General features: G+C 42.6%; 1 protein-coding gene across 1 annotated transcript; it reads right to left on the bottom strand.

Annotated features, from left to right (window-relative positions):
• Window positions 1-41,451: 41,451 nt before the first annotated feature.
• Window positions 41,452-71,244, bottom strand: LOC132889946 (cytochrome P450 2D3-like). The gene is made up of 9 exons (XM_060926754.1): window positions 71,083-71,244; window positions 54,744-54,909; window positions 54,384-54,536; window positions 54,125-54,285; window positions 53,805-53,978; window positions 52,202-52,337; window positions 51,918-52,105; window positions 51,689-51,830; window positions 41,452-41,654 (listed from the first exon to the last, which is right to left on the bottom strand). Exons 1-9 carry the CDS (start codon window positions 71,242-71,244, stop codon window positions 41,452-41,454), a joined length of 1,485 nt encoding a protein of 494 aa, XP_060782737.1.
• Window positions 71,245-72,089: the final 845 nt, after the last annotated feature.

Below are 72,089 nucleotides of genomic sequence, written 5' to 3'. Positions count from 1 at the left end.
CGCCCATGGCAAGTGCCCCGAAAATGACCCAACAGCGGAGAAAAATAAAGAAGAAGAAGAAGAAGAAGAATAGTGAACTCTTACAAGAACAATAGGGCCTTCGCCCATTCGGGCTCGGGCCCTAATAATAGTATAAATAACAATAAATAACAAATATTTATGAATAAATAGCAATAAACACATAAATAAGGCACAGTCATTAATAAATACACTTATTAGAATCCACTTAGTACAAGTTTCTATGCTTTTAATGGTGTTTGAACCATCCCTTTAATTTAATGACACTGCCCCTTTAAGACACTGTCCCAGTTATGTACGAGCTAGTTCTAAACACTAACGGCAGACGCTAACAAAAATCACTACGAATCAACATGAAATATAGACCTCTTGAATAGTATCCAAATAAATCGCATTTATCATCTCTAATATAGTTCATCAACAGTCAACCCGACAACATCTTAGGGGTGATCTTGAGTGTTTTGAAGAGTGTTTTGGCAGGACTAAACTCGATGTGCCTTCTAATAATAATTTTTAAAAAAAGAACAGAATAGTAATTTGTAAGCTAAAAAGCCTGTGTCTACACTTTTTTCTTTCGCCGAGTGGCAGCTGTGTTCAACTGGGGCGGGACATGACTGAATGGGTGTTTCTGATTTGTCAGCTGTCTTTAACTGGGGCGGGAGGGCGGGACATGACTGAATGGGTGTTTCTGATTTGTCAGCTGTCTTCAACTGGGGCGGGAGGGCGGGACATGACTGAATGGGTGTTTCTCATTCATCAGCTGTCGTCCTTACACCGCATGGCATGCCCCAAGCGTTTACAAACACAGAATTCCAGGTTCTCCGCTCCAAAATCGGCAGCTTCAAAACAATTGATTTTTTTTTTTAACCGACAACCAAAAAAAAATTAACCGGTTGACATTGATTCGGTCAACCACTGGTCAAACGGTCATCGGTTAACATCCCTATACCCTACCCCCCTAAAATTTTCTCAACGGATTTGCAACAATATAAAAAAGGCCCATTTTGACTGAAAAAAAAGCGGAATTCCGCCAAAAAGTGGAAAACTCTCATCCCTGAGGTAGAGAACCGCCCCATAAGAGTCACAGCTCCCATCGGAAAATGTGATCCCCCAGCGTTTACCCAGCCAGCTTGAAGGTGTAATACTCCTAGGGAAAGTGATGGTGCTCAGCTGGGCATACTCTTTGAAGAACTCGATCGCCCTCCCACGCAGCTCACCAGACAGTGGCTTGTCCCACGTATCCTTAGTCAAAGACCCGGCCTCTTGAAAGGCTCTCCTGACAAGAATGACGCCCTTCTGCTTCAGGGGCGTCGCCAGACCAAGGGGGTCATAAAGCCCGGCCACCTGACTCGGCAACATACGACGGGTAAGGGGATCCGGTGTCTTCTCCTCTTTGTCCTCTATGGTGAGGTCAAGCTCGGTGGACATCTTTTTCTTCCTTGCGGAGAAATTAACGGCCACCATGAGGAAAAGTTTGTCCTCCCCCATGTGGTAACCCACTCCCAGGGCCTTATTGTCCTCATCACGTAACTGGTTGGGCAACACGATAGTCTCAGTTTTGGTGGGAACACCGCCTTGCCTCCCACTTTGGCCAGACCGCACCCACGGCTTAAGGTAAAACCTCCCGGTTTCAAGGATGGCCTCAACCCCCTGAAGGATCTCACTCAGTCTCTGGGGGTCATTGTGGGAAACCAGAATGTCGTCCACATAGGCGTTGTCTACAATGACATGTCTTTCTTCCACTTTGTCGGCAAACTGTGGCAGATGGGTGGTCTCCCTCGTGGCCACCTGGGCGATACAACCAGCCAGCTTATCGCCCATGTTCACCCCAGACCTAGACATTAAACATTTACCACTGGTGGCCCATTGGGCCAGTGGAATTGAAAAGTTACTGGCCCAAATGGAAAATGTGGTGGCCCGAATGCGTGCGGTACCCGCATTCAGGCCACCACATTTCATACAGTTCATAATACACTATGTCATTGATTTTTGGTTAGAAAAGTAGACTTTAGGGGTACATGTTGTTGCCGAGTGCAGCGAGGCTGAAAATTTTTGCAGAATATCCCCAAGCCACATCATTGTAGGAGGTAATAATCTCCTCATCTCCGTACAAAGTAGTGTCACTTTTTCATGACCCCCCCATAAATTCATAGCCCCCCCCATAAATAATGACCGCCCCCTAAAATTAAAAAGAGCCTTCTCAAGATTATCACAACTTTATATTTTGATTTTGTACCTGAAAACAATACTGACAAAAGACAGTAACTCAGTTCAAATTACCAGCAATGGACTCAAAAACAGTCCAATCAAATTGAAATAAATATATAAAATGTTTTTGCTTCTGAAAATATGCACTGCACTGAAATAGCAATAAAGTCAATTTAAGGTTTATAGTTTAGTGCAATAGCTTTCCTCTTCCACACATTCATCTAAAATGCCAGGGCTCTACGTTAACTTTTGAAACCGCTTGTGCTGTCGGGCAAGTTGAAAGGAAATTTACTTGTCCGAATGTGAAGTTGACTTGTCCGAAGAAATATTTGAGAAAAAATCCCCCACAAACTATTTGTAACCCAATCTTTATGGCATTTGTTTCCGAATTCACAACATATGCATAATATCTATGAATCAAAAGTAATCAATACTTGATATACTGAGGCAAAAGTTCAAAAATATAGTAAAACAAGCTGATTGATACAATAATTCACCAATTATTATGCTGAAGTTCAGAAGCAATATATCCCAATAGAATAGAAATTATGAACATAAAATTAAGAACAAAATAACTATACTATGAGATCCAGAAACACTAACCATTATATATACACACAGATCAGTACTCTGCAGTTCAGTAACAAATATCACAAAAAGTAACTATATCATAACATTTATGACTTGATATCACTAGTTTGGACAAGAGAAACAAATAACAATGCTACAAATAAAAACAACTGATAACAAAATTGACTGATTAATACTGTAAATCACTGATTATTATACACTGAAATCTAGTTATCAAATGACAAGATAATATATCTTATGAAAACCTCCACACCTCTATTGACTCACAGATGAATGGATACAAATAAAGTTTCTATTCATCTTCATCTATCAACCCTTGAGTTCTGCTCCATCAATTGGACTCCATCAATCATTAATTTATTTTGAGAAATTGAAAACCAGAAAATTAAAATTATATATATTTTTTCATTTTTAAATTATTAATTTGAATATATATCCTCCACTGATTAATTGTTGTTGTCTAATTATTCAGTGTAGCTCCTGTATGGTATTTAATGGTCAAAAAATATATAATTTCAAATAATCCATAATTATATCTAAATTATAGAGCCCTGTTTCAAATTCCTAAACTCCCATTACTAATTAGTTAATTAATACAGCCGGTAACCTAATTAGCAGCCATTTGACAGCTTGGTATTTCATAGATAACTTTCCCCACTCCTACCTCACTTCCTGTCAGTCCACACGCATGCAGGCGCACATTCCAAGCCCAGCACACGCTCGGCTATATAATGAACACTATCAACAACAATTCAAAGATTTGGAAATTACCACATAACGTAAATATACAGTTGAATAATGATCCCGCCAACAGAAATGTCAACAAATCCACGTGTATGACACAATTAAAACCAATCATAAATGACCATTTACTTTTCAGCTCAAATACACGAAGCGGTATTGGCCGGTTTTGCAAGTGGAATATTGCACATGCGCACATCGCTCTTTCCGAATAGAAACATCCGGCGATTCATCAAAACAATATGTCGAGTGAGATGCTTCAGAAATCATGTGAATAAACTGATAAATTTGATATGTAACCCGAATATCGGCGTATTTTGGCACTTGTCCAATTGGACAAGTAACTGAGACAATGAACTTGTCTGACATTAAGTATCACTTGTCCCGGACAAGCGGACAATCGTTAATGTCGAGCCCTGAATGCGTGCACATCCTGCTGCCATGGTGTCACTAAGTGTGTCCCGATGGTCATCTGAGACTTTGGTAAACTCAGCCCTTCTCTCCTCGATCTGGCGCTCGACCAGAATGCCGCTTCCGAACAGCGCCGAACATCTCCGATGATGCACGAAGACGACACACTCCTGCCGCGGAGCGGAGCAGAGCGTGACATAAACAAAGACGGCGGACCTCGTATCGAAAAGGTGCATTTTACGAACAATTTCTTCACAATTCTGGGTAAAATATGAGTAATAAAATTTAATTTGTATCGAAAACGTACTGGCCCACCCGGGCCACTGTTTGGCCAAATTTAGTGGCCCGAACTGGCCCGAAAGATGTAAAAAACACCGGCGGGCCATTGGGCAAGTGCTAATGTTGAGCCCTGCACCCGTACCACGGCGTAGTCCTCAATGTCATCCGCCGGAGAGTCTCTCCACAGGAAGCGATGGACATGCACCTCCTCATCCTCTAACCACACCGAGTTGTACAACTTGGACACATCTCCAACTGCCGCGTGCTCCCCCTCCCGGAAATGGAGCAGGACCGCCCGGATGGGGTTCAAGATGTCTGGGCCCTTCAGAAGGATGCCATTCAGGCTAACACCCCTGAATTCCCAACTGCTGTCCCAAACTAGTCTTACTGGAGTGGAGACAGAGTGTGGGTTGGGTGCTGTTAGGTGATTCACCCACCACACAGCTCCGTTCCAACGGTCCAGTGCAGCCCTGGAAAGTTTGATCGCAGCCCCCCTGGCTACCATGTTGTGCACCTGCCTCGCATAAGCCTCCTTCCACCTCGGATCCTTCTCAAGGCGCTTCTCCGATTTCAGAAATGCCACCTTGACAGCTTCGCAGTTGTTTGGCAGGGTAGCAGGGTTCTCTTTCCAGGGGTACCGGGCATCCCAGTGGGGTTTGTCACTGTGGTTGTCGCTTAACTTGAAGGTCAAACCTCCCCTGATGATCTCTAACTCTCGCTTGTCAGCGAGTGACATCTCCTTCCCCCCAGGGGCACACTTTCTGCAATGACACCCACCACACTTAGGGTCACAGGCAGCCCCAATGCTGTCCCACTGCAACCACTTGACAATCTCAGCATTGCACGCAGCCGTGGTTCCGACTTCAATGTTGCTCTTTAGCTCGGGGCAGTAGTTATGGAGAACCTTGACTCTCCTGGACTCCGCCCTCATGGAGCATGCAAAGTGGGTCGATGAGTGGCGCGCAGTCACCTCAATGTCCTCAAAAAGGTCTGGGTGCACGCCACTGACAGTCTTTCCGAGTGGACCATCCCACAACACCAGATCGCCACACCTCATCATCCGCTGGGGGGCAAGACAACCTTCTCGGGTACTGATAAGTAACTCAACTTTCTCCGGGCGGGTCAGCTCCCCCGGTTTGACAACACCTGGGAAGAATTTCTCCAGGCGCTCCAAGTCCACTGCATGGTCCACTCTGGCAATCTCCTCTAGTCCATAGCAGAGCATCTCATGGAGCCGCCATGTCCCCTTTTTTGTGGCTGCCTTTATGCTCACATGGTACCTCTTTGTCTCAACCCTAGCCTCCATACCACCTACACCGTATATGACCAGTGTGATTGGCTCACCTGCCAATCCAAGCCTCTCTGCTGCTTGGTGAGTGATATAGTTGGTATCGGAGGCTAGATCGATTAGGGCTCTGACCCAGTCTCCTCTCTTGGTCGTTACCTTCACCAACATCATGAGGATCGGGTGCTCTTTCGGTCCACTCTCATCTACCAACTCTTTGCCAGCACATACTGTTGAAGATGCCTTATTTGTGCAGGCCTTACGAACAGCCTCCAGCTGCTCCAGGGTTAGGCCTAAACTTGCAAACACAGCCTCTTGTTCTTCAGTCGGACCACGGGGTTCTCTCCTCTTTTCCCCCTTGGTCTCCCCCCTAGCAGTGACCCTTTTGGCAGGAGATTTGAGGCACAGGAAAAAGTGGTGATCTGGAGGGGCGTCACCTCTTTTACATTTGTCATTGCGACACAAAAAGTTTTTATTGCACGGACTGTCCCTCCCATGTAGATCCAGGCATTTGGGGCAGGCTTTGGTCTTTTTCACTTGAGCCCTCCGCTCTGCCGGGTTAGCCTTCTTAAATACCTTACAGTGGTATAAACGTCCAGTATGCCCCTCTTCGCCACACATACTGCAGAGATCTCACGATGATTCTCCTCTCGCCTCGCATGCCATGGCCTTGGTAAATTAACGCCTCTCCGGTCTTCGGCCCCCCGGTCTTTCCTTCAGCTTTTCACGGGGACTCGGTTCACCTGCTTTGGCAGAGTTTGGACGTCTGGTGATCTGTAACTGCTCCAGTTGCACCAGAACCGTCTTCTGATCTCTCAGGAACTGCCATAGTTTGTCGAACTGGTTACGTGGGTTTACGTTGCTGGCTGCGTTGCACCGGTACAAAAGCCACCTTTCCTTCATACTGTCCGGCAGCTTACTTTCAAGTGACCGGATCACCAACTGGTTTTTTTATTGCATCCTCACAACCCAAGTCTATAAGGTCCAACACCGCCCTTTCCACCGCTTGGATCAACTGCAAAGCCTCCCTTGGTTGGTTGTTGTGGACTGCAGGTAAATCCTGCAGCTCCAGTACAATGTCGTCCACTATTTGTGACATGTCCCCATAACAGTCCTCCAAAACCCGGAAGACCTCCTCCGCAGTACGGCAATGAGACAGCCTGAGTTCGCGTTTTACTGCATCAGTGATACTGTCCAGCAGGTGGAAGAGCATACACTCTGGGGAGCTCGTGGGTTCAGCTAACGCCTGAAGGGTCCCCAATTACTCTTCCATTGCCAATAGCTTCTCCTGTCCCCAGAGAACTTTGGTAGGCTTAGGGGTGCGAGCACAATCCTGGGCGCGATTAACCCCTGAGAGGTGGCAGACATGCTCCGTCCTGGCCCAACACTATCCGGTAGCACAGCATGCGCTCCTCGCTGCTGCCACGGTGTGCTAGAGAAGCCGGGGTCAAATGTTGGGTTCATGGACCACTGTGGTGGATGCCTCTGTGGCGGCGCTTAGGGAGACCCTGACGGGGGGCCCGTGCCTTGTGCCCCATCAAGACGGTCCACATTACCATCCAGTGCACTGCCAATCATAGCAGTGGTTGGGCCTGCACCTTGCACCCCATCATCCTGTGTCATGCCACTGTCTCCACCACCGGCCGAAGGCCCACTTGTTTTATCAGCGGAGGTCGTCCCTCCGCTGCCTTGACCATCATCTCCGACGTCAATGCCCCCCTCGTCCTCTTCACCACTTGCCAGGACACCAAGGTTGCCATGCGCTGACCTGTTGCTTCAGCGCATGTAGTTAGTCAGTGCAACTATAGTCATTCTTCTCTTCTCCTTGTAGTCCTTGAGGCAAACCCGCATGTCATCTACCTCCTTGTCTGGGACGTAGCGGTCCCAGCCTTGCACAAACTCCTCCAGTGCTTCGACTCTGCTCTCTAATGCTGTGTGCACCATATCATACTGCTCATGGGTCATGTGGCCTGACATGAGCGCTTCAGCTTGATCAAACGCTTCTTTGGGGTCCGCCCTCAGACTGCCAAATTGACCCGATGGACAGCGGGACCACAATGTCCTTTTTACCTTCCTCTCTGTGTCTTGATACTTTGTGCGGCAATCATGTAGCCTTCTCCTCACATCAGCTACATCCATTTCGTATCCACTTGCATCTCCCTTTTCCATAACAGCAATGTAATCAAAACTGCTATTACAGACCTCTTCATAACTGCCCTTGAGTGCCCTCAGTTCAAGTTTGAGGTCATGTTCATTTAAAAGGTCCATGTTAAAATCAATGGCATTTGCCCTCCTGTTAAAAGCCCCTTGTGCATAAGAACACTTTTTCTTTAATTCTCCATGGTCCGCCATGCTTTTATTATCCTCTCTTTTTACTCTTTGTTTTGATGACGCACTTCCGGTCCCCGTACCTCTACCAAGATGGCGGTGACCCACTTCCGGTAGCTTAGAGGCTAGCTACCATGCTAAGAGCGAATTTGCGGCGATCGGCTGATTCTATGCCGTCGCGCTAAACAGCCACAGTTAAAACCACTCAAGCACAGTCACAGACCAAGCGATACCCTTTGCTGAGGCTTGACTTGAGTCCGAGGCGTTGTCAATCAGCCGGGATGCTCCGCCGGGTCTCGTCCGCACGCTAGCCTCCTGTCGTTTGTTGTTGTTGACACTGTCCGACCTCCGCTTCTCCGTCACGGGGCTGGCTTAGTGTTGATTACTGTATGGTTTTATTAAACCAACTATATTAATTTAATAACTCCCACCGTAAAGGGTGTTCTTAACTGATGAAACAGTGACCACATTTACATGCACGTCCAAATCGAGCTGCTGTTGGTAATCGAGCAAAGGGTCCCAGCAGGGGTGCCAGAGAAATCCAATCCTACATGCACAAGTGAAATCAGGCTATTGTGCAAGGTGCATTGTGCACCTGAGCCACACCTGGCGCTACACGCCCCATCGTGTTGGTACACTTCTGGTTGTCGTCATGAAGAAGAGCTATAGTGTTGCCAGATACTGCTGACGTTTTCCAGCCCAAAACATGTTCAAATCCGCTAAAATTCACTTAAAACCCCCAATCTTGCAACACTAGCAGTTCCGTGTTCAAGCTGTTAGGCTTGCTCTAACAGACTATGGCTACAAACTGTCCGGCGCAGACCACTGTTTTGTAAGACAACTTATTTTGCACAATAATATTTTTCTAAAGTCCATTTTTTGCTTACAAAAAAATATTTTTTTTGCTTACAATTTAACTTATGTCTTAATAAACACACAAAAAGTTCAACTGTTTTGTTTTTATTGACATTCTTCAGATGTTGGATATATATATATATATATATATATATATATATATATATATATATATATATACACACACACAAATACAATGACTTGTTTATGTACACAATTCACAGCTATGCAACAGCTGTACAGAAGTATTTGGTGATACAGTAAGTGAGCTAAATTTTAACAGTGCAAACAATGCCACAAAAAGAAAAGATTCATGCCGTTGTCATGATTCGTTGTCATGCCGACCGAGGCTGTTGTGTTTCCCGCTTGTGGTCTCGTCACTCGTCACTTCCGGAAGTAGCTCGACAACTAGCTCGATAGGGTTTACATGCACTAAGTAGCTCGGCAGAAATCGCATAAACTAGGTCGTGTAGCTCGATTCCAAGAAATCAAGTTCGGTTCAATTTCAGCCGAATTAAAGTGTATACATGGCATTTTGAACTTCGATTTCAGTCGAGCAACGGCAGAAATTCGATTCTCTCTATGTGCATGTAAACATAGTGATTGTCACACTCAAGCTCGGACATCTGATTACTGTCTTCTACGTGTTTATTTTTCCATAAGCGTACACCTGAACAGTAACCGTGCCTTTCGCCAGGTAATCAACTGAAATGACACAAAATGAAACAAAGCCACAATATTAATGGCACGGACATATTATCTACTGTACAATCCGCATACATTAACATAACTATAGTATTCAACATAAATTGTAATCACATTGTATACATTTCTTAACTCACCAGCTCAGCTTCACCAGTCAAAACAATGGCATACTTTCAAAAGAAGATCCGGCAGGTTACTACATCCGCCCCAAATAACCTACAGGGGGGATCGCTACCACAAGAGGTTGCTATGAAATGAAACAAATGTGGGATAACTTCACATTTGACTTTTAACAGCTTGTGTTGTGTAATAAAGTTACAGTGCAAGCTAACCAAATCTTGAGCTGTGTGTCACTGAGGTGCAGATAGTGAGTTTCATTGCCATATGGGTAGAAAATTAGCGTTTATGCAGGTTCTGATGTTAAAGGGCCTCCACCGTCCATCAGAGGCAAAGTGTTATAATTCTAATAAAATTCAATCTCTGCCTTTATCCCACTTTATGTTTGGCAGGATCAGCATCAGATATCCCCACAAAAGAGGATCTAATACAAGGATATTTTAATCACGGCTACAGCAATGCAGAAATTTTGGATTTTTTGGCTTCAAAACACAATGTTCATATGAGCCTTCGCTCCCTGAAGAGGAAGCTGAAAAGTTTGTCTTTATCCAAGCAAAAAGACTACTCTCCTCTTGCCACCGTTCGTGCTGCCATACAGGAAGAGTTAAAGGGTCCAGGTCAACACTATGGCTACCGTTCAATGTGGCAGACACTGCGCCTACTCTCTGACTGTTAAGAGGGATGATGTTATGGCCCTGATGAGAGAACTTGATCCACAGGGAATTCAACTTTGTGCAAGCAGAAAATTTGTAAAAAGAGTTTACAGTTCTGATGGCCCAAACTATGTCTGGCATGTGGACGGATATGAAAAGTTAAAGCCGTACGGTTTCGGAATAAGTGGCTGCATAGATGGATACTCTCAAAGTACTGTGGTTGAGATGTGGAGCAAGCAACAATGACCCAGTGGTCATTGCCCAGAATTATCTGAACTGTCTGTCAGAATGTGGAATCATTCCAATGCGACTTCGCGCTGATTGTGGTACTGAAAATGGCAGAATGGCAGCAATTAATTGTACCTTAAGATCATCTCACACTGACGACTATGCTGGGGCTGCTAGTCATTTGTATGGCTCTTCAATGGCAAACCAAAGAACTGAAAGCTGGTGGTCATATTTTCGCAAACAGAGGTGTCATTATATGTATTTTTTTCTTAGTGTTTTACAAGCTAGAAACACATAACATATAAAAAGGACTTTAAAACAGACAATAGAACATTGTGGTCCTTGCATGTTTATTGCTTTTTGATGAACAGCAAATTATATTTATCATTAAATTATAACATTTTAGATTGAATCACAATCCAAAAACATTACATGAAATGCATCACCCTAATTCCAGTTTGTGTCTTCAGGTCACAATTTTGGATGGACCTTCTGAATGATATGAGAGAGAGAGAAATCTCTTCAATGTAGTCATGAGCACACATGCCTTCTGCGATTTGTGTTTATGGATGTGCTACAAAGTGACCTTGATGAATGCAGAGAAAAGTGGAACGCTCATACAATCAGACCTGTTAAACTGTCTTGTTGTCCATCTGGTAAACCAGAGGTCATGTACAACCTACCTCACAGGTTAGTTTTCAGTGTTTAACTTTTTATCTTCCCTGAAATAACCGTATAAAACATAACAGTGAACAGCATCATCAAAAGATGTGAAAAATTCTTGCACTTACATAATACTAGAGAAGGTAATAGTCTTAGTCTCAGCTCCTTAGTCCAAGCAACATGTAACACTAAGACTAGGAATATATTTTCACTCCCAGGTTTGGTGGAACTGGCTGTGGGCTTCCAGTTTCACTGGACGAACTGTGGCCATTTGAGAGTGAGGCAACACACAGTGCATGTGGAGATCGGCATCTCCAGTCATGCTTTGAGGATCTCCATAGGCAAAGTGGTATAAAGCAGCCAATGACCTGGGAGACCTGTGTGGAACTTTATATGACATTGAAGAACATGGCTGATTTGTAACAGAACTGAAAATACAGGTAATAACTGTTGAACTTTAGACACTAAAGGTCAACCTAACAGTGTTATACAATAAAAAAAAAATTAGTACAGTCCAAAACCAGGTGAGTTTTCTATTCCGAAGTCCATGTCCTTTGCAAACTCTTCATAAGTCATTGACAGTGGAATTTCCATGGTGTTTGCACAGGTTCTGCTGCATGGGAAGCGAGACTTCCTTTGAAACACCAGCTTTGGTCTCGGGTTAATCCCAGATGGGGGCAGAGAACTGAGTCCTGTGGCAAACATCAGGATGTCAGCAAGGGAAAGTCCTGTTTTTTTTTTATCTGGAAAAAAAAAACGTTATAAAGTTAGTGTTTTATTAAACCTGTCATTCATAAAAGATGAGAGAAATGGGAACAATTGTATGACATGCTATTGTAATAAACCTTCTGTATCGAGGAGATAGTCTCTCCAGAATGCTAGTACTCTGGTTTCCTCTTGGCGTCTTGTAGTGCCTTGTTCACTGAGTTGAACCTCGAAAAGGTTATCCAGTGTTGTGGATGTCAGCTGTTCCACACTTGAGCACATAAATGCCTTGAATGTGGATGCATGCTGCTCCAAAGCATGACTCACATTAAGTGCTGAAAGCCCATCCTTGAACCTACAAAATATTCAGAGAGAAAAAACACTCTAAAATACCTAGAACAATAGCAGTATCAGAGAAGACTGGCAACATTTAAAGGGGTATTTCAACAGTTTGGTAAATTGGCCTAATGCTATAATCCCTGTAGTCATACGGTATGAGTAGGTACATTACCTTCTATTATCAGTGCCTGTTATGGCAATAGGTCAATTTGCCAAAATGTTGAACTATCGCTTTAACACTTTCCACAGTGTCAGAGAGATCGCTTTCCACAGATGGCATGTTCACATGGACGACACTGTCATCTTCACTAGAAGACTGTCCACCTTTGAAAAAACGCATTTAAACAAAAATTACAATAATGTTTTGAATAATTGGCAGAATGTATCTTGCACAGATAAGATATAAGTGGAAAGACTCTGAAAATCAAACCAAGAATGAAATACGAAATGGAACACTTACAACTGGTTTCAAAATCCTCTGCAGTGCAAATGTATAGTGTTATCTTCTGGTAGGCCTTCCCTATTGCCTCCTTGTACTTCTGGACAGTGAAAGGGTCATCTGTTCCTGGGATGTTTATCACTTGTCTGCCATCAGGGTACAACAAAACATGGACAACATCCTGCATGTCCTGGTTAAAATCTATTTGTTTTTTAACAGCAGAAGCCAATAGCTGCTCTGATGACCAGTGAGGCTGAATGTCAAGAGGGAGTGACTTCCCTCTTAGAGGTTTTAGGGAGTCACCTGTCAACCTCATAACGCCAACATAAATCTGCAAAATAACAAATAACATAATAAATAAAATGGAAATTGATACAACATGACAAATTGATATGGAGGTCTGCACTGACAGCTAAATCTCAAACTATGCAACAACCTACGTAATGTTAGATTAGATTAGATTCACTTTATTCATCCCACATCGGGGAAATTCACATGTTACAGTAGCAAGAAAATGTCAAACAGATAAATAAAACTGAAATACAAATTAGACAAACGAAGGATTAAATACAGAGGCCTATTTGGATTATCTACCGTGAAAAAGTATAGAAAAATTGCCATATTGAGAGGCTCGGAAAAATTGCACATTACAGGTAGACTCTGTATATATACACACATATATACATAAATTTATATATATATATATATATATATATATATATATATATATATATATATATATATATGCATAAAAATAGTTTAGGGCCTATATTATTGCACATAATAATTGCATCAATGAGAGATGGCAGAGGTAGTAGTGGTGAAGTAGTGCAAATTAAACGACAAACAGGTTATTGGTGCTACGTTACAAGTTGTGGGTGTTATACAGTCTGACAGCAGCAGGTATGAATGACCTGCGGTATCTCTCCTTCTTACACCGTGGGTGTAGCAGTCTACTACTAAAAGAGCTGCTTAAAGCCCCCACAGCCTCATGTAGGGGGTGAGAGGGGTTATCCATGATTGAGGTCAGCTTGGCTAACATCCTCCTCTCACCCACCACCTCAATGGAGTCCAGAGGACAGTCCAAGACTGAGCCAGCCCTTCTGACCAGTTTATTAAGTTTCTTCCTGTCCCTCTCTGAACTTCCACAGCCCCAGCAGACCACAGCGTAGAAAATCACTGATGCCACCACAGAGTCATAAAAAGTTCTAAGCAGTGTCCTGCACACACCAACAACTGTTAACAACAGTTCATACCTTCACTGGTTTCTGTTTCTTTTCATTCTGAGAGGCCTGACGTTTCTTTGAAAAGAAAGACTTTCTCTGCCTTTCTTTAACTGCCCTAAACTTAAAAAATGTCTCTATGCTTGAGTTTCCCTCTGGGAAAAAGAAAAATTCAATGCTCTTATTGAGTTTACATTTAATTATGTTCACATAAAATTACTTTCTGCAGGACATTTTAGTACACCTTAAATGCCAGTTACTGAACCAGGATAGTGATAGAGAGAAGTGATTTTGTATATACAAGAACACAATCTGAACATTTCAAGCATTTTATGTTACAAAATCATGAATCTATTTACCTGCACTGGTGCTAGGTTGTGCAACATCAACTTGTGCATGAGTGGCAGGCGTCTCTTCTTTGACGTGCTTTAAAAAAGTTATGTTTTTGCCACACGCACAGCAAAAGGCAGGGGAAGCTGTAAGCACAGATCCACAGAATGGACAGTACATCTGCAAAAGGAAAAAAAAGGGTTTAGGTATGGGAGACTGTGATAAGAGGGCTTTTTAATGTAGAATTAAAACAGGTGTTTTATATCAATCTCTAATCATCTTGTCTTACTAAGCAGGCTAATCTACATGCAAATGTGCAGCCTTGTAATGTCTGGTGTAAAATACAATAAAATAAACATCATGTAACATGCAGCATTGTACAGTGATATAAACATTTTATATATATATAAAAGTTAGGGGTCACTTTGAAATTTCCTTATTTTTGAAAGAAAAGCACTGTTCTTTTCAATGAAGATCACTTTAAACTAATCAGAAATACACTCTGTAGGTATCATGCCACCATCTTGTGCCAGAACTACAATTCCCAGGCAACTTCCGCGTGACCTACGTCACGTGTGGGCGGGATCACCTACGTCAGTCCGCCATGCACGCATAAATCCAGGCGGAAGCGCCGCCATTTTGTCTCTCGCGTCTGGCTTCCGATGAATCTGGACGTATAAAGAGGCGCTCTCCATCAAAAAGACGTCTTCTCTCTTGCAAGATCCATCACTCAGCGCGATTTTCTTACTTACCCTTAGCAAAGGTAAACTCTAGAGTCACGCGATCTTTAAACTCAACCTGAGTTACAACCGGTTTACTTGCATTAGAAGTGATGTCACGACTGCAGCCCAGGCAGTCAAAAGTTAAGAAGCGATTGAATCCTTTTTAACTCAAAAGCGCTGTGCATCTTATTCTGATCAGAGACTTTTCCTCACGAACGCTGAGGTTCGGACCAAGAATCCTCTGCTTTCCACGGGAACCACCCAAGTGCTCCGCTGGACCTGAAAGTTTTCTACGCCTCCATCACGAGCGGCTCACGTGCTCCCACGGCGAGGCCCGAAACTACACCGGCGAATAGTTCTTCATATCTTGCTAAAGGCAGGATTAAGTAAGATTTTGGCATTTGGGCATAATTAGGATAGTCTTAGGAATTTGCTTTTATTTGAAATAGTGTGAATTTAAACCCAGGTTTATCTGTTACACTGTTAGACACGCAGCGTGTTGATTTATTTTGGTTCTATGTTCTCTCAATTGTTTAATAGATAGGCTGTGCATGCTTTCTTATTCTGACTAACACCTTCATTTCCTTATCATACATTTTGACCTTGTCAAGGCTTCAGTGAGTTTGGTAACGTTATGAGTGTGGAATCTTTTTGTTACTGAGAAAACACGTGCTCAACAGGCCTGATACACTTCAGATAGCTTCCCTTTGTCTTTAGCAACACGTGCTCAGTAGGCCTCACCAGGCCTAACAAACACACTTTAGCTAGGCCATAGCGCCTTTCACAAACACACACACTAGCAACACAAGGCTAATCTAGGCCTCCACCACGTGTAGTTAGCTACACGAGGCTAAACACATGGTCAAGTCCTACACACACACACAAGCACACGTTAGCAACAGAGCTAGTCCTTTGTTCTATTTAGATAACATTCTTTTGTTTTAGCTAGCAACAAGCTAGGCCACACACACACCACACGTGTATATACACACCTCACTGCTTGTATATATTGATTTATTATTTTTATCTTTGTTATAATAAATTCATTTATTAAACAAACTGTGTTTATTTGTGTGAACGATATGAAGTCCCCAATCTCCCTCGAATTCAGAAGGGTGCATATAAAAGTTATGTAATGTGGTAAGTGATTGTAATAATTTGGAAATATACCATAATCTAGCTGTTTGGTAACTTATTATTAAGCACCAGGATTAATGGTGTGATTCACTAAATGATTCATTGGTATGATTCACTAAATGATTCACTAAACGATTCACTGAACGATTCACTTCAAATGAGAGTGATTCTATGGTATGATTCAATTCAAATGAGTCAAAGTAAACGATTCAATGGGATTGATTCATTTTAATTATTGACCTTCAAAATTTAATGAGACTGATTTAACAAGATTGATCACTTAATTTCAATAATTAACTGATTGCACCCACACACTCTATACATTGCTAATGTGGTAAATGACTATTCTAGCTGCAAATGTCTGGTTTTTGGTGCAATATCTCCATAGGTGTATAGAGGCCCATTTCCAGCAACTATCACTCCAGTGTTCTAATGGTACAATGTGTTTGCTCATTGCCTCAGAAGGCTAATGGATGATTAGAAAACCCTTGTACAATCATGTTAGCACAGCTGAAAACAGTTGAGCTCTTTAGAGAAGCTATAAAACTGACCTTCCTTTGAGCAGATTGAGTTTCTGGAGCATCACATTTGTGGGGTCGATTAAATGCTCAAAATGGCCAGAAAAATGTCTTGACTATATTTTCTATTCGTTTTACAACTTATGGTGGTAAATAAAAGTGTGACTTTTCATGGAAAACACAAAATTGTCTGGGTGACCCCAAACTTTTGAACGGTAGTGTGTGTGTGTGTATATATATATATATCAAGTAAAAGTCACATTACCGTTCCTGCTGTATTTTCATGTACTGTTCTTGTTCAGTCAGCTGTTCTGTCTCTCTCCATCCTGTGTGTCTCTATTGAGCTGTTACGCTGACAGCACCCCCTGCAGGTTTGGAGCATCTCCGTTTGTAGTGACAGGTAATGCAGCGTTTTTCGTTTGCAGATCATTTCTTGGTTTGCAGATCGTTTCTCTATTTGCATCGCGTTTGATGATGATGCATTTTTCTTTGTTTTTTGCAGCACGTTTTTTCGTTTAGACTTGTGTTTGAGTTTGTGATTTTGCATCGTTTCTGTACTCAGGGGCACCACCAGAAATTTTGGGCCCCATGAAAGATTAGAATTTTGGGCCCCCCAACTTTGCCCACCCTCGTCACAATTATTGTCATTATTTGACTTTTGATAGCCCATGGACCTTGAGTTTGTGACTTTATTACATTTTATGTATTAACCTACCAGGGACTAGATGAAAACTGGTCAGTGACTAATTCTGGTGCATTTACAATCACAAATGAAAATTCAAGATTTTGCCACATGCCTTCTTGTGCTAGGACAATTGGTAGTGAAATGTGTGATGTGACTGCTAATAAATCATAGAACATGTAACCATGTCAAACACTTGACTGGTGTCCGTTATTAGCAACACTTTAATCTAGCAAACTGTATATGGCGCTCGCTCATTAAAAACTTCAATCCTAAAGCATTTATGGGTTGTATTGCTGCTTACCTCCTCCAAAGGGGGGTTCAGTGATTTGGTAGGGCAGAGGTCCCCCTGAGGCTGAATCTGTGCATATTTAGGGCACCCCATTAGTTATGAAACTGGTTATTAGCACTAGTTATTAGCACCAGCATAACGTAATATTTCATCTTGTTTATTATCACACAAGTCAGTTCAGTTATTAAAATGGAAAAAATGTCACTGTACAAACTGTAAAAGTGTTCTCTTGATAGGCTAATCCAACCACGTTCATACTGTTCATTTACCATTCGCTAATATTTTGAACACACATGTGAGTGATAGCTACCTTTCTTTGGGAAAAACTGAGTGACCAGTTGCCTGCCTCTCCGGTCCCTCTCAGCCTTTCTTTACGTTTTTGACAGCCACTCTTCATATTTAGCGATCATAGACTGTACGCACTCCACTGCTGGCTGGCTGGCTGCAGCACTGCGACACAGCAGCAAGTAGCGTTGCACTGATCAGCACACAGATTTAACGCATCGCGCTTCTACCAGAACTGGACCGCACCATTTCGCAAAAGGGGGAGGGTTAAATGACAATATGTTGAAGAACTCAAGAAATAGACAACCTTGTTCAATTAGCTCATTTTACCAGATGAAATATTGCATTGTTGTTATTTCAAAAGTCTTATTAAAATCATTAAAAGCATATTATCAGCCCCTTAAAGGGCCCCATGGCAGTGCTGGGCCCCTAGAATTGTTCTAACCTTTTCCCCCCTGGCAGCGCCCATGTCTGTACTTGAGACTGTGGGTGGTAAAAGAGAGCAACTGGACTTGCTTGAAGGTTCTTGAAGATGTTTCACCTCTCATCCGAAAGGCTTCTTCAGTTCTGTCTGACTAATAGGGAGTATCAGGTATTTATCCTCTCATGGATGAAAAGCTCATCTAAGGTGTCATTGAGTCATTCTGTTGGTGTGGGTCACTGGGGGCTGGATGTGAACGGCCTCGAGAGTCATTAGGGTGATCAATGGAATGCTGATTCTCTCTGTCCTCCTGTGAGTCACTGAAAACAGCTGGGTTTTGGTGTGCATTCAGTTGTCTGGGAAGTGTGCCAAGGACTGCATTGTAGGTGGCTGATAAATGATGTCTCAAGGCCTCTGCATGCTCTTGCGACAAGGCTTTCGCAGATAGCTTTTCGCAGACAGTTGTAATTTATCGTTGAGCGGGGAGTAATAGGCATGCGCGATGTTATTCACCGGCACAACGCAAGGGGGCGCGAAGTCACTAGAAGTAGTTGGTGGGTGTGGTTAGTGGAGTGTTTATCCTCCGGTTACTTATAATGACTAGAACTTTTTTTTTTTATAACGACTAGAACTGGAGTCATATGTACGTACTTCCTCACTTCCTCGATCAACCGCTCTTCGTGCTGCTCCATCTTCGCTCGTGTTTTTAAAAATGGCGGTCGTGAAAACAAACCAAACTGGGAAAGTAGGGAAGTGGAAGTGCGTGTACAGCGGATGTAGAGTGGACCAATCAGAGCCCTCTTGTCTGTGACGCTGTCTGCGAGGCTTCTGCGGTGGTCACAATTTTTGGGAGGTGCGCGCAGAGCGTCTGCGAAGGTGGGGGGGCTACGCAGACGCTATCTGCGATGCCGTCTGCGAGGACTGGGTTGTCAGCATAAATTGGCCTTTAGGCTACATCCACATGACAATGGCAACGAGATTTTTTTTTTAAAATACCGCGTCCACATGGGCAACGGATCAGTAAAATATCAGGTCCATATGGCAACGCAACGCTTGCTGAAAACGATGCAATACACATGCCACACCACTACGTGAGCTGTAAGACGGTCCCATCGGAGACACCAGAACAATAGAAGAAGAAGTAGGACTCATGCACATGTAACGGGTTTATTTTTTTCCACTTGCCATTGTGTGTAGTGGTGGGGAAATTCTGCGCTGGCCCTTTAAGAGTGCAGGTAGTTATGGGAACGAGGCGCTGGCCTCTTTCAGTTCATTTTGGAAGTGTAAGTGCCAATGTGTGTGAACATTTTGAAAAGCAGTCTTATCCAATAAAAAAAAAGAAATTCAAGAAATGGTTCAGTTACTTGTTTAAAAGAAAAGCTGTATACAAAAGTGAATGCAATGCAGTGGTTCATACAAAACAGTCTGTTGAAGGGTCTTCTGACCCTTTTCCCCTCTGCCTCCATTATAGTCAGGTAACTGTTGCTTTGTGTGGAAGGCTGTACTTTCTGTTCATCAAAGCAGGTGTAAATTGTCTGTCTGGCAGGTCAGTCAGGTTAATGTGTAAACAATTTCAATTTCTGTTGTTACGAATGATGCGCGCGAGAGTGCTGCTTGTTCTAGTCATGTGGTTGTGATGTCATCATAAACAAATCCGTTCTACTCATCCAGACGACTTCGCAATGGCGCCGTTGCCAGATTTTTCCACTTTGGAACCCGTTCTCAAAAGATTTCGTTTTGGGGCACCCAAAACGCCGGTGCCGTGTGGACGCCAGGCCGAAACGATAAACAATTTTATCAGATTCACCTGAATCCGTTGCCGTGTGGACAGGGCCTTAGACCCCCACCTCTGTTCAGTGATGGCCGTTCCAGGTTGACAAAAATTGCTTTTTTAACTCCTCGCTCATACCAACGATCTTCTCTGGCTAAAATGCATACGTTGCAATCCTGAAATGAGTGTCCTTTGTTGTTAAGATGAAGGTAGACAGCAGAGTCCTGGCCTGAGGAACTGGCTCTCCTGTGTTGAGCCATGCGCCTGTGAAGCGGTTGTTTTGTTTCTCCAATATACGAGTCCGTGCATTCCTCACTGCACTGAATGGCATACACTACGTTGTCCTGTTTGTGTCTGGGTATTCTGTCCTTAGGGTGGACCAGTTTCTGCTTCAGGGTGTTACTGGGTCTGAAATGTACCAGAATGTTGTGTTTGTAGAAGATCCTCCTGAGATTCTCAGATAGACCAGAAATGTAGGGAATGACAATGTTCTTGCGTTTGTTCCTGTTATCCTCCTTGTCCGTTCTCTTCAAGAATCTTCAAGCAAGTCCAGTTGCTCTCTTTTACCACCCACAGTTTACCATGACCTGGATGACTGAGAATCTTCACAGACATGTACTTGAAGCTGTTTTCTCGAACTGAGACGTATTGGGCCGTTGCCGTCCATTTGACCCTTGTCGGCCACCGTAGGTCTCCCGCATGCCTAATGCTAAGTACTTTTCAGACCCTCCAGGATTTCGTGATGTTGCAATTTGCAACTTCAACGCAAATTCAACCAATCCCCGCGAATTCAGTGCGGTGTTGCAATTATATCCAATCACCGCAACTTTCCCGCAAATTTGACCAATCGTTGGCATCGTCTTGAGGTGACGTCGACAAACTACCTTCCGCCTTACTTCCGTGTATAAGTTCAAGAGAAGCAGTATGTGAGCAGTGTTGCCAGATTGGGCGGTTTTAAGTGTATTTTGGTGGGTTTTGAACATATTTTGGGCTGGAAAATGTCAGCAGTATCTGGCAACACTGCATGTGCGAGTCAGTGTTTATATAGGCTGAAAGTGTTTTATGTTTACAGTGAAGGACTGTGTGCACTTTATTTTTTTTTACTTAATACAAGAAATTAATGGATGCCAACATTTTTGCCAAAATGGTATTTTATTTTCCATTGTTTAGGCAGCTTCAGCATCATACTGTGAGATTCTGTTCAAATTGTTTTTTTTCCTTCTATGAAGCCTGAGCCATTTATTTTATTAGTTTATAATTATTGTTGAATTTAGTCTTCAGGAGAGACTGCCTGCACACAGTACTAGTATTAATAGCTTTTTTCTTACATGAAAGCTGAGGCATTTATATTATATTTTAAGGTAACTTCATGTTGTGCTGTGAGGTTCTATGCACTTTAACTTTTGAACCAACAGGTGCATTTGGATAAGTAAAGCCTATTTTTCTGCATTTTTGTAGTCCTGGTAATTTTTATATTGGTAAAGTTGTTTATAGAACCATTTCTCAGTGTCTTTGTTCTTTTAATCAATAGTTTTTCAGTAATAACTTAATATTTAACATATCACTCAATTTTAATCACAAAAAGAGAAAATCGCAACAATTTCTCGCAACTTTCACTTCCTCCCACAATGTAATCGCAACAAAAAACACCGCAACTTTCAACACAATTTTTTGGAAAACCCCCCACAACATCAGACATTTTAGCCCGCAACAATCACAAAAAAGGCCCGCAAAATCCTGGAGGGACTGACTTTTCAGTACTTGATGCCAATCAAGGTTTCTGGCAGATCAGGCTGGATGAGGAAAGTTCCAAATTATGTACTTTCAACACACCTATAGGGAGATATCGCTTCCTGCGTCTACCCTTTGGGATTTCCTCTGCATCTGAGGTATTCCAGAGATCCATGGCACAAATGATTGAAGGCCTGGACAGGGTAGTCAACATCATTGATGATCTGCTGGTATGGGGTGACACCACTGAGGAACATGATCAGAGACCTAGGAAGCTCCTGGAGCGAGCACATGAGTACAACCTAAAACTGAACAGAAGTAAATGCAAAATCAGAACAAAAGAGATAAAGTACATAGGTCATGTACTCAGTGCTCCTGGACTAAATCCAGATGATGAAAAGGTCAGAGCCATGGTACAGCTAGCAACACCAGAAGACAAACAGGAACTATTAAGGTTCATGGGCATGATATAGTATCTGGCCAAATTCATTCCCAACCTATCAGAGGTTAGTGCTCAACTCCAAAAGTTGCTAGAGAGCAACACTGCATGGCACTGGGAAGAGGAACAAAAGAAAAGTTTTAACACATTGAAGCAGCTGGTCACCAATGCACCAACAATTAAGTTCTATGATGTCAATAAGCCAGTGATATTATCTGTGAATGCCAGTTCAGAAGGAATAGGACCTGTAGTACTGCAGGATGGGAGGCCTGTGGCGTATAGATCACAAGCACTTATGGACTGTCAACACGGATATGCTCAAATCGAGAAAGAATTACTCGCTGTAGTTTATGGGTGTGAAGTTCCACCAGTCTGTATATTGCAGAGAAATCCAAGTTGAGAGTGATCATAAACCATTTGAGAGCATCTTCAAAAAGCCACTCCACCAGGCTCCTATGTGGCTGCAAAGGATGCTTCTCAGGCTACAAAGGTACACTCTCAAAGTCACGTATAAGCCAGAGAAAGAGCTGCATATTTCTGATGCTTTGAGCCATGCCTACCTCAAAGAGCACAAAGAGGAGTTACTCGGAATAGAGCTGGAAGTCAACTGGGTCATACCTCCACTACCCATCTCTGAGGAGAAGTTGAACATGTTCAGGAAAGTGACAGCAGATGATCCTGAAATACACATGCTCAGAGACCTCACAATGAATGGATGGCCGACAGAAAAGAAGGATGTTCCAAAGGAAATGCAGGATTACTGAACCTTTAAAGAGGAAATCAGCTATGCATCAGGACTTGTATTCAAAAATGCAAAACTCATCATACCAAACCAAACAAGACAAGAAATTCTGGACAGGATTCATGAGTCATACCTGGGCATAGTGAAATGTAAAGAAAAAGCAAGGGACATTCTCTAATGGCCAGGCATGTCAACTCAGATAGAGGACATTGTGTCTCAGTGTGCTGTTTGTAATGAAAACAAAAACAGCAATCCAAGAGAGCCTCTGCTTCCCCACACACTACCGGGAAGACCATGGGAGAAAATAGGCATAGATCTGTTTCACTACAATGGTGCAGAGTATCTGCTTTGTGCGGACTATTATTCAAAATATCCCGAGATCACCAAGATAATTGACATGACCTGTCGAGGTGTCATTACTGCACTGAAGTCTACATTTGCCAGGCATGGCAAATGTATTCCAGATATTGTCATGAGTGACAATGGTCCGCAACACGCCAGTGCTGAATTCAGACCATTGTCGAAAAATTGGGAATTTCAACATGTCACTTTCAGTCCAGGACATGCTCAGTCTAATGGACAAGCAGAGAGAACTGCAAACTGTCAAGAACATGCTCAAAAAGGCACACAGCAGCAATGGTGATCCTTATATTGCTCTGCTTGAATACCGCAACACACCAATTGAAGTTGTGGGGTTCTCTCCTGCACAGCTGTTAATGGGACATCGTCTGAGGTCCAAACTGCCAACATCCACTACTCTACTAACTCCTGAAGGCAGAGTTCAAGTACATGACCAGCAAAAGTACAAGCAGCTGAAGCAAAAGAGCTGCTATGACAGATACACAAGACAGCTGTCAGATCTACAAACAAGTGAAAATGTCAGAATACAGAGAGGAGACACATGGCAGCCAGCCATGGTCATGGACAAATATCAGCAGCCAAGATCCTTCATAGTTCACACGCCAGATGGAAAAGTCTACAGGAGGAACAGGAAGCATCTACTGAAGACAGGTGAGAGGGTGTTTCCACCGACAGATGCACAGGATATTTCCATCTATACTGACATTGAAACAAATGACACCAAGAATGATCCAGACTGCAAAGAAACAGAGGTTGCTCAAGAGGGTGACACAGCTGCAGGACCAGAGCAGTCACTGTTGTGTCACACACGGTCTGGGAGGCAAGTTAAGATTCCAGTTACAGTAGATACAGAGACTAAACTTGCATACAGTATCAGACAGTTTGAAACAAGGTCACACATGTTAGAGGTTCAAGGCGTGAAGTAAAAGATTTATTGGTTTATGTTTGTACAACCCCGATTCCAAAAAAGTTGGGACAAAGTACAAACTGTAAATAAAAACGGAATGCAATAATTTACAAATCGCAAAAACTGATATTGTATTCACAACAGAACATAGACAACATATCAAATGTCAAAAGTGAGACATTTTGAAATTTCATGCCAAATATTGGCTCATTTGAAATTTCATGACAGCAACACATCTCAAAAAAGTTGGGACAGGGGCAATAAGAGGCTGGAAAAGTTAAAGGTACAAAAAAGGAACAGCTGGAGGACCAAATTGCAACTCATTAGGTCAATTGGCAATAGGTCATTAACATGACTGGGTATAAAAAGAGCATCTTGGAGTGCATAGACCGCGGAACGCATTTGAACAAGGGGGGGCCACAATCGCAAGAGGGTGTCACCGAAATGTTAGGTTGGACATGATGCATATAGGCTACATTATACACGGACACGCACGTAATGCTATCAGTCATGACAGCCAGCACAGAACCGTGCAGATTAAAATGCACAAGAAAAGCACCTCGGTGGTCGGTGGTAACTCAACTTAAACTGCTTGCTTGTACCAGTACTAAAGAAAACACTGAACACAGAGAAGTGCACTCGGCGGTGCTCGGTCAGAGGAAAGTATGGGAATATGCCTGCAGTTTTGTCAGAGCTGCGTGTGTCCGCGCGCGCGAGTGCGCGTCTGTGTGTGTGTGTGCGCGTGTGTGTGCGTTTCCACAATATGCCAGCACATAACTGCGCAGAATAAAATGCCAAAACAGCCAACACTAATAACCCAGCATCAGTTATGACTTTAATCCACAATATGCCACCACATAACTGCGCAGAATAAACTGCCAAAACAGCCAACAGCACAGAAGGCTATACATAGATTAATCCATCGGTCATGACTTTAGCCCACAACATGCCAGCACATAACTGCGCAGAATAAAATGCTAAAACAGCCAACAGTACACAACAAAAGCACCTCAGTAGTAGGCTAACTCAACTTAAACAACTTGCTTGTATCAGTACCAATGCAGTATAGAAACATTGAAAACAGAGGAAGCAGTGCACTCGGCGGTGCTAATAGAAGTAACCAATGACTTACTCTTAAAACTTCCCAAAGGCAAAGACCGTGGGTCTCATGGCTAAGTTGAGGTGGACCGTTAGCCTCAGCGAGGTTTGGTTGAGTTAGCCTTTCTTTTCTCAGTCGAAGAACATTCTTCTCTTTTGCTTTGGTCCACGGTCGAAGTTTGGGGCACAGCTGTGCCATCGGATGGTGCTTCGGTTTTAATTTGCTTTCCTTTAAAATATTCAAAAATCGGTTTTTGCCTTTTCATTTTCTTGCTCCATCTATTCCACACTACAAACAATGATGTCTACTACCACAATCACAACTTCCATGCGGTGTTTTTTCAGCGCTGCGCTGTGCTGTGTACATTTTGCAACATTTCACGCACGACGTATACACGTTGCTCAACGTCAAAAAATATTGGTTTAGGAAATGTTTAAGCAAATGTTTGATTAAATTACAGCATGGGTTGGGTTTAAGTTCGATTTTGTCGACATGTTTTGAGTTGAAAAACACTCGCAGGTCAACATTTTATTTATTTTTTTAATAATTTTCAAAAAGTTACCCGGGCCACGGCCCCCCTGGCCCGGGTGATTCCGCAGTCTATGTTGGAGTGGCAGCGGCTCTCAGAAGTAAAGATGGGAAGAGGATCACCAATCCCCCTAATTCTGCGCCGACAAATAGTGCAGCAATATCAGAAAGGAGTTCGACAGTGTAAAATTGCAAAGAGTTTGAACATATCATCATCTACAGTGCATAATATCATCAAAAGATTCAGAGAATCTGGAAGAATCTCTGTGCGTAAGGGTCAAGGCCGGAAAACCATACTGGGTGCCCTTGAGCTTTAGGCCCTTAGACGGCACTGCATCACATACAGGCATGCTTCTGTATTGGAAATCACAAAATGGGCTCAGGAATATTTCCAGAGAACATTATCTGTGAACACAATTCACCGTGCCATCCGCCGTTGCCAGCTAAAACTCTATAGTTCAAAGAAGAAGCCGTATCTAAACGTGATCCAGAAGCGCAGACGTCTTCTCTGGGCCAAGGCTCATTTAAAATGGACTGTGGCAAAGTGGAAAACTGTTCTGTGGTCAGATGAATCAAAATTTGAAGTTCTTTATGGAAATCAGGGATGCCGTGTCATTCGGACTAAAGAGGAGAAGGACGACCCAAGTTGTTATCAATGCTCAGTTCAGAAGCCTGCATCTCTGATGGTATGGGGTTGCATTAGTGCGTGTGGCATGGGCAGCTTACACATCTGGAAAGACACCATCAATGCTGAAAGGTATATCCAGGTTCTAGAGCAACATATGCTCCCATCCAGATGACGTCTCTTTCAGGGAAGACCTTGCATTTTCCAACATGACAATGCCAAACCACATACTGCATCAATTACAGCATCATGGCTGCGTAGAAGAAGGGTTTGGGTACTGAACTGGCCAGCCTGCAGTCCAGATCTTTCACCCATAGAAAACATTTGGCGCATCATAAAACGGAAGATACGACAAAAAAGACCGAAGACAGTTGAGCAACTAGAATCCTACATTAGACAAGAATGGGTTAACATTCCTATCCCTAAACTTGAGCACCTTGTCTCCTCAGTCCCCAGACGTTTACAGACTGTTGTAAAGAGAAAAGGGGATGTCTCACAGTGGTAAACATGGCATTGTCCCAACTTTTTTGAGATGTGTTGTCATGAAATTTAAAATCACCTAATTTTTCTCTTTAAATGATACATTTTCTCAGTTTAAACATTTGATATGTCATCTATGTTCTATTCTGAATAAAATATGGAATTTTGAAACTTCCACATCGTTGCATTCCGTTTTTATTTACAATTTGTACTTTGTCCCAACTTTTTTGGAATCGGGGTTGTAAAAGAAAATACACTGCAGTCAGTATTGTAAGGTACCAGGACAAATCCTTTATAGTAAATGAAATAGTATTATCTCACAGCAGTGGGGGCTGCTGGTTTTTAAAACAGGGGAAGCCCATTTTACGCATTCATCGTAAAACCTGTAGGCCGGATATCAAAGCATAGAAAGGTGTGCCCCATTAGCATAGTGAACTAGACAACCCTATCTAGTGGCAGAAAGTATTTTTGCTTGTACATTTCATGTTATAGTCTGACTTGCCAGGCTAGTGCCTCATATCCTTAATCAAAAATATCAAACATCCAAAAATCACTGGCTATTCAACGAAGAGCCTTGAACATCATACCCAGATATGCAACACAGAGTCTTTAACACAACACCCAGCTGTGCAACACATCCTTGAACATCTTCTGCAACACAGTCTGGAAATTCATAACCAGGTAGGCTATGCAACACACAGAACCTTGAATATTATACCCAGGTATAACCTATAACAGGCGGCACGGTGGTGTAGTGGCTAGCGCTGTCGCCTCACAGCAAGAAGGTCCTGGGTTCGAGCCCCGGGGCCGGCGAGGGCCTTTCTGTGTGGAGTTTGCATGTTCTCCCCGTGTCCGCGTGGGTTTCCTCCGGGTGCTCCGGTTTCCCCCACAGTCCAAAGACATGCAGGTTAGGTTAACTGGTGACTCTAAATTGAGCGTAGGTGTGAATGTGAGTGTGAATGGTTGTCTGTGTCTATGTGTCAGCCCTGTGATGACCTGGCGACTTGTCCAGGGTGTACCCCGCCTTTCGCCCGTAGTCAGCTGGGATAGGCTCCAGCTTGCCTGCGACCCTGTAGAAGGATAAAGCGGCTAGAGATAATGAGATGAGATAACCTATAACACAGAGCCCACCATTCTCTTAACATTACTGAACAATATACACACTTCAGATTCATGAACATTATATGATGCACACTATTTATACACAAATTCTGCCCTCCGCTCCTTTTCCAGAAAATGGTCTGTGACCCTGTCATACCAGCTGGTTGTGCTTTCCAGAGACTTCACCAATTTCTGTTCGCAGCTAGCACTGCAGATCCCAATAAGGCTCAAGCTAGCCTACAACCAGATTGAACTACAAATGAAATAAACGAGTGAATTCACGAATGATCAAACTGATAGAATGGATGAAAGTTAACGGAGCACAACGAGTAATATTTACATTTATTTACAGAGTAATGTACAGAGACATCAATGAGAAGAAACATTTATATGAAAAGAAATTCGGACAGCACTTTGGCACATGACTACACTTTCTCGACATCCGCTAGGGACTGATCATGCGCTTACCGTGTTCCTCGCTGACACCGAAGTACAGAGCCCACCCTCCTCATGTCTTTCAAACACTACCTCCAATAATCCTTCATCAGCCGGCTTCTTGCCCCTCCCACTGTCTTGTTTAGTCCCAGAGAAGCCCGGCTTCCCTGGAAGTGACGATTTTGTCGATTTTAATCAATAACAACTAGCTGAAATTGGCTGTTCAGAGCCCTCTCATAGACTGCAACGGATACCCGGCTGCCAGCGCATAGAGCCCATTGAAATAAGAAAGGTTACAGCCAGTGTTGCCAGATTGGGCGGTTTTAAGTGCATTTTGGCGGGTTTTGAACATATTTTGGCTGGAAAACGTCAGCAGTATCTGGCAACGCTGGTTACAGCCTGGCAGCAAAGGTGATTCTCGTAGCAAACTGCAAGTTCGTCAGACATCACTCAAATAAGTTACAGGATAGTTATGAACTTAAATACAATCTTGGGCATATATTATGTTATGCAAGTTATTGTTTTAATGAGAATTCAACGTCATAGATGCCGCAGTTTGGGGAGAGAATTTTAGGGGAAGCTCGGCTTCCCTTGTTGTCTCTGAGAAATTGCCCCGGTACAGAAAGATAATAAGTCTACTGTGAAACAGAGCTGCCAAGTTGTCGCGAATTACAAGGCCTTGGAAAAATCCAAGACTCATAGCCCATGGTCCACTAAGATAGCTGTCTGCAAAACAAAAGAATGCCAAGCACTTCTACCTTGTCTGTAAAAGTGTTGAATACTAATGTTCATGGTTTCCAGAGATCAAGCAAGTAGATGAATGGATCACCAGGAGTAAAAGCTGCCACAGGTATATGTCCCTGATAGCATTACTCTAAAGAAAGCTTACAGTGAGTGCCTTTACGTGCACATAGAGAAAATCGAATTTCTGCCGTTGCTCGACTGAAATCGAAGTTCTAAATGGCATGGAAACACCTTAGCTAGGCTGAAATTGAACCAAACTTGATTTCTCGTAACCAAGCTACACAACCTAGATTATGCGATTTTTGCCGAGCTACTTAGTGCATGTATACCCTATCGAGCTACGTAGTCCAGCTACTTACTTCAGCACTGCCCCTTCCGGAAGTGATGAGTGACAAGACCACAAGCGGGAAACACAACACAGCATGACACTTCAGATCAACTTCAACTTAGTGCCAATTTTATTAGGAACACTTCTGTTCGTACATACAAACTACAAACACTCTTCTTGTGAACATGGAACTGATAACTTTGTTTATACTCTTAAACAATGTTGCCAGATACTGCTGACATTTTCCAGCCCAAAATATGTTCAAAACCCGCCAAAATGCACTTAAAACTGCCCAATTAGGCGGGAAACCGCCCAATCTGGCAACACTGCTCTTGAATAGCTCTTCTTCATGACGACAACCGGAAGTGTACCAACACGATGGGGCGTGTAGCGCCACCTGTGGCTCGGGTGCACAATGTACCTCACACAATAGCTCGATTTCCTTGTGTGCATGTAGGATTGGATTTCTCTGGCACCCCTGCTGGGACCCTTTGCTCGATTACCGACAGCAGCTCGATTTGGATGTGCATGTAAACATACTGACTGAGTGCGTTTACATGCACATCCAAATCGAGCTGCTGTCGGTATTCGAGCAAAGGGTCCCAGCAGGGGTGCCAGAGAAATCCAATCCTACATTTACACAAGGAAATCGAGCTATTGTGTGAGGTACATTGTGCACCCGAGCCACAGGTGGCGCTACACGCCCCATCGTGTTGGTACACTTCCGGTTGTCGTCATGAAGAAGAGCTATTCAAGAGCAGTGTTGCCAGATTGGGTGGTTTCCCGCCTAATTGGGCGGTATTAAGTGCATTTTGGCGGGCTTTGAACATATTTTGGGCTGGAAAACGTCAGCAGTATCTGGCAACATTGTTCAAGAGTATAAACAAAGTTATCAGTTCCGTGTTCACAAGAAGAGTATTTGTATGTACGAACAGAAGTATTCCTAATAAAATGGGCACTAAGTTGAAGTTGATCTGAAGTGTCATCCCGACCGAGGCTGTTTTTTTTTTTCTCGACCGAGGCTGTTGTGTTTCCCGCTTGTGGTCTCGTCACTCGTCACTTCCGGAAGGGGCAGTGCTGAAGTAAGCAGCTCGACTACGTAGCTCAGGGGTGTCCAAACTGATCCATAAAGGGCCGTGTGGCTGCAGGTTTTCATTCCAGCCATGCAGCAGCACACCTGACTTGGCTCATTCAATCAACTGAACTGTCTTCACACAGTCAAATACTTGCAGCCACACCCACCCTTGATTAAAGGGTGGGTGTGTCAGTTGATTGAATAAGCCAAATCAGGTGTGCTGCTGCATGGCTGGAATGAAAACCTGCAGCCACACGGCCCTTTATGGATCAGTTTGGACACCCCTGACGTAGCTCGATAGGGTATACATGCACTAAGTAGCTCGGCAAAAATTGCATAATCTAGGTCGTGTAGCTCGGTTACAAGAAATCAAGTTCGGTTCAATTTCAGCCTAGCTAAGGTGTTTCCATGCCATTTAGAACTTCGATTTCAGTCGAGCAACGGCAGAAATTCGATTTTCTCTATGTGCATGTAAACTCACTGAGTGATTGCCATGAGATTCACCTCAGTGTGTTTTATGGAATAGTGGTGCAGCAAAGCTCAACTCAGCAACAACTTGGACAGAGAGAGAGAGAGAGAGAAACAAATTCAGACTTGAGTCTGAATTTTATGAATTTATATTTGCTACATTGTAGGGTTGTACAGACAGTGAAAAAATGTGTAAAAGTGCATTAAGTGAAAAAATGCAAATATTTCTGTCCACGTTGGACTTTCCTCAGTGCAAAACAAGCAATGCATGGTGAGTCACTCTATATGTGTGTGCACCTAATCAGTGAGCTTGGGCTTGATTGATCACTAATGAAGCCAACTGCTAACACATCAGGTCATTACAAATACATTCCATCCATCCATTTTGGCATATCACTACAGTGACATCAAAGTCTCGAGAGAACATCGAGTGGTTTCCCGTTGCCTTCTACTGGATTATTATAGAAGTTTTCTCCTCTCAATCATTCACACACACACACACACACACACCTATGGACAATTTAAAGCCACTAATTAGCCTAATCTGCATGTCTTTGAACTGTGGGGGAAACTAGAGCACCCAGAAAAAACCCACACAGACATGGGAAGAACATGCAAATGTAGCAAGGTTGATTCTTCCCACTTGCCTTTGGCAGCAAAATCCTTGAGCTGGATTTGGTATTGGGAGTTTCATTTGTTCTGTTAGAGCTCCCTCTATGTTGTGTCTATGTCCTGCATTTCTGCATCCTCTCCTCAGTCTGCATTTACCCTGACTGGGAGAGGTATGTATCCAGAGCAGTTGGATCATAATCTACACTTTAATAATCTATAACCTGAGTCTAAGTGCACATAACAGTGTCTTCATGTATTATATGATAAGTGCACATAACAGTGTCTTCATGTATTATATGATAAGTGCACAAGAATAGTGTTGCTCAGTGTTGGTCACTACATTTGTAAAGAGTATTTTGAGAGCTTATGATTGCTAGCTTTGCTAACCATGTGATTTTGTTGTTGTACATGTTAGCTAGTGTTATCTTCACATGAAAAGCTTACTTCAGCTTGTCTCTTTCTTGTGTTAGGCTGCCTTTGTGAAGATTCATGATCATCTTTTGCTCTTTGTTATAAATGTTAACAGGTATGTAGCCAACTCCCATTACCATGTTAAGTGAGTAGTTTGTTTATTGGAAAGTTATTTTTCTATTCAGTGTTACTGGATAGCACTGGTTAGCCAGATCAGTGACCATGCATTCACTAACCCAAGAAGGGAAATGTAGAATCAGAGCGGGTGGGTGGAGCACAGAAGCACGGCAGGCCAGAACTGAGTTCTCACGAACTTTTTATTTTGTATATACAGTGGTGCTTGAAAGTTTGTGAACCCTTTAGAATGTTCTATATTTCTGCATAAATATGACCTAAAACAACATCACATTTTCACACAAGTCCTAAAAGTAGATAAAGAGAACCCAGTTAAACAAATGAGACAAAAATATTATACTTGGTCATTTATTTATTGAGGAAAATGATCCAATATCACATATCTGTGAGTGGCAAAAGTATGTGAACCTCTAGGATTAGCAGTTAATTTAAAGGTGAAATTAGAGTCAGGTGTTTTCAATCAATGGGATGACAATCAGGTGTGAGTGGGCACCCTGTTTTATTTAAAGAACAGGGATCTATCAAAGTCTGATCTTCACAACACATGTTTGTGGAAGTGTATCATGGCACGAACAAAGATTTCTGAGGACATCAGAAAAAGTGTTTCTGATGCTCATCAGGCTGGAAAAGGTTACAAAACCATCTCTAAAGAGTTTGGACTCCACCAATCCACAGTCAGACAGATTGTGTACAAATGGAGGAAATTCAAGACCATTGTTACCCTCCCCAGGAGTGGTCGACCAATAAAGATCACTCCAACAGCAAGGTGTGTAATAGTCGGTGGGTCACAAAGAACCCCAGGCTAACTTCTAAGCAACTGAAGGCCTCTCTCACATTGGCTAATGTTATTGTTCATGAGTCCACCATCAGGAGAACACTGAACAACAATGGTGTGCATGGCAGGGTTGCAAGGAGAAAGCCATTGCTCTACAAAAAGAACGCTGCTGCACGTCTGCAGTTTGCTAAAGATCACGTGGACAAGCCAGAAGGCTATTGGAAAAATGTTTTGTGGATGGATGAGACCAAAGTAGAACTTTTTGGTTTAAATGAGAAGTGTTATGTTTGGAGAAAGGAAAACACTGCATTCCAGCATAAGAACCTTATCCCATCTGTGAAACATGGTGGTGGTAGTATCATGGTTTGGGCCTGTTTTGCTGCATCTGGGCCAGGACGGCTTGCCATCACTGATGGAACAATGAATTCTGAATTACACCAGCGAATTCTAAAGGAAAATGTCAGGACATCTGTCCATGAACTGAATCTCAAGAGAAGGTGGGTCATGCAGCAAGACAACGACCCTAAGCACACAAGTTGTTCTACCAAAGAATGGTTAAAGAAGAATAAAGTTAATGTTTTGGAATGGCCAAGTCAAAGTCCTGACCTTAATCCAATCAAAATGCTGTGGAAGGACCTGAAGCGAGCAGTTCATGTGAGGAAACCCACCAACATCCCAGAGTTGAAACTGTTCTGTACGGAGGAATGGGCTAAAATTCCCCCAAGCTGGTGTGCAGGACTGATCAACAGTTACCGGAAACGTTTAGTTGCAGTTATTGCTGCACAAGGGGGTCACACCACATACTGAAAGCAAAGGTTCACATACTTTTGCCACTCACAGATATGTGACATTGGATAATTTTCCTCAATAAATAAATGACCAAGTATAATATTTTTGTCTCATTTGTTTAACTGGGTTCTCTTTATCTACTTTTAGGACTTGTGTGAAAATCTGATGATGTTTTAGGTCATATTTAAGCAGAAATATTGAAAATTCTAAAGGGTTCACAAACTTTCAGGCACCACTGTACATATAGCTTTTCAGCTTACTCTCTCATACATACACACACATGCATTCAGGTCAGGAGAGAGCTCCCTTTCTCTGCTCTCTCTCTCCTTTTATGGGGCGCGGTCACTGGAGGAGACGCACAAACACAGGTTAATTCATGTCAGGTGCAGTGATACGACCACTTACCTTCCCTGACTCCGCCCTCCATTCACAGACCTACATTTGACCACGCCCCCTCTGCCACAGGAAAGATTCAGATTCATTTCATGTTGCATGATCTTGATGTAATATAAGCAATACAGGCCTAATGCGATATATTTATTTTCTATGATAATTCTTTTGTATTTTATTTTCTCATTATTGAAATACGGTTAAATGGTCAGTCTGCATTTACCCTGGCTGGGAGAGGCTGCCTTTGTGAAGATTCATGATCATCTTTTGCTCTTTGTTATAAATGTTAACAGAATAAACAGTTGGGTGTCAAAAGCATCATCGGTGTGTCATCAATCACAACACAACGAGTAAAGAACCGCTACACAAACTCCACACAGAAAGGCCCCCATCAACCACTGGGCTCGAACCCAGAACCTTCTAGCTGTGCTAAGGTTCTGGGTTCGAGCCCAGTGCTAACCACTTACACCACCATGCTGCCACAAATACATTAGGATGATATAACTGTATCGCAGTAACACATTATCATACACTTACTGATATGCATACATATAAATGTTAGCATTTACACTGGGAATAGGACACACACACACATATATATATATATATATATATATATATATATATATATATATATATACACAACCCCGATTCCAAAAAAGTTGGGACAAAGTACAATTTGTAAATAAAAACGGAATGCAATAATTTACAAATCTCAAAAACTGATATTGTATTCACAATAGAACATAGACAACATATCAAATGTCGAAAGTGAGACATTTTTAAATTTCATGCCAAATATTGGCTCATTTGAAATTTCATGACAGCAACACATCTCAAAAAAGTTGGGACAGGAGCAATAAAAGGCTGGAAAAGTTAAAGGTACAAAAAAGGAACAGCTGGAGGACCAAATTGCAACTCATTAGGTCAATTGGCAATAGGTCATTAACATGACTGGGTATAAAAAGAGCATCTTGGAGTGGCAGCGGCTCTCAGAAGTAAAGACGGAAGAGGATCACCAATCCCCCTAATTCTGCGCCGACAAATAGTGGAGCAATATCAGAAAGGAGTTTGACAGTGTAAAATTGCAAAGAGTTTGAACATATCATCATCTACAGTGCATAATATCATCAAAAGATTCAGAGAATCTGGAAGAATCTCTGTGCGTAAGGGTCAAGGCCGGAAAACCATACTGGGTGCCCGTGATCTTCGGGCCCTTAGACGGCACTGCATCACATACAGGCATGCTTCTGTATTGGAAATCACAAAATGGGCTCAGGAATATTTCCAGAGAACATTATCTGTGAACACAATTCACTGTGCCATCCGCCGTTGCCAGCTAAAACTCTATAGTTCAAAGAAGAAGCCATATCTAAACATGATCCAGAAGCGCAGACATCTTCTCTGTGCCAAGGCTCATTTAAAACGGACTGTGGCAAAGTGGAAAACTGTTCTGTGGTCAGACGAATCAAAATTTGAAGTTCTTTATGGAAATCAGGGATGCCGTGTCATTCGAACTAAAGAGGAGAAGGACGACCTGAGTTGTTATCAGTGCTCAGTTCAGAAGCCTGCATCTCTGATGGTATGGGGTTGCATTAGTGCGTGTGGCATGGGCAGCTTACACATCTGCAAAGACACCATCAATGCTGAAAGGTATATCCAGCTTCTAGAGCAACGCTCCCATCCAGACGACGTCTCTTTCAGGGAAGACCTTGCATTTTCCAACATGACAATGCCAAACCACATACTGCATCAATTACAGCATCATGGCTGCGTAGAAGAAGGGTCCAGGTACTGAACTGGCCAGCCTGCAGTCCAGATCTTTCACCCATAGAAAACATTTGGCGCGTCATAAAACGGAAGATACGACAAAAAAGACCTAAGACAGTTGAGCAACTAGAATCCTACATTAGACAAGAATGGGTTAACATTCCTATCCCTAAACTTGAGCAACTTGTCTCCTCAGTCCCCAGACGTTTACAGACCCTTGTAAAGAGAAAAGGGGATGTCTCACAGTGGTAAACATGGCCTTGTCCCAACTTTTTTGAGATGTGTTGTTGTCATGAAATTTAAAATCACCTAATTTTTCTCTTTAAATGATACATTTTCTCAGTTTAAACATTTGATATGTCATCTATGTTCTATTCTGAATAAAATATGGAATTTTGAAACTTACACATCATTGCATTCCGTTTTTATTTACAATTTGTACTTTGTCCCAACTTTTTTGGAATCGGGGTTGTATATAATGTGTGCAAAAACATTAGAACATTTTATATATTGATGATGTTGGCATGGAGATCTTTAACTTCCATCCACTTTTCTAGAGCAAAAAATGTCCAGGACATACTGGTAACATACAGACACGTGTCAAAACTCCATCTGCCAGGGCCATTTGGACAATGCCACAGGTTTCTTTCCTTGCTGAAATTATGCTGCATATTCTAACTGCTAAAAGGTCAACAATTTTACCAACAATAAAAATAATAATAATTTAAAAAAAACATGTAACATATGCAACTGCAATAATGTTGTCTAACGTATTGCATGTATCAAATGTGGTGCCTGTTCTGTTTGGAAAACAAGGAAACAACTTGGATAGAATTTTAATTCTAAATCTGTTGAGCTGATCCTAAATCAGTTGTTGCAAGATGTTTTGCAGATGGCAAACATTCTATTTTGGATTTGGCATTCTGTGGCATTATCATGCTTCCTAATCGTCGTGGTGGAAATATGGAATAAATGTTACCCCAATGCGAATGCAGATACATCTACTTTAAAACCATACACACTAGTGGCTTAAATGAAGAATTAGACATGACTTGTTTTCTGTGGCTCAATCTTATTGTATTTTAATACCAATGTGTCCCAGTTCCATTGAAAAAGCCAACATTTATATGCATGTACTGTATATCAGTACATGTATGGTAATGTGTTGGTGGTATGGAATTATATTATCCTAATGTATTTGTAATGACTTTATCTTTTGGGAATTAGTTCCATGGAGTTCCAATCAAGCCTGAGCTCAATTAGATGCATCTGTTTAGCAACACGTATGGTTACTCATAATGTACTGCTCCTTTTGCACTGATGAAAGTCCAAGGTGTACTGAAACATTTGTATTTTTGCAATTATTACGCTTTTACACAGATTTTTTTCACTCTTTGTTCAGCCCTGCAATGTAACAAATAGAAATATTTAAAATTCAGATTCTAGTCTGTTTTTTTTTGTTCTTCTCTGATTTTTCTTTATTCCAGTTTTTTTTTGTGTGTGTGTGTGTGAGAGAGAGAGAGAGAGAGAGAGAGAGAGAGTTGTTCCTTACTGCACTGTAATTTTCTCCCTGACGACAGCACCAGGGAAGACAAACAAAGGACAAGTTTTTTAAGGTAAAGTTCACCCCTTATGAATTATTGATCCTTACTGGAATAGTGCAGCTAATTTCTGACATGTACTGTATCAACATATCAGACAGTTACACTCACTCCAGCAAAACAGACGTGAAGGGTATTTCTAAAAGTTTGTGACAGTCACCATGATGCAAGGAAGTAGGTTGCTGTAATGCCATGCAATTATGCATTCACATTTAATTTTATAGCCTTTAGCAGATACCCTTATCCAGGTAAATATACAGAAGTGCTTTTTCATCTCAGAAAAAAAAAAAATCCTCATGAGAGTTCACTAGGCCAGGAATCCAATCAGTCTAAAACCTGTTGAGGAGATTAGTACAGTAGGACAGAAGACAAGGGATTTTGGAGTGGAATGGACAATCATCTTTCCTGCTGCATTTCAGCACTTGAATGTTCAGCTCTGAATGCAGTTTGTCATGATGCGTCTTACATTACCCACCATAGCCACTGTGCCTTCATGCCAAGTTGCCCAGGTTAATCATGTGAAATCAGTGGCTGCTCCGCAGACCTACAATTTTATTATTATTATTATTATTATTCATCAAGTGTACATTAGAGAACAGTGAAATTCTTCCTCTACATTCAACCCATCTGAGGATGTGAGCAAGTAGAGAGAGGGGAAGTGCTGGTCATTCACTCCCCCCACCACACACTTTTCCTGCTGATCCAGGGAATCAAACCAGTGACCTTTAAAGTGCATATCCTGGACCAATTTCGTTTTTTTCATATGAAAGTATGTCCCTTTACAAACTCATCCAGAAGGGTAATTTTGCACAAGGCCATCTGTGTACAGCAGAAAAAAATAAAATAACAAAACACGTCTGGAAAAATCCCAAGGGAGTCTGGAGCCAGATTCGTGACGTCACCTGCGGAAGCGCCAGCAGGCTGCGCAAGCTTTGCACGGTTTCAGTGCACTGCCTGTGTAGACCAAGCGCTCCCATTTCTCTCTCATTGTCCGGTCTTTTGGAAAACGATGAGTACTAATCCCATCAAGATTGGTGTTGCTACACCCTCCTATGATACATCTGTTAACCATTTTAATAATTACGTGATAACGTTGAAGAAATTTGCCGAAAACCACCAGGTGGTTTTCTCATAAACAAACCAGCACTGACGTAGGATTCAGAAGGAGGCGTCCCGCACGCGACGTCACGAAAATCAATGTTTCCCGGGAAATCCAAATGCCAAGTTTTTTCAGAGGCGGACTAATTCGCCTCAAATGGCTTGATTTCAACTGAATTTTTATGGTATTGCGCAAGGTAAAAAAAAATTGCACAAAATGCAAAATGTGACAGATATTTGACCAAAGTTTAATAGAAAATAGGAGAATTAAGGCCAATTTATGCTGACAACCCAGTCCTCGCGGATAGCGTCGCAGATGGCGTCTGCGTAGCCCCCCCCCTTCGCAGACGCTCTGCGCGCACCTCCCAAAAATTGTGACCACTGCAGAAGCCTCACAGACAGCGTCGCAAACAAGAGGGCTCTGATTGGCCCACTCTACATCTGCTGTACACACACTTCCGCTTCCCTACTTTCCCGGTTTGTTTTGTTTTCACGACCGCCATTTTTAAAAACACGAGCGAAGATGGAGCAGCACAAAGAGCGGTTGATCGAGGAAGTGAGGAAGTACGTACATCTATACGACTCCAGTTCTAGTCATTATAAGTAACCGGAGGATAAACACTCCACTAACCACACCCACCAACTACTCCTAGCAATTTCGCGACTTCGCGCCCCCTTGCATTGTGGCAGTGAATAACATCGCGCACGCCTATTACTCCCTGCTCAACGATAAATTACAACTGTCTGCGAAAAGCTATCTGCGAAAGCCTTGTCGCAAGAGCATGCAGAGGCCCTTACATTGATCTTGCTCCTGAATTTACCCATGATATGCACTTTAAGCCCCAAAGCTGCCTCTCTAACCTTGAGACGATGATTTACCCCAATCCCAAGCCAGCCATTTAGTCTTACCCACTTGTTTGCAGCCAAGGACTTGGTTAGATTGTGTATCAAAGTGGACTTACAGCTGTCCAACCTTAACTCATCTGTGTTGTATGTAGGGATATTCAGCCATTTTCTCTTTTGTGCACTATGGCTAATATGGACTTAAGTTATTGGTTTACTTCAGTGATTGACATGTACATCCCATCAGAAACAAGACAGGGCTAAATGTACATAACGCTCATAAAAAATAGACACATTAGACAGCACAGACAGCAAACAGTCCTTGACCCAGCAAAAAAAAAAAGGCATCTGAAATTTTTCCAAGATATTGTCACATAATTATATTTTTTGGACAAAGTTAGCTTATTCTTCTAGAATGTAAATTGCATCAAAAACCCAAATAACAAAGTTTTCCATTGAAATCTTCATAATAAATTAAAATACAGATAACCCATTACAGCTAAGGCACATGTTTAGGAGGCAGTTTAATTTCTTTTGAGTTATGGCTCAGAGATGCATTACAACAATATAATGGCTTACCATTTCAAAGTCTTTCAGAGGATTCTTGATGTTGAAATGAAAAAGGTTGCCAAATATGGGTAGGGGTCGCGGCCCGGGGGGGGGGGGGGGGGGGGGGGGTTCTTCGTCCTCTAGATCCTGAATAAGAAGACAAAGAGGCACATGCAAAATCCAGCAAGAACTAAGGAGCCCAACATGATGACAGTTGTACCGCTGCTCTACAACACTATGTTCATTTGGCTGTTAGACCAAGACAGTCGCTGACTCAAACTATGAATCCTGTCAATCATTTACACAATAGTGCATGGAAGTGTTAGCCTTGCCAAAGTCCCTGCTTGCACTCAGAGCACAATGTGTCTTGAACATTAAGTGACAATGGGCATACCTAACATCCTGTGTTCTGTCTCTCTCTCTCTCTCTCTCTGTCAAGTTACACATCAATCCTGAGATACCAGTGATGCTGGCCTCTCCTGTTCTTCGGACCTGCCTGATCCATCCTGATGGATCTTCTGGCTGAAGTCTCATCACATCGCTCCTGGAGAGGATGGCCCCATATGGACAGTCTAAAGATACACTTAGAAGATGACTCTGGACACTTACTGTACAGTTTTGGCTGAGGACTACAACTGGCATGAAAACTTTAGGACTGCAGTTGTCATGAATAGTTTTGCACTCATCTCCATTAATAAACAGCTGATATCTTCAACAAAATAGACTTCATGCTAAAACTATAATGAATTTCCTGGTTACACAATTGTACTTTGTGACAATATAGGGCACAGTTATAGAAGTTATTTGTAATCATGCTATCTGTTATCACACAAATGAGGATGGGTTCCCTTTTGAGTCTGGTTCCTCTCAAGGTTTCTTCCTCATGTTGTCTGAGAGAGTTTTTCCTTAGCACTGTCACCTCAGGCTTGCTCATCAGGGTGTTGTGTAAACTTATTAGGGATAAAATTAGTTCATATCTTTAAAGTCTTTATTTTTCTGTAAAACTGCTTTGCAACAATATCTGTTGTTAAAAGCATCATATAAATAAATTGACTTGACTTGAAATGAACCCTAGAGATTTTATCTGATTAAAACAGAGGGAATAACTGGCACCTGGCCATGTAACAGCTGAACAGCCAACTGTCCAATTACTTTTGTTTTCTTAAAAGGGGGGTGGGGGCACATATATAAAGTGCGGTGATTCCTACAATGTTCACCCAAAAAACAGGATCCAGACCAGGTGTTAGAAATTTTAATTTTTCAAAGAACCACTGCAGAGAAAACCAAGATACAAAATACAAGTTAGAAAGACAAGATTTAATTAGACCCAACAAACATTCAAATTCTTAGTAGACATAATATTCCTTTTGTCTTCCTGTTATCTTTTTATTTGATCATTCATTCATTTAATGTCATACAATATTATTTCATTTGCCACAAAGAATTTGTCAGCATACAGACATTTCCTGACTAATTCCATTCGGTTATAGTTGGTTGTCTCAGTCTGACTCCCATTCTGTATGGTTTGACTGTTGTTGTTAATCCAAATACAGGAGTGAAATCTGGTTCTCCTGCATCTTCAGGCCAAATGAACTGAAAGCGGCGCAGCAGGGAGACAACGATGAGAAAGATTTCCACACGAGCAAGACCTTCACCCAGACACACACGAGGCCCTACACACATAAACACATTAGCTTACCATGTTAACTCATAAGTGACTTGTACTCATCTCATCTCATTATCTCTAGCCGCTTATCCTGTTCTACAGGGTTGCAGGCAAGCTGGAGCCTATCCCAGCTGACTACGGGCGAAAGGTGGGGTACACCCTGGACAAGTCGCCAGGTCATCACAGGGCTGACACATAGACACAACCATTCACACTCACATTCACACCTACGGTCAATTTAGAGTCACCAGTTAACCTAACCTGCATGTCTTTGGACTGTGGGGGAAACCGGAGCACCCGGAGGAAACCCATGCGGACATGGGGAGAACATGCAAACTCCACACAGAAAGGCCCTCGCCGGCCACGGGGCTCGAACCCGGACCTTCTTGCTGTGAGGCGACAGCGCTAACCACTACACCGCCGTGACTTGTACTTTTTATGTTAAATAAGTGTTCTGTGAAGTCAAATCCAAAACTGATTTTGGAATCACTTGAATAAATGAGGTTTGGCTTATTTTTGTACAACTCCAATTCCATAAATTTGGGACACTGTGTTAAATGTAATTAAAAACAGAATATGATGATTTGCAAATCTTGGAAACCCTATATTTCATTGAAAATAGTACAAAGACAACATATCAAATGTTGAAACTGAGGAATTTTATTGTTTTTGAAAAATATGTGCTCATTTTGAATTTGATGTCAGCAAGAAGTTTAAAAAAAGTTGGGACAGGAGCAACAAAAGACTGAAAAAGTTGTGTAATGCTAAAAAAAAACAAAACTAAACAAAATTTTGTTAATTGGCAACAGGTCAGTAACATGACTGGATATAAAAAGAGCATCCCAGAAAGGCGGAGTCTCTCAGAAGTAAAGATGGGGAGGGGTTCACCACTCTGTGAAAGACTGTGTGGGCAAACAGTGCAAAAAGTTAAGAATAACGTTCCTCAATATAAAATTGCAAAGAATTTGGGGATCACATTATTTGTTGTACATAATATCATTAAAAGATTCAGAGAATCTGGAGAAATCTCTGTATGCAAGAGACAAGGCTGAAAACTGACTGTAGCGGTTCTCACAGGAGGGCGGAGCACAGAAGACGGCAGGACAGAGTTAAGGTTGGTAAAGCGTTTGTTTATTGTTACACTTTTCAGTGAACATCTATCATGTAATCACAGACACACACATAATCGGCATCTGGTTCAGGGAAGAGCTCCTTCTGCTCTCGCTCTCCCTCCTAAAGTAGGGCGCGGTCACTAGGAAGACACACAAACACAGGTTAATTGACATCAGGTGTAGTGATTCTGCCATTTACCTTCCCTGACTCCGCCCTCCTGTCACAGACCGGCGCTTGACCACGCCCCCGCTGCAACATACCCCCACCGCCCGACTCAGCCGACTCCCCCCCCCCTTGACGGGAGAGGAAGTCCGCTACGACCATCTGCGCCCCCGGCCTTTGGATCACCTTGAAATTAAAGGGTTGGAGTGCCAGGTACCAACGGGTGATCCACGCGTTGGCATCCTTCATGCGGTGGAGCCACTGGAGGGGCGCATGGTCCGAACAGAGGGTGAAAGGGCGTCCCAGCAGGTAGTAACGGAGGGCGAGGACCGCCCACTTGATTGCTAAGCACTCTTTTTCAATCGTGCTGTAGTGCCCTTCACGCACCGACAGCTTCCTACTGATGTACAGGACTGGGCGGTCCTCCCCTTTCACCTGCTGGGACAAAACAGCCCCCAGCCCTCTGTCCGATGCATCCGTCTGTAACATAAAGGGGAGAGAGAAGTCAGGGGAGTGTAAAAGTGGCCCCCCACACAGTGCAGCCTTTACCTCAGAAAAAGCCCGCTGGCATTGCTCCGTCCACTGGACCGGATCTGGTGCCCCCTTTTTAGTCAGATCAGTCAGCGGGCTGGTGACGTCCGAATAATTAGGTATAAACCTACGATAATAGCCAGCCAGCCCCAGGAACTGTCTCACCCCCTTTTTGGTCTTGGGCCTTGGGCAGGCCGCAATTGCTGCTGTCTTATTAATTTGGGGACGCACCTGCCCGTTGCCCAAATGGAAGCCCAGATACCATACTTCCACCCGCCCAATGGCACACTTCTTCGGGTTGGCTGTGAGACCCGCTCGCCTCAGTGACCTAAGGACGGCCCTCAGGTGTTCGAGGTGCCTTGGCCAGTCATTACTATAGACAATAATGTCGTCGAGGTAGGCGGCCGCATAGGTGGCGTGGGGGCGGAGGACCCTGTCCATCAGCCACTGAAACGTAGCGGGCACCCCAAACAGCCCAAAAGGAAGTGTGACAAATTATTGTAAGCTGAACGGTGTGGAAAAGGCCGTTTTTTCTCGGGATAGTGGAGTCAAGGGAATCTGCCAATATCCCTTTGTTAAATCCAGTGTCGAATAGAAGCGAGCTGTGCCTAGTCGATCGAGCAACTCATCAATACGAGGCATTGGGTACGCATCGAATTTAGACACCGCGTTGACTTTTCTATAGTCCACACAGAACCGGACCGACCCGTCGGCCTTGGGTACCAAGACCACTGGGCTACTCCAGTCACTGTGGGACTCCTCGATGATGCCCATTTCAAGCATGGCCTCAAGTTCTTCCCAAACTACTTTTTTCTTGTGTTCGGGTAGCCTGTAAGGGCGGCTACGCACTACCACCCCCGGGGGCGTCTCAATGTGGTGCTCTATGAGGTTGGTGCGGCCGGGCAGGGGCGAGAACATGTCCGAAAACTCGGTCTGCAACTGGGCAACCTCCGCGAGTTGGGTCAGGGAGAGGTGGTCTTCACAGGGGACCGGAGAGGTATGCGATGCCAGTGCCCTCTTTTGAACCTCCGGACCCAGCTCCGCCTTCTCCGGAACCACCGACACCAACGCTACAGGGACCTCCTCGTTGCAGAGTTTGAGTAGATTGAGGTGGTAAATCTGTAGCGCCCCACCCCTGTCCGTTCACCTCACCTCGTAGTCGACGTCCCCGACTCGCCATGTGACCTCAAAGGGTCCTTGCCACTTGGCGATCAATTTGGAGCTCGATGTGGGCAACAGTACGAGTACTTTATCTCCCGGTGCGAACTCCCTAAGGCGCATACCCTTGTCGTACAGGCGGGTTTGCCGTTATTGGGCCTGCTGCAAATTCTCCTGGGTTAGGTGTGTGAGTGTGTGGAGTTTTGCGCGCAGGTCAATAACGTATTGAATTTCATTTTTACTTGGTGAAGGTCCCTCCTCCCAGTTTTCTCGCAGCACATCTAGAATGCCGCGTGGCTTATGCCCATATAATAATTCAAACGGGGAGAACCCCGTGGAGGCTTGGGGGACCTCTCGCACTGCAAATAACAAGGGTTCGAGCCATTTATCCCAGTTACATGCATCCTCACTGACGAATTTTTAAATTATATTCTTGAGGGTGCGATTGAACCATTCAACTAAACCGTCCGTTTGTGGGTGATACATGCTGGTGCGGATCGGCTTAATACCTAATAGCCCATACAGTTCGTTCAGTGTTCGTGACATAAACGTGGTGCCTTGATCAGTCAGAATCTCTTTCGGGATTCCAACTTGGGAGATGACACGGAAGAGCGCCTCCGCAATACTGCGTGCTGAGATATTGCGGAGAGGCACTGCTTGCGGGTATCACGTTGCATAGTCCACCAGAACTAATATAAAGCGGTACCCTCGTGTTGAGCAATCTAATGGCCCGACGAGATCCATCCCAATTCTTTCAAACGGGGTCTCGATTAATGGTAGAGGGCGCAAAGGCGCTTTTGGAATGGCCGCTGGATTTACTAACTGGCATTCGAGGCATGCCGTACACCACCTATGGACATCGCCATGAATCCCCGGCCAATAAAATCAGGCCATTATTCGGGCTAGTGTCTTATCCTGCCCCAAGTGTCCAGCCATGGAATTAAAGTGAGCTGCCTGGAATACCAATTCCTGGCGGCTTTTTGGAATCAAAAGCTGCGTGACTTGCTCTTTAGTCTGAGTGTCCTGTGTCACTCGGTATAATCTATCCTTCATAATAGAAAAATAGGGGAAGGACAGGGTAGCGTTCGGCAGAAGCGTTTGACCATCGATTACTTTCACTTGGTCAAACGCATGCCGCAGAGTCTTGTCTCGCGACTGCTCTAACGGGAAATCTGCCAGGGATTCCCCGAGAGAGGGAGGAGGAGCCTGTGGCTCCTCGCTCTGACATGGAGATGACGTAGACGGCTCTGTGACAGCAGCTCCTGCCAAGGCAAGGCAAGGCAAGTTTATTTATATAGCACATTTCATACACAATGGCAGTTCAATGTGCTTTACAGAAGTAAAAACAAAAACAGTAAACAATAGAGAAATAAAATTACATAAAATAATTTTATCTTTATTCTAAAATAATTAATTAAAAGAATTAAAAGAATTAAAAGAAAATAATAAGAATTAAACAATAGTAGAAATAAAATATTAAAATGCCAAAAAGAAAAAGGAGAAAAAGAAAGAGAAAGGGAAAAAAAACTAGCAGAATAAAATAGAATAAAGTTAAAGTAAATTTAAAACATGCAGAGAAAGTAAAGATTATAAAAAATATAAAAATATTAATTATTTAACAGAAAGCATCTGAAAACAGCTTGGTCTTTAACCTAGATTTGAAGCTGCCAACAGCAGGAGCATTTTTAATGTCCTCTGGCAGTTGGTTCCATAGCTGTACTGCATAGTAGCTAAAAGCTGCTTCACCACACTTTGTTTTAACAACTGGTTTTAATAGTAAATTTTTCTGTTGCGATCTGGTAGATCTGATTGGGTTAGGCCGCTGCAACATATCAGAGAGGTAACTGGGCCCTGTACCATTTAGAGATTTGTACACCAGCAGCAATGCTTTAAAGTCAATTCTGTAGCTTACTGGAAGCCAGTGAAGGGACCTTAGAATTGGAGTAATGTGCTCTGTTCTTTTTGTTTGTGTGAGAACCCTAGCCGCTGCATTTTGAACCAGCTGAAGTCGTTTGATGGTCTTTTTTGGCAGGCCTGTGAAAAGGCCATTGCAGTAATCAACCCTACTAGAGATGAAGGCATGTATTAGTTTTTCCAGATCATGTTTTGACATAAGTCCTCTTAGTTTGGAAATGTTTTTTAGGTGATAAAATGCCGTTTTAGTGATTGCTTTCATGTGACTGTCAAAGTTTAGCTCGCTGTCAATGAAAACACCAAGATTTTTAACCATTTCTTTAGTTTTAATCCCTTTTGTGTCAAGAATAGTGGTAATCCTGAGTCTTTCATCTTTTTTTCCAAATAGAATTACTTCTGTTTTATCTGTGTTCAGCTGAAGAAAATTTTGTGACATCCAGCTATTGAGTTGATCAATACACTGGTAGAGACATTCAAGGGGGGCATAATCATTTGGTGATAGAGCAAAATAAATTTGGGTATCATCTGCATAGCAGTGATACAAAATTGAATTTTTATTGATAATTTGCCCAAGTGGGAGCATATAAAGGTTGAAAAGTAATGGTCCAAGAATCGACCCCTGGGGGACACCACAGGTCAAGGGCATTGACGTTGAGGAACAATTTCCCAGGGTAACAAAGAAGCTTCTATCTTTTAAGTATGATTTTAACCAATTGATAACTTTACCAGTCAATCCAACCCAGTGTTCAAGTCGATATAGCAGTATGTTGTGATCAACAGTATCAAAAGCTGCACTGAGGTCCAGTAATACCAGGACCGATGTTTTGCCTGCATCAGTATTAAGACGTATGTCATTTATAACTTTAATCAGCGCTGTTTCAGTGGTATGATTGGCACGAAATCCTGACTGAAAATTATCAAAACGGCTGTTTGATATCAAGAAGGCAGTTAATTGATTGAAGACAATTTTTTCCAGGATTTTCCCGATAAATGGTAGATTTGATATTGGCCTGTAATTATTTAACACTGAAGGATCCAGATTATTTTTTTAAGAAGGGGCTTTACAACAGCTTTTTTTAGGGACACAGGAACAACACCAGTCTCCAAGGATGTATTTATAATTTGAAGCACATCTGTAATTATAAGATGAAGAACAGACTTAAAAAGTTGGTGGGCAGAATGTCCAGTTCAGATGTTGAGGAACTGAGATTTTGTACAGTTTTTTCAAGAGTCTCATAATCAATTAAACAAAATTCTGACATTGTGTTAAAGTTATCTATCTGTGTCATTGGTGATTGCAGTTTTTCAATTTTTTGCAACTGAGATATATTATGAGAAATATTCTGCCGTATTTTATCAATTTTACCTTTGAAGAAGGATGCAAACTCATTGCATTTATTAACTGAGAGAAGTTCAGGTGCTAATTGTGGTGGGGGATTAGTTAGCTTCTCTACTGTTGAAAATAGCACACGGGCATTGTTCATATTCCTGCTGATGATATTGGAGAAGAAAGACTGTCTTGCTTTACGAATTTCATAATTATAATTACAAAGCATCTCTTTATGGATTTGATAATGGATGTGAAGTTTAGATTTGCGCCATTTTCTTTCAGTCTTTCTACATTCTCTCTTTAGCAGTTTAACAGCCGGGTACTGCTTCCATGGTGCTTTCTGCTTATCATTGACTCTTTTTATTTTGAATGGAGCAATATCATCCATAATTTGGGTCATATTTAAATTAAAAAATTCCAGTAAATCATCTACAGAGTCTGACATTTTGGTTGAGTTCTGAGAGAGAGCTTGCTTAAAAAGAGCACGTGTTGTCGTTTATGACTCTCCTGCCTATAGTCGTTGAGCTATTCTGAATGTGAGGAGACATAGAAACTTCAAAGAAAACACAGAAATGATCAGATAAGGCCAGGTCAACAACAGTATAAGAAACAGTAAGACCCTTTGTGATGACGAGGTCAAGAGTATGACCACGAGAGTGGGTCGGTCCCTGTACATGTTGTACTAGGTTAAAGTGATCAATAATTGCAAATAGTTCTTTGGCATAAATGTTATCAGTATTATCTACATGCAAGTTAAAATCCCCAGATATAATAAGACAATCAAACTCTAAGCAAATGACTGATAACAATTCACCAAACTCTTCAAGAAAGACTTTGGCTGAATGTCTCGGAGGCCTGTAAATAGTTAATAATAATATGTTAGGAGAGCATGTAACAAGTGCACATAAGTGTTCAAAGGACATAAAATCACCAAGTGAGGATTGTTTACATTGAAAAGAGACTTTGAATATATTTGCGATCCCTCCACCTTTCCCTTGTCGGGTAACATTCAAAAAATTAAAATTTGGGGGAGCTGCTTCGATAAGGGTGGTAGCACTATTTGCTTGATCCAGCCAGGTTTCAGTTAGAAGCAAAAAATCAAGATTGTGTTTACAAATAAGATCATTAATTAAAAATGACTTGTTTAAAAGTGATCTAATGTTCAGAAGGGCTAGTTTTACAGTAATATTTGGTTGTGCACTCTGATGCTGTTTTAAAACAGGAAGGAGATTAGATTGGTTCACCCCCAGGGTTAAATGTGCTCTATGTTTTCTGTTTCTTAAAAGCAACACCGGGACCTCCCCCTGCTGAACTATGGCAGGACCCACTCTTCACTAAATGACTCATCAACTCCCCGAATCCCGGCCAATCAGTCCCCAAAATTATTGAGTGGGTGAGGCGAGGATTAACCGCCGCCTTTACTATAAATTTTTCCCCTTGGAAAAAAATGTGGACTGACACCAAAGGGTAGCTGTGAAGATCCCCGTGCACACACAACACCTTCACCCCCTGTGCTCCCCCCAATGCCTCGTCTTACACCAGGCTTTGGTGAATTGAGGTCTGATTACAACCAGAATCCACCAACACCTGATATGTATCCCCTTGAATACTCACCAGTATGCGATACGCTCCGGCCCGATCGAGGGCGGCTCCTGGCGCATCGAGGATCCAAACCACCGTGCCCACCTCCATTACCATGCACTGCTGTTGGAGGTGACCCGGCTCCCTGCAGCACCAGCAAACTGGCCCGGGCTTCCTCTCCGCACTGGTGTTCTGGGGCTCACTCACCTGAGGGGGGGGAGAGACAGACACAGAAGGGAGAAACAGGAGGGCACCGTGGGTGCAGCGGGCCGGCAGGGGTGGCGCCGGCCCCCACTTCCATGGTAGGGGAATGGGGCGAGGACGAGACACAGGAGGAGGGGGAGAGAGAAGAGGAGAGGAGAGAAGAGGCTGTCTGTTGTCCTGCCGCCGGGACAGCTGCCAAATGGTCCTCCGCCAGCTCGATTGCCTGATCCAGCGACGCCGGACGGTGGCACTGGACCCACTCCACGGTTCCTGCTGGCAAGCATGCGATGAATTGTTCCAGTACCACCTGGTCGATGATCCCCTCGGCGTCGCGGTTGTTGGCCCTCAACCACCGCCAGCAGGCGTCCCGGAGTTGCTGGCCAAATGCGAACGGCCGGCCGACTTCCTCCAAGAGGAAAGCGTGGAAGCGCTGACGCTGCTGCTCGGGGGTACGCCCCACACTCTGGAGGACGGCCCGGCGAAGGTCTGCATAGGCCAGCCGGTGGTCGGCGGGGAGCTGTAGCGTGGCCAGCTGTGCCTCTCCCGTTAGCAGGGGGAGGAGGCACGCTGCGCACTGTTCCATCGGCCACCCCGAGGTCTCCGCGACTTGCTCAAAGAGCGTGATGAATGCCTCGGGGTCGTCTGGTGGGCCCATCTTTGTTAGGGTGAGGGGGGACGGGCCTGCGGTGGGAGCGTTGGTGGATCCCGCCGACGCGAGGAGGGGCCGGAATGCCTGATGATCTTCTTGCTGGGTCAACACCAGGGCTTTGAACCGCTATTCCTGCTCCTTTCGGAGGGCAACTAGCGCCTGGTGCTGGCTTTGCTGGGCCATGGCGAGAGCGTGGACCAGGTCGACGAACGGGGAGGACTCCATGGGGCTGTTGTCTTCTGCGCTCCAGATAATTTCCCAGGTTTCAGCACCACTGTAGCAGTTCTCACAGGAGGGCGGAGCACAGAAGACGGCAGGACAGAGTTCAGGTTGGTAAAGCGTTTGTTTATTGTTACACTTTTCAGTGAACATCTATCATGTAATCACAGACACACACAATCGGCGTCTGGTTCGGGGAAGAGCTCAGGAACACTTCAGAAAACCATCGTCTGTGAAAACAGTTCATTACTGCATCCAGAAATGCAAGTTAAAACCAGATATAAACAATATCCAGAAACACCGCCACCTTCTTTGGGACCAAGCTTTTTTTACGATGGACTGAGGTGAAGTGGAAAACTGTCCCAAGGTCTGATGAATCAAAAGTAGAAATTCTTTTTGGAAATCACGGATACCACATCCTCCAGGCTAAAGAGGAGAGGGACCATCCGGCTTGTTATCAGTGCACAGTTCAAAAGCAAGCATCTGTGATGATATGACAGGGCATTAGTGCATATGACATGGGTAGTTCGGACATCTGGGAAGGCATCATTAATGCTACAGATGCACTTTTCAGAGCAATATGCTGCCATCCAGATTAAATCTTTTTTTCAGGAAAAGCCTTCCTTCTTTCAGCAAGATAATGCCAAACCGTTTTCTGCACATATTAAAACTGCATGGCTCCACAGTAAAAGAGTCCAGGTGCTAAACTGGCCTGCCTGCAGTCCAGACCTGTCTCCCATTTAAAACATTTGGTGCATTATGAAGCACAAAATATGACAAAGGAGACCCCAAACTTTTGAGCAGTTGAAATTGTATATCAAGTAACAGTGGGACAACATTTCTCTTTCAAAACTACAACAATTGGTCTCCTCAGTTCCCAAATGTTTACGGAGTGTTGGTAAAGTAGGGGTGATGCAACCCAATAGTAAACATGCCCCTGAACCAGCTTTCTAAAACGTGTTGTTGACATCAAATTCAAAATTACCAGATATTTTTTTAAAAAGGAAAAAAAATTCTCAGTTTCAACATTTGATGTGTTGTCTTTGGACTATTTTCTATTAAATATAGGGTTTCCTTGATTTGCAAATCATCATATTCTATTTTTATTTACGTTTTACACAGTGTCCCAAATTTATGGAATTGGGGTTGTAGTATTCTTTACACCATCCTGAGCTCTCACCAGCAGAAAAGGGTATGAAGGCCTCTGGCTTCTCAAACTGTCCTTGCTCATTGAGGAAGTTTGATGGGTTGAACTCATGAGGAAACTTCCACTGGCCTTCCTCATTCAGCACTGAGGAGAGGTTGGGGATGATAATTGTTCCCTGAAAAAGAGTGAAAGAAAAGGTTTAACATGAGTCAAAGAAGGTAAATTAAACCATTGTTTGAAACTGCCAATTTGAAATTTTCACCTTTGGGATGTTGTAGCCCATCAGTTCAGTATCTTTTGAAGTAGAATGGAACACACTCAGAGGGACAGTGTCGGCAATGCGCTGAGACTCATGGATCACAGCCTGTGTGTATGGCATGTTGTGTCTGTCCTCAAAAGACACATGAGTTTTTCCTTGTAGAACCTCTTCAATCTCCTGCTGACATCTCTCTAGAAACAATGTTTGGCTCAAATCAAATCTATGAACCAAACATTTTAGGGTTTATGCAATAAGTAGACATCACTGCAGTGAAGTGAAGTTCAAACCCTGAACGTCTGGGAAAACCGTGAGGTAGAGGAAAGTAGTAAGGAGGGTGTTGGATGTGGTATCGGTCGCAGCTGTATGCAAGACTATAATAAACATTATTAGTTCTGCTTCATCAAAGGAGGATCCACTGCCCCTCTGTTAAAAACAAGACATCCAGTTATTCCAGAATTCAGCATCCACAGTCCTTAACTTGGTTTGATTTCATTCACATTACATATACTGCCCAACCAAAAAAAAAAAGTAGCTGTTTGGATTTAAATAAGGAAATTTTTAAGAGCCTTTGGATAATTACTGCAGTCATTAATATGTTTCAGATGGCAGCAATTTTTTTAAACCTAACTGATGCAGTGAGTAGCTTTTCATTTCTTAAGCAACTGTGTCAGAAGACAAATCCTGTGGTTGTGGAAAATATGTTACTGTGTTTCAGAAGGGTCTAACTATTGTCCTGCATGAAGCAAAAAAAACAAATAAGGAGATTACTGAAATTACTGGAATTTGGTTAAGAACAATCTAATGCATAAAGCTTGGACTCTGGAGCAATGGATAAAGGTCATGTGGTCTAATGAGTCCAGATTTACTTGATTCCAGATTGATGACTGCGTCAGAGTAAGAAGAGAAGCAGATAAAGTGATGCATCCATCATGCCTACTGGCCACTGTGCATGCCTTTGGAGGAAGTGTTATGATTTGGGGTTGTTTCAATTGGTCAGATCAAGGCTCACCAACATTATGAGGCAATAATCTACTCGAGCGTACTGCATGACCAAATTTTCCCATCAATGGATTTTTCTTCCCTAATGGCACGGGTAATATTCCAGGAGGATAATGACAGGATTCATCAAGCTCAAATTATGAAAGAGTGGTTCAGGGAGCATGAGACATCATTTTCACACATGAATTCTGATTCTGAATTGGCCACAGCATAGTCCTGATCTTAATCCCATTGAAAGTCTTTGGGATATGCTGGAGAAGACTTTAGAGACCGGTTTATCTCTCTCATCATTGGTATGAAAAACAATGAAATGCTGGACAGAAATAAATGTTGTGATGTTTCATAAGTTGTCGAAAAATGCCACCGTGAATGTGTACCATAATCAAAGCTAAAGGTATGCTCAAAGGTAAATGCAGCTCTCTTTTTTTTTTTGGTCAGGCAGTGTAGACTCCCAGTAAAATATTGATCACATTGATTACTTGTGCAAAAGACTCATGCATCAGAACTGCTATTGTCATAATAAAGAGTATCCTGTGCTCATCCCAGGACTCTTATTCACAATATATTCATATTTGCCATTGTTTCAACACTCTTAGGATTTGCTGCCTTTAGAGTATACAGTTATACGTGAGTAATGATTTATAATCCAAGTATCTGATGCCACCCAAAAAGGGTACATTCTTTTTGAGTCAATTTCTTGTTTCCTTGCCACCATCACCGCTGGCTTAGTCATTACGGATCGAAGTCTACATCGAGATATCTGTAAAGATGCTTTTTGACAATGGCAATGATTAAAAGCCCTATACAGCTAACATTTAATTGAATTGCGCATGGAATGTTGGACATTCCATGAAATACCAGCTCAATCTTTATACCTACACAAACACCTACCATATCTAGCTCATCCAAATAGCAGTCGAGAAGGTCTCTTGGCTTTCCTGGGACTCTTGTTTTCTTGTGCTCGTCAATCAAGGTCAGTGTCATTTTTTTCAGTGAGTAAATGTTTTTAAAAGCTTTCTTAAATGGAAGAGGCAGGGATCTCACCACTGGAAATGCATCATAGAGCTACAAGAATACAAGAGGTTGTGTTCTTTATATTGTTTATAATAAAATAATTGGGACATTAATTCTTTCAGCTATTTTTTAAAATCATTACTTAGGATTAGCAAAAGTCTAAATGCAATCAGTGACCCAGTGATATAATGTCTCACCAATGACCAAGGTCCATTAACAATCTTGTTATTTTCAGTAAACAGCTCAACGTATTGTTTAAGGGTTTCATCACCATATTCATAGCGAATACCAAACAAAATTCGACAGATGATATTTGATGATACAGCAAGGAATAAAGTCTGAGGACTCAAGTTGCTTCCTACAAAGAGAGAATCATTGGTCATCAACATTTAAAATGGGGCATGAAACCTTATATCGGACAGCTGTCATCAACAGGAATGTTATGTTATATGATACCAGAATGTTTTTCCAATTTTGCAGCGAGGTGTTCAATTTCCTCCAGAATCCTGTTCACCATAGACTGTTTCCCCAAGCCAAAGTTCCTCAAGGTCATGAGTGCAAAACGACGATGCTCCTTCCATGCAGGACCATAATCAGCCATTACAACTCCTGTTATATTTCACTCAAGTCAGTAATTCTATTTCAGAGTCAGTACATGGCAATACTCAGGCTAGTGTTGCTTTATTTGAATGTAAAATAAATGTAAAAGGAACAGAATTTCAAAAGCAGTGGATGATCAGATCATTTTTACATTTATTTTTTTTGGGGGGGGCAACAGATGCACCCTATTTAGGATGTGATTATGTGTAATCTCACCTTTTCCTCTTCCAGTCATATGGGTAAATAGCACATTTTGTGGCCGTCCTGAAAAGTCTGCAGATTTGGTCACGAGAGCTTCTTTTATAGTCTTCAAACCATGAAGAACAACAGCTGGTTTTCTCCCAAGATACAGGCTGTAAATGTCTCCATAGCGCTCAGCAAACTAAAGATGAACGGAAAGCATTCATATTTTAGAGCCATTAAACCATATTCAACTATTTTTCAACTTATACCTAACTTAGAACAATGAAACTCTTCTAAATCCACATTTAAAACATGTTTATTTTTATATTTGTCCTTGACTTGGTCTTGGCAGTTGACATGATAATGATGATGATGATGATGATGATGATGATTTATTAGTCAAAGTCTACTTCATTGTCAATACTGCAATATGTACAGAACATGCAGAAGATTGAAATTGCGTTACTCTCAAACCCATGGTGCAGCAATAAACATTAAATAAACACTAAGCGTAAAATATATGACTAATACATACTAATTGTAAAGATATAAAATATAAAGGTCCCTGATATTGACATCAGATATTGACATTATTATTATTATTATTATTATTATTATTATTATACAGGTAATGTAGTATACTGGTAAAACTGACACTAAAGGACTGGAAGTTGAAGCTCTGTGTGTATATCTCTACTGCATGCAACCTCAATAAAAGGCCATGAATTGTGTTTGAGACAGAATGAACCCAAGACATTTCATGTTTGGTCTGATCAACTTCATTTCATTTGTCAATATACATCCATTCCTGCATTTCAGTCCCATCATACATCCCCAAAAAAGATGGGACAAGCAATTTAGGGCTTGTAAAGTGGTAAAACAAGTAAATCATGATGTGATTTGAAACAGGTAACTGTAATCATGGTTTGGTACAAAAGTAGTATCCAGGAAAGGCGAAGTCTTTGAGGAGAATCTCCAAGGTCCAAGGAACTCCATATGGATTTGCTTCCAAATGTGTGAGAAAATGATTGAAATGTTTAAAAACAATGTTCTGCAAAGAAAAATAGAAAGGGATTTGAATATTTCACCCTCTACAGTACGCAATATCATTCAACAATTCAAGGAAGGAATTTTGGTGCATAACAGGCAAGGGTGCAAACGTAACTTGAACACCTGGGACCTCCAATCTCTCAGATGGCACTGCACCAAGAACCATCATTGCTCTGTAGCTGATGTAGCCACATGGGCTCAGGATTTCTTTGGCAAATCTTTGTTAAGCACTACATTATGGAGTGCAGTGAGTCACTGCTGCAGCAGGCAAACACTTTATTTAAGAGCACTTTATTTTCCACTACTCTTGGGTCCAGTGGCTACTGGACCCAAGAGTAGTGGAAAATAAAGTGCTCTTTTATTTTTATAAATTGGGAAAGTGGGGGAAAGGGAGAGTGCAAGAAGGCAGTGAAGTCTTTGATGATGGCAACAACCCAATTTGAGAGCCCAATGGAGTGGGTAAAGAAGCCACCCAGGCATTGGGTCAAAGGTGGGCCATGCAGTGATCAGTTCCTGATCATTTATTCCTTATTCCTTCCTGATTTTCTGCCTGTTTTTGCCTGTTAAACCTAACTTTAGAACTTTACCTCTGCATTTGGGTTTACTTCAGTAGCCCTATGGTTAACCCACTGGGTTTGTAATCCAGCCACCCAGGTTCAATCCCTAGCCTGACAGAAAGGCTCACTCATGACAGACCCAGCAGAGGCATCTTGCAATGTGAACATTTCTGTGACAGAATTTGAAAGGATTATGGCTGCCCTGAGTAGTTGTGGATCCACCATAGACATTCATGGACAGGCCCTAACTTGCCAAAAGAAGACACTGGCTCATCACAATCGAATTCTACAACTTCTTGCTCTGTCAATTCAGAACTTGATGACTCCAGCTCCCTCAGGTCCACTAGCTGCTCCATTACCTCCACAACGTCCCAGTGCTGGACCTCTCTTTCCAGCACCACAGAGATATGAGGGAAATCTAAGTGGGTGCCATAGTTTCCTTACCTACTGCCTACTTTTGAACTTCAGCCCACCACATATTCCACTAACAGGTCCAAGATTGCTTTCTTAATTACTCTGCTAACAGACAAGGCCCTGGCATGGGCAACTATCTTTTGGCAGAGTCAAGGGCCAGACTGCTCAAGCTTTAATACTTTTACAGAAAACATGCTGTGAATATTTGATCAGTCAGTCACTGGCCAGGATACTGCCAAGCAACTTGTCTTTTTTAATTTATTTTTTTATTGTGTACAATTGTGAACAATAGCAAGATAGAATACAATTCCACTTGGCCAATCATCTGGTTCACTGTAGCTTATCTGGTAGTGGGAGGAGTGGTCAGAAGATGCCTGTGGACCCTGCATTTAAAGGCCTGGGGGCCAGTGTCTACGGGTCCAACTACATGTTCTGGAAGGCTATTCCATACCTGGACAGCAGTGTGGAGGAAGGTTCTGTCCAGGGTGTGAGTATTAGAGGCTGGGAGGTCCAGGGCGTGATCTGGCATAGCTGTGCATAGGCGGGTGGTTCGCCGTCTAGGGTATGGCGGGGGGAGCATATCCTGGAGATCTGTAGGGCAATGGTGGGTGTGCATTTTGAACAGGATTGTAGCAGCAGCAACCTGTCTTCTGTGGCCAAGGCTGGGGATGGAGAGTTTTGTGCTGGCAGTGTCCTGGTCCACTCCTATAATCTTTAGGGCCTTCTTCTGGATGTTGTCGAGTAGGCCAAGATGTGTTGGTGAGGCACTCATCCAGCTGAGTGAGGTGTATTCCATGATGCTGCATACCTGTAGCTTGTAGACAGTTGCTCCGCTCTCTGTGGTGAGTTTACTGGCCACTCTCCTCAGCGCTGCCAGTTTCTGACCTGCCCGTATGGAGATTTTGGTCAGATGTTTCGACCAGGACAGCTTCTTGTCTATTGTGACCCCCAGGATGTCCAACTCATTGGCCGTGGTCAACCGGTGATCATTGAAGTGCAGGTCCAGTGCAGATGGAGTCCTCTTTCTTGAGAGTGTAACAAACTTACACTTTGATAGCTCGAAATTGGTTTTCCACTGGTCTCCCCAGATGGCGATTTGTTGGAGATCCTGGTTCAGGCTCACCTTCACTTTGGCCTTGTCTGCTGGAGATCTGATGCATGCATAAAGGGTTAAGTCATCAGCGTACATGTACATAGATAGATAAGATAGATAGATAATTCTTTAATGACCACACTGCAAGCAGGTGGAATTTGTTTTCAGTACAGCATAGTACAGGTTCCAACATATAACATAAGGACTAGGGACACAACCTAAGACAACATGAATATCATACATACAAATAGACACAGACAATTCCAACATCAAACAATTTCCAGTCCATGATCAGTGTTTATCTGCAAGAGTTCAAAAGTTGTATGGCAGTAGGGATAAAACTATTTTTAAAGCGTGTTGTTTTGGTGGCAATTGACCTGTAGCGCCTTCCAGAGGGCAGAAGCTGAAATGCATAGTGTGCAGGGTGAGTGGGGTCTGAGACAATTTTGTGGGCTCTGCATACTGTTCTTTTGTGATGTAGTGATTCCAAGGATGGAAGGGGAGAGCCAATGATTTTTGAGGCTCTGTTGATTATGCGCTGCAGTTTCTTCCGGGAGAGTGTGTCAAGACTACTGAACCAGACTGTATAGATAGATGAGGAGAGAATGCTTTCAACAATGGCTGTATAGAAACGGACCAGGAGATGAGGTTTCACTCTGAATTTCTTAAGCTGTCGGAGATAGAAGAGTCTTTGCTGAGCTTTTTTATAGATATGGTCTGCATTTATTTTCCATTTGGGATCATTGCTGATATAACTGCCGAGGAGTTTGAATGAGTCAGTGATGGAGATAGGTTCACCTTGAATGTACACAGGAGTTTTGGGAGATGGCTGGCGTCTAAAATCGACAATGAGCTCTTTTGTTTTTGATGTATTAAGTAGTAGGCTATGGTCTGTGCACCAGGTCACTGCTTGATTGATCTGTGCACGGTATTCAGATTCTTGGTTGTTGGTAATGAGTCCTATGATAGTTGTGTCGTCTGCATATTTGTACATGTTGACAGATCTATGGTGTGTTTTGAGCTGGTTAGTATAGAGGGAGAAAAGCCATGGAGAAAGAACGCAACCTTGTGGAGCGCCTGTACTGAGGGACAGAGGGGAAGATATGTTGTTGCTAATCTTCACCCTCTGTTGCCTGTTGTGAAGGAAGCTGTGGATCCAGTGGCAGATGCATGGATTGATTTTCATATCCAGTAATGTGTCAAGCAGTCTGGCTGGTTTAATGGTATTAAAGGCAGAGCTAAAATCCATGAATAGTATATCTCATTCTCACATAATAGTACATCTCATTCTCACATACATCAACCAGGTCGTCGATGAAGATGGAGAAGAGGAGAGGGCTGAGGATCCATCCTTGAAGTACTGAGGCATTGATGGAGTAGGGTTCTGAGGCCTGACCTGACAGGACCACTCTGATGGATCTGTTCGAGAGGTAGCTTTGGAGCCATTGGAGCAGCTTTCCAGACACTCCTCTCGAATAGAGTTTGGCCATCAGACCATGATGCCACACTTTGTCAAATGCCCCCTGGATGTTCAAGGCTATGACACAGACTTCCTCACCTGAGCCTAGGGAGTTGTTCCACCTCTGGCACAGGATGTTTAGGAGGTCAGCCATGCTGTGTTCTGATCTGAATCCAAACTGTCTGTGGGAGATGAGATTGTTTCTGAGAACGTCTCTCTGTAGCTGTTGGTTCACTGCTGATTCCATAGCCTTGCTGATGACTGAAAGCAGGGATATGGGGTGGTACTTGGACGGGTCCGCTTTTGAGTCTTTCTTGTGCACTGGAGTAACAGAGGCCACCTTCCACTGACTTGGGAAGAGTCCACTTGAAAAGCAGTGGTTAAAGAGGCGACACGGGGCTTGCGAGCTCTGCACCACATTCCCTAAGGACTCTGGTGAGGATTTCATCTGGCCCAGAAGCTTTGTCCGGTTTGAGTCCTTTCAAGAGTATATTGATGTCCTTAGGTTTGAATGTGATGGTGTCGATAGTGCAGGAGGTGGATTGCTGGATTTGAGGTGCCAGGGCAGTTGCATCTTGGAGATGGCATTTTTGTGCAAATGCCTTGCAGAACACTTCTGCCTTTTCATGGGCAGTAATACAGTTAGGTCCATAAATATTTGGACAGAGACAACATTTTTCTAATTTTGGTTCTGTACATTACCACAATGAATTTTGAACAAAACAATTCAGATGCAGTTGAAGTTCAGACTTTAAGCTTTAATTCAGTGGGTTGAACAAAATGATTGCATAAAAATGTGAGGAACTAAAGCATTTTTTAAACACAATCCCTTCATTTCAGGGGCTCAAAAGTAATTGGACAAATTAAATAATTGTAAATAAAATGTTCATTTCTAATACTTGGTTGAAAACCCTTTGTTGGCAATGACTGCCTGAAGTTTTGAACTCATGGACATCACGTTTCCTCCTTTTTAATGCTCTGCCAGGCCTTTACTGCAGCGGTTTTCAGTTGCTGTCTGTTTGTGGGCCTTTCTGTCTGAAGTTTAGTCTTTAACAAGTGAAATGCATGCTCAATTGGGTTGAGATCAGGTGACTGACTTGGCCATTCAAGAATATTCCACTTCTTTGCTTTAATAAACTCCTGGGTTGCTTTGGCTTTATGTTTTGGGTCATTGTCCATCTGTATTATGAAACGCCGACCAATCAGTTTGGCTGCATTTGGCTGGATTTGAGCACACAGTATGTCTCTGAATACCTCAGAATTCATCCGGCTGCTTCTGTCCTGTGTCACATCATCAATAAACACTAGTGACCCAGTGCCACTGGCAGTCATGCATGCCCAAGCTATCACACTGCCTCTGCTGTGTTTTACAGATGATGTGGTATGCTTTGGATCATGAGCTGTACCACGCCTTCGCCATACTTTTTTCTTTCCATCATTCTGGTAGAGGTTGAGCGTGGTTTCATCTGTCCAAAGAATGTTCTTCCAGAACTGTGCTGGCTTTTTTAGATGTTTTTTAGCAAAGTACAATCTAGCCTTTTTATTCTTGAGGCTTATGAGCGACTTGCACTGTGCAGTGAACCCTCTGTATTTACTTTCATACAGTCTTCTCTTTATGGTAGATTTGGATATTGATACGCCTACCTCCTGGAGAGTGTTGTTCACTTGGTTGGCTATTGTGAAGGGGTTTCTCTTCACCATGGAAATTATTCTGCGATCATCCACCACTGTTGTCTTCTGTGGGCGTCCAGGTCTTTTTGCATTGATGAGTTTACCAGTGCTTTCTTTCTTTCTCAGGATGTACCAAACTGTAGATTTTACAATTCCTAATATTGTAGCAATTTCTCAGATGGGTTTTTTCTGTTTTCGCAGCTTAAGGATGGCTTGTTTCACCTGCATGGAGAGCTCCTTTGATCGCATGTTTTCTTCACAGCAAAATCTTCCAAATGCAAGCACCACACCTCAAATCAACTCCAGGCCTTTTATCTGCTTAATTGAGAATGACATAACGAAGGAATTGCCCGCACCTGCCCATGAAATAGCCTTTGAGTCAATTGTTCAGTTACTTTTAGTCCCTTTAAAAACAGGGTGGCACATGTTAAGGAGCTGAAACTCCTAAACCCTTCATCCAATTTGCATGTGGATACCTCAAATGAAAGCTGAAAGTCTGGAGTTTATGTCTATGTCCATTATATAACTATAACTTGAATATGTTTCAGTAAACAGGTAAAAAAAGAAACTTTGTGTCAGTGTCCAAATATATATGGCCCTAACTGTATGGGCTATGTTGCTGTGGATAATGACAGGAATGATAGAGGTAGCAGCTCTCCCAGAGAGAGAGTTAACAAGCCTCCACCATCTCTTGCTGGTCAGGTTATTGCCAGTGAGTTCCTTGGTGAGATTGGCATTGTAGTTCCACTTAACTTGCTTCTCTGCCTGGTTGAATATGTGTCTGGCATCTGCAAACTGCTGCTTATTGGTAGGCAAGTTGTTGCTTTTAAGCTCTCGAAAGAGACGCTGCTTCTTTCTCGCAGCTCTTCAGCAGTTTTCATCGAACCATGGTTTGTCTCCTGTTTTTTTCTGTGACAATTTTGTTGGGGATGAACTGTTCCATGGCAGTCTGGATGATTTCTGTGATCTGGGCACATATACACTCAGGATCTTCCACAGAGAATACCTTCCACCAGTTGGTGCATGAAATAAAGCCTTGCATTCCCCAGTAATTGGCTCTCTCATACTGCCACACCTTCCTTTTGTATGGCTTACCTCTGTATGCTGGCAAGTCAAGCCTTACTAGGACAGGGTTATGGTCCGATGTTCCCACATTGGCCAGTGTTGTGGATACAGCTGGAAGGTCAGCCATGATGAGGTCTAGAATCTGGTCACCTCTGGTTGGAGTCATCATGACTTGTTCTAGGCCGAGACAGCTCGCAAGCTCCAGGGCCCAGCAGCCAGCTGCATCAATTGTTCGACTTCCTAGCCAATCTTCATGATGGACATTAAAATCTCCAACCAGAATGACAAAATGGGCACCAAATTCAGCCACTGCGGGCAAGGTTTCAGTGTCGAGGTAATTGAAGATGTCGATGTTGGCACTTGGTGGTCTGTAAACAGCTCCTATGAGGAGCTTCTGGGAGTGTAGAGTGACTGTAAACCACATCAATTCAAAGCCTTTTGGGTCTTTTTGTGCATCATGGTGGATGGCAATTCCATGCATGCAAAACACTGCAATTCCACCCCCTGAAGAGTTTCTATCTCTCTGACAGCACATGGTGTATCCTGGAATTGCAATGCACTCATCTCCGTCCTGTACAGTCTCATCCAGGATTGTCTCTACCGCAATAATGATGGTAGGTTCTTTGGCCTTGCACAGGTTAGCCAGTTCGCCGATGTTTGATCTTAGTCCACGGATGTTAACCTCGATTATTCACAGTTCTTAATCTCATAGTTGGTAGACGGTCATAGGTCGTTTCCTTCATGATCTATCCTGTGAGGGGGTTTCTTTGTACTTTGTAGCAATTGGTTGGAGGTTACAGGGGTTGCTAGTCCCTGCATTCCAGACACACTTGAGCAGTGCGGTGGGTGTGTACGCTATACATGACTTGATCTGAAAGCATCAAAAGACTCATAACAGATTGGGTCCAGAAGTGGAGCACTCGGCTAAGGGTGGGGTGACCAGCATTTATCACACCCCTGACTACCCCTCACTACTTATATCCATCTGGCAAGGCAGATACTATAATAATAATATGCATACTCAGCATATTATACCATAACCTTCCAAACACTCACTGCTGTGAGTGGATGGAATGAGAGTGCTTTTTTCTCTGCTTTCCACCATGGCTTATTGAATATATTGAAAGATGGGGTGGCTTCTGTAGGTTGCCCCTGTGATCTGTGATCAACAGTGATCTGGAGCCTTCGACTGACCATGCCATACACCTTGACAACCATCTTAGGGAGTGCCACAGAGACCATGTCGACTCCCAGAGATCTCTTGATGTTCCAGGCCCTTCTTGGAGTCCCTCGTCACTGTTCTCTGGGGGTCTGGAACCCATGCACCTTGAGTGCACCCATTTATCTGCAGTTGAGAGGGATGGCAGAAGAGAGAGGTTTTGTATTTAGTGCAGAAAATCTGGTCATTTTTGAGCATCCTGCTCTGAGCTTTCAGGAAACAAGCAGGTCTGTCAAGCTGAAGGAGGGTTGTGACGGGAGCTACCTTATCTCCTGAGTCTTCTGGCCAAGGAGTTTACTTATCCATAACCGTTTCCTGGGGGGAGTTTAGTCACTCTTGCTAGGCCTTGGTAGACTTGGGGGGTGGCTGGGAACTTTATGGACATTAACCTAGCCCATAGACTTCAGGTTCCCCAAGTAGTTCTTAATACCCCACTTTCAGTGACAGCTCTTGTTGGTCAGTCTCTGGGTGATGGCAAGGTAACCCTGGTTATTTCTCCTCTATGTCTACAGTCCAAAGCTAATTGAGAAGAGATCTTTCTGCAGCTTATCCACTCACCGGAGTTTCCTGTGGTTCTGGATTTTCCATGGCTTAATTGCCATAATCAATTAGATGACTGGCCATATACTAGAGTGGGGCCCCACCAGTCATGCCACCTGCCTCCTTTCCAGTCCTACCTCTTTGCCTCCCAAGCTCCTTGATCCTGCCAAGTTGTCCCCCATGGGGGTGAATCTAGCCCCCCATGTGGGTGAACCTTCTCATGGTCCTTACTTGAACACTGTTGCGGCGACCTGCCACAAGGAGTGCCTGAACGCAGGCTCACATGATTGACAGCTGCCTCCGCCACTTCCTGCTACGCTGAATCACTGCGCTACCAGCGCACGCACGCTGCGCTGAACAGGCAGCCAATCACAATGCTAGTTAGCAGGGCAGCCAATCACAACGCTAGTTAGCAGGGCAGCGGTCATTCTAGAACGATAGGCAGAATTGACATTCAGTTTGTAACGAAGCAGCAGCGCAGCAGTTGCAAAGAGAATTCGCTACTAACACAAACTTTACAGCACATCAGGGAAAAAAGGACAAAAAAGGCTGCCGGTAAACCCACTGAACTTTTTTATATGCAAACGCTGCGCTCGCAGTAATCCGTGGGCATGAGAAATGTTTGTTTCCTACCTGTGTTTGGTTTAATGGTTTAAACTTTCTTTCTCAGTGGCGTGCAGTAAAATATTTTCAGTTAAAGTGCACAAACTGCCTGTTAAAGGGCTAATGGTTAGAAGTAAATAATTCTTAGTTTAAAACTGGTTTTCTGTTCATTTATATTTGTTCAGCAACATATTACCTGAATGATTAAAAATTTACTTAATTTACCTTATACATGAATATTTACATATTGTTGCCTATGCTTCTACTTATACTTCTGATTCTACTTCTGATTCTGGTTCTACTTCTACCTTTTCTTCTGGAAAAAGCCACTACTACCACAATTCTACTATAATGTCAGCTCCACTGAAAACCAATAAAATACAAGACGAGTGGAATCCTGTGTCCGAGTCCTTCCTTTTCAAGTTTGGGAAACCCTGATGCTCACATACACTTGACAAACACCATGCCATGGATGCCTACATTAAGGATGCTCTTGCTTCTGGTTTCATCTGCCCATCCACATCTCCTGCCAGTGCTGAATTTTTTAATGTTTTTTATTTATTTTTGGCAAGGAGGACAGTGGTTTGTGGCCATGTATTGACTACTGAGGCCTCAGTAAGATTATGATTTGCAATCACTACCCCCTGTCCTTAATGTCCTCTGCATTTGACCTGCTTCAGGGAGCCACTATTTTTACTAAACTGGATTTGCGTAATGCTTACCACCTTGATTTGGGTATGGGAGGATGATAATTGGAAGCCCACATTCAATACTCTCTTAGGCCACTGTGAGTACCAGGTAATGCCATTTGGCCTTACTAATTCCTCAGCAGTTTTTCAGGCCATCGTCAATGATGTTCTGAGAACATCAATCAGGAAAAGAGATCAATCTTTTTGTCTTTGTGTATGTAGACAGCATAGTCAGCTTTTCTAGGTCTCTACAGGAATATCACCATCATGTGCGGCAGGTCCTCAAGAGACTGCTTAAGAATCATCCTTATCTCAAACCACAAAATTGTGAGGTTCATTTTCTAGAAGTCTCATTTATTGGATTCTTCCTGAGGGAGGATCACATCCAGATAATTCCTAAAACAACCCAGGGAAGGCAGGACTGGCCCACTCCCAAGTCAATCAAAGAGGTCCAGTGGTTCCTTAGATTCACTAATTTTTCTGCAAGTTCATCTGGGAATTCAGTTCTGTGGCAGCACCCATCCCCCCTTATCAAGAAGAGTGGAAGTCATTTTGTTTGGAGTCCTAAGGCAGAAATTGCTTTTCAGGATCTCAACCTATGTTTCTCTTCTGCACCCATCCCAGTTCTACCTGACCCATCACAGCCTTTTATTATCAAGGTTTATGCTTCGGATGTGGGTGTAGGGGCTATCCTCTCTCAGCATTTTTCTAATGGCAAATTGTACCCTTGTGCCTTTTTTCACATTGTCTGAACGTCACTGAATCCAGGTACAATGGTGGCGATCATGAGCTGCTGGCAGTTAAGATGGCTCTTGAGTACTGGAGACACTGGCTGGAGGGGGCCCAGTCATCCATTTCTGCTTTGGACTGGCCACAGAATCTTGGTGTACCTCCAGCAAGCTAGACATCTCAATCATCATTAGGCTCAGTGGGCCATGTTTTTCAATCATTTTGATTTCATGCTTTCATACCATCTGAGTTCCAAGAACCTAAAGCCTGATGCCCTTTCTAGGCAGTTCCTTTCTGTTAACCAAGAGAACAATGAAAGGTCTGTCATGCAAGCATCTAGGATCATGGTTCTTATTCACTGGGGAACTGAGACAGTGGTCAGACAGGCTCATCAACAGGAACCAGACCCTGGAACAGGTCCAGCCAGATTCCTGTCCATCCCTCAAGTGATGTGATCCCAGGTCCTTCAGTGGGAGCACTCTTCCCACCCTGGATCATCTCAAAGAACCTTGTAGTTTCTGCAGAGATGGTTTTGGTCGCCAGGCATGGAAAAGGATGTTAAGGATTTTGTGGTGGCTTGCTCAGTGTGCATCCAGAGCAAGAATCCCTGCAACATCCCCAAGGGCTGCTGCACCCTCTTCCTATTCCAAGTCACCCCTCGTCTCATTTATCTATTGACTTTATCACTAGCCTGCCTGAATCAGAAAGTAATACTGTTATTCTTGTTGTGGTCAACAAGTTTTCCAAGGACTGTCAATTTATTCCCTTATGTAAGCTACCTTCTGCCCTTGAGGCTGCCAAACTAATGTTTAATCATGAGTTCCAAGTGTTTGGCCTTCCCCAGGATATTGTGTCTGACTGAAATCCCTCTCAGGTATGGTGGGCATTCTGCAAACTCATTGGGGCCACTGCCAGTCTCTCCTCTGGTTTCCACCCCAATCAAATGGATTGGTAGCCTCGAGAGGCCAAAAAAATGTCCCAACTCATAACAGGACTTGCCCCTCTATGGATGTCTCCTGATATTCACTGGGCGGATGGAGAGGGTCAAACAAGAACTTGAGCCCATCCTGAGAAGTCTGGCATTGGAAAATCCTTTGTGAAGGAGCTCTTGGCTGCTGTGGGCAGAGCATGCCCATAACACCCTCCAGTCTTCTGCTTCCAAGATGTCTCCATTCCAGTGTCAGTTTGGATTCCAGCTGCCTCTGTTTCCTGAACAAGAGGAAGACACCGGAGTGCCCTCAGTTCTTCATTTCAAGAGTCGGTGCAGGATGACCTGGAAAAAGACTCACAAGTCACTGCTGCAAACTTCTAAGGCAAACCAGGCTCAGGCCAACTGACGCTGGAAGCCAGCTTTGCATTTTCACCCTGGTCAGAGGGTTGGGTTGTCCTCAAGGGATCTCCCATTGCAGGTGGAGTCCCACAAGCTTGCCCCCTGCAATATTAATCCTTTAAGGTGATCTGTTGGATCAATCCAGTCACTTACCAGTTTCAGTTGCCCTGGTCACTAAGAATTAACCCCACCTTTAATGTCTCCCTGCTGTGACCTGTGCTCTCATTGCCCCCTTGCACCCCCTCCCAAAGTTCCTCCCCCTGACCCAAATCATAACGGCCAGCCAGTCTTCACAGTCAACTGGCTGTTGAACTCCTGCCCGGTACAAGATGGGATTGAGTGTCAGGTGGACTGGGAGGGCTATAGTCCTGAAGAATGTTCATGGGTCCCAGCCAGGGACATTCTGGACAAAGATCTGGACAGAGACTACCAACATCAACATCCTGACTGCCCAATGAACATCAGGAGACATCCATAGAGGGGTGAGTCCTGTTGTGAGTTGGGACATTTTTTTGGCCTCTAGAGGCCACCAAGAAATCTGTTGGCTTTTAATTTGCTTCCATGTGTCTTGTATTTGTTTTTGTTATCAATGTGCTCCTGACCCCACCTCTCTTTCCACTTACTTTCCTGCCTTTTGCTAGACACACCCGTAACTCCTTATCAGTGTATTATGTGATGAACTATCCTGTGTAGTTATACATGGTACCTTGTGGTCCTGGTCCTCTCTTCACTGAGTCTTTTTGTTTTCTATTGAGAAACTTATTCCTGCCTGATTTTCTGCCCGTTTTTACGGATTACTCTTTTGGATTTGTCCCTTTGGATTGTTGCTGTCTTTGCTTGAACTTTGTTACTGATTTTGGACTGTTGTTGACTTTTGATAGGCATATCAGACGATCGCTGGCCGTGGTGTGAAAATTGTGCATGCAGACACTCATCTAAGTTTACAAAGCTGTCATTGCTTAACTCTTGAATATTTTCTATTGTGAAGAACCTGACCACCGGGTTCGAGCCCCGTGGCCAGCGAGGGCCTTTCTGTGTGGAGTTTGCATGTTCTCCCCGTGTCCGTGTGGGTTTCCTCCGGGTGCTCCAGTTTCACTCACAGTCCAAAGACATGCAGGTTAGGTTAACTGGTGACTCTAAATTGACCGTAGGTGTGAGTGTGAGTGTGAATGGTTGTCTGTGTCTATGTGTGTCAGCCCTGTGATGACCTGGCGACTTGTCCAGGGTGTACCCCGCCTTTCGCCCGTAGTCAGCTGGGATAGGCTCCAGCTTTCCTGCGACCCTGTAGGACAGGATAAAGTGGCTAGAGATAATGAGATGAGTTGAGAAGAACCTGACCACTTTCCCGGTGCTTTTTGAGTCATGGGAAAGTGGTCAGGCTCTCTTCTCATTGGTTTCTGACTGGATTACTCATGAATATCAATCAGATAACTTTTATCGGGATGTTCTCTAGTTCTCATAGTTTCTTATGAAGTATTAAGCAAAATTTTTGATGTTATGCTTCATGGGAGACTTTGAAGTGAATTTTCATAGCTTTACCTGCTTATTTTTTTCCAAATCAAACTCATTCCTGTAAATAAATAACTATTTTAGAATATAACTGTAGTTGTTTTGATGAAAAATATTGAGATCTTAGTGGTCGGAATGATATTTTAAAAAACCAGAAGTCAGAAACATGAGTGTCAATTTCAATTAAATTAATTGGAATTGTTTATTGGATATGGCTCACACAGTTTTTTGTTTTTCGAGGTTAGCCTTGAAAGCTGTGAATATTCTCATTTATATTCTTTAATATGAACGTTAATAGGCCCTGCTTTTGAGAAAGACAAAGGCCTACAGAGCACAAAGAGGATATTAGAAAAAATCTTTTATTATGCTCTTGCTTTACCAGCCCAACTTTTTTGAAATGTGCTGCAAGAATCACATACTTGCCAACCCTCCCGATTTCGGCAGGAGGCTCCCGATTTTAGCCTCCATCTCCCGCTTCCCGATCGTATTTGCTAAAAACTGGATAATCTCCCGGTTTGGGGAAATCCCTACTGCCAAGTAAAAAACACTCTCGATTATGTCCAATCAGAATCGTATGAGAAACACTGCTGACGTCAACTGATTTTTAACCAATCAATGAACAGAACAACAGTCATTTCCGTAATGTAGGATTCACCCAGGCTGTCCGACATTTTTTACAAGCAGTCATTCATCATGGCCACTAAACCCAATACCAAATGTCAAAAATATGAATGCAAATACCAGGTTGCATGGGAGAATGAATTTACATGGATAAGCAAATGTTCGACCAGCCAGTTACACATTTTAAGGTAAAGATACCTTAAATCAGAATATAATGGACATTTGAGTGTGAAATTAAACCAGTCTTCCATACCATTTCAGAAACAAACTGTACAACTTCTAAAGTGTTTAGTGAAATTTTGCATGACAGAGAATTTGTTTGGTGAGTGTATTTGAATAGTGCGGTAGCGTCTTAGTGCTATTTTGAATTTATGTTTGAAAGTTTTAAGTGAAAGTTTACAAGTGAATTATCTGGGAAGTGATTGATTTTGATAGAGTTTTGAGGTTTCAAGTGAAAGATTACTAGTGAGTGTATTTTGGTTGTACTAAAATTTTGCATTTGAGTGAATTTCTTTGTGATGTATATTATGATAGTATTTATAGTGCCATTTTAAAATTTTGTTTGAAAACTTTCAAAGTTTGCAAATGAGCAAATTCCTTTGATGCATTCCGATAGGATTTTGATTGTATTTCTAGTGCTTTTTAAAAATTCTGTTGGAAAGTGTTTAGTAAGAGAGATGCATTTTAGTAGTACTAAGACAGTGCAGTATTTATTTAATTGAGTTGTTACTATTTTGGTCAAATCTTATTAAAATTTAATTTATATATGACATTATAGTTCTCTGTATTTTTACATGAGCTTACAGAAGGAAAGCACATTTGATGCAATCCAATAATACTTTCATTCACTGTGACTATTTTAAGAAATTATAAACATTCTTCTACAGCATCACTTGTGTTATTTTCTGTCGGTCTCTGTATGGAAACAATATTCAAGCATGAGATTTTTCAGCTCAAAATCTGATTTAAGACTTCCCTTTCATTGTTATTATATTAAAATTCAAGATGAGTATTATTTCAGATTTTTCACTCTGAGCTATCTCATGCCTGACACATGAATCCCATAACCTAGAGTAATTGATAGAACAATATCAACAATTCAAAAACTCTTTAATTGTATAAATTTCAAATGGTTTACTATTAATTGGGATCCACTGTTTTTATCGTTTCAACCGCGCATCATACCCTCGTCCAATTGAAAATGTTGTTCATGCACTTTTCTCCCTCATGAGAATTTTGAAAAGTTGGCAAGTATGGAATCAAAGTTGATGGAAGTGTTTATTTTGAAAAAACAACAAAAGTCATGAGTTAAACATCAAATAATGTGCTGTTGTATTGTTTTGACTGCAATACAGGTCAAAATTATTTGCAAATCATTGTTTTCAGTTTTAATTTCAATTTCAACATACCATCCCAACTTTTTTTAATTTGGGGTTCTAGACAATTTCAACAACACTGAGAGCAAATACTCTGACCCAGCATATAATGATTTCTCTGTAAACAAGGCCCGTGTCACATTTAGTGTTCAAGTTTAATATTAATTTTGTAAATTATAAAATTATTTTTTTGTCTTTTCAGATTACCCAAGTCATTTTCATGCAGTTATAGGTTGCATGAAGTGAGCTTAGAATTTATAATGACTGTGCTAGAATGTATAATGTATCAAAGACACAAAAGTTTCCAATTCAAATCTTAACAATAAATTAAGATACAGATAAAGCATTACAGCTAAGGCACATGTTTAGAAGACAATTTCAGGAATAAACAAATCATTTTGGTTCAGTTATGACTCAGACATCCATCATAACAATATAGTGGCATACCATTTCGAAGTCTTTCATAGGATTCCTGATGTTTAAATGAAAAACGTTGCCAAATATCGGTAGTGGTCGTGGCCCAGGGGGGAAGTTCTTGGGCCTCTGAACCCTTATTAAGAGGAATAAGAGGCAGACGCAAAACCCAACAAGAACTAAGGAGTCCAACATGATGACTGTTGTACCACTGCTCATCACACTAAAATCTTTTGGCTGCAACACCAAAATACTGACTTAAAACATGCATTCTGTTAATTATTTACTCAGTGATTTCTGTGAATGATGTTATCAAACTTGGAGAAGTTTCATAATACATTGACCTGAATAAATAGTCTTGTCTTTTCAAACTAATAAGTGCAGGCTACATGAATGTACAAAGTATAAAATCAATATGATTTGCTGATCAAATTGAGAATATAAATTAACTTTGTTCACTCCTTGCATATGAGGAAAGACATTTTTAAACAAACAGTTTGCTTGGGTCTAGCTTTGCATTTAATGACAGTCTAAAAGGAATTACTTTTGTAAACAGGTTTGAATTTGGATGCACCCAAATTAAGCAGAATTCACAAGGATAATATAGAACAGTTTATAAGTAGTTCTACCTATACCTAAAAGGCAAGTGACATTCTTTTCAAACCAACTCTGGGCATAGAATTAGAAACTTTTTTTTTTTGCAACCATCTCTGAACTGACCAGAGAGGTCTTTGACACCACTTACAACCAACATGCAAGGCTGTCCTGGCACATTTTCCCTGGTAGGTTAAACATTTATAAATCCATGATCCAGAAAATGAGACCATGAAAATCTGGTGCTTGCAGCCTCAGCATTACCTTACAGCTCAACAACCAGTCATCTTTTTTCTCAGATGAGGAAGAGAAAGTTATGTCCATGGGAGAAGTCCTCCCCAAGCTTATGGCCCACTACCCACTAGCCTGTACTTATTACCTGAAATTACGTACAGCAACAATTAAAGCTTTACAGGGAAAATCATATAGCACATTATAAATGTACA

Source organism: Neoarius graeffei, chromosome 8 (assembly GCF_027579695.1).
Source record: "Neoarius graeffei isolate fNeoGra1 chromosome 8, fNeoGra1.pri, whole genome shotgun sequence".
In the NCBI taxonomy this organism is placed as follows: Eukaryota; Metazoa; Chordata; class Actinopteri; order Siluriformes; family Ariidae; genus Neoarius; species Neoarius graeffei.
This window is presented reverse-complemented; position numbering and strand designations above follow the sequence as displayed.

What these genes read in the sequence shown, in the direction of transcription:
- LOC132889946 (XM_060926754.1), bottom strand. Translation starts at nt 71,244, where the DNA reads ATGTTGGACTCCTTAGTTCTTGTTGGGTTTTGCGTCTGCCTCTTATTC. An exon ending in AAAATTGGAAAAACATTCTG is followed by an intron (nt 54,286 to 54,383) that starts GTATCATATAAC and finishes CTCTCTTTGTAG; the next exon opens with GAAGCAACTTGAGTCCTCAG. An exon ending in TGGGCTACAACATCCCAAAG is followed by an intron (nt 51,831 to 51,917) that starts GTGAAAATTTCA and finishes ACTCTTTTTCAG; the next exon opens with GGAACAATTATCATCCCCAA.